Consider the following 72,089-nt stretch of genomic DNA (forward strand, 5'->3'; position numbering starts at 1 on the left):
CGGATCATTGATGCATGTGCGGCTATTACACCAGATGTCCTGTTACGTGTGCATACGGAGTGGCAGAAGAGAATGGAAATGACTGTCCCGCATGAAGGAGGCCACATCAAACACATCATGTAAAGTGTGCCACTTTTCAAAACTTGAAAAAAGAAACCGTTGTAACTCCTACACGAAAAAAGATATTACGTCAAAATGGACAACACCATTTAATTCCTGACAAAATTCTAGCCTAAAATTATGTGTCACACGACCCCTTTCCCATTTAAAAAAATGAAGTTGAATCCAAGATGGAGGACTTCAAGATGGCGGCCGTCAAGATCAACCTCATCATAAAGTTTTCCTCCACCCCCAACACGCATATCCAACACTCACTGACACCTATCCCCAAAGTGGCTTCTTTTATTTAGGTGTATTGCGACTTTTGACCTACCCTGTATTTAATTGTCTCCAATTATTTTTATCCCTTTTCTTTTTATATTTTGTGTTTATCTTTCTTATAAATAAATCAAACTGGAGAATCTGGGTTATGATAGAATTTGCGATTTAAATTTTAAATTTTCAAAATGGAATTTTTTTCCGCGGCAGCAAAACTTATTAATCCATAACATTGTATTTTATTTAAACTTTCTCCGTAAGCTTCAGATTGACTAGGGCATTCCCTTGTTTCCACCAGTCGTCTAACCTCTGTGGTATTTCACAGTTAAGCGTTAAGGAAAGTTCCTGATGTTTTGAGGTTAAAGGCGTTTGATCAGAAAAAAAGGAGTCAGCTGTTTGCAATAAACAGGTAGAAAACTCACGATTTGGCATGAAGTAATAGCTCCATGGACTGGGTTTTTAGAGGGTAGACAGGCTGGGAGAGGATTTGGATTTGAGAGAGAAAGGATGTCGAGAGAAAGGACTTGACTGAAGAGGTCAGAGTGTCGCTGGTCAACAAGCAACGAAGTCCAAAGAGTTTAGATAAATTTTATTCTACGTCATTATAAATTTATATTTATCATTCATCAGATAGACATTTATTTATCCAACCAACATGCATGATTCGTAGGTTCATAAAACCGAATGAGTGACCGTTCTTTTATAGTTGTTTAGAGTCTTTATTTCAGATTTGCCTTTCGCAGCCAAGCATTTAGACTTGTATCTTAATGACAAGTGCTCTCAACATTTACGAAGAACAATGATGAATAAGCTTCGTCAATCACCCATTGATTTATTCTTGGAGTGGTAGGTTTCGATCGCATCATTCAGTAGAATTATACGATATCAAGGTTTTCGACTTACCAAGGTTCGAGTTATGGAGAGACAAAATCACCGACTTCGAGTTATAGAGGTATAAAATTTTCTAGGCTTCGACTTATTGAGATCCGTCGGACTAAAACTTCGAGTTATAGAGATGATTATAAATTAATTACGACTCATAGAGGTTTTCCGTAGTCTACCTTCGAGTAATTGAGGTGCAACGGCATCCCATAAACAGTACAAAAATTCATCTTATCAAGGTTTAATTTGAGTTGAGTAGGTTCGACTGATAAAGGTTCCACTCTAGTACCGTTTTAAAGGTTTCTTCAGACTATATTATTAAATATTGAATATATATGCATATACATGCTGAAATATTATTAAACATGTTAAACATTTTATAAAATCAGACATGGAAACTACAAATATTTACATCTAACTTATTTTATAACAAGTTTATATGTTTCTCCTGATTTCAAAATATATTGTCATTTTCATTTTAATGGTCTTTTGGAAAATCTAATATGCTTCGTTTATTAGACAAGTTACGAAGAACAAAATGGACATTTCATGAAGAACACTACCCGTTACGATACAACACGAGTTAAATAATTTCTAGCACTAAACCCCGTACAAGCTAACTGTAGACCAGGCGAACGAGAACAAGTATCTGCTCAAGTAGTGAAGCAAGACGGCTCCACCAATGAACATTGAGAAAACGGTATTGAGCAATGTGCGACTGGAGTTACCCGATTTCCTGCTTCGCTCTGTAAGCGTTGAAAAACTTTTGAAAGTGACAATACCGTACGCACAAGGCAAACGGACCGTATTTTTGTTTCCAGGTCCGTACGCTTGGTTTAGGAATATCTTAGGGAAATATTAGGGATGAAACTGCAAGTGCAAATTTGACAAGCCTTGTATTTAGCGTACGGACTAAGGTCTGGACCGTACGTCCGTGCATGACATGAAATTTCCTTACATCTACGGTCTTGACCGTACGGCTGGCAACGCTTTCACCACACGATTTCCCTCCTCATCCTCTGCCGCTATGTGAAGCTTGGACAGGGAATACATGACGATATACATTCCTCCTGGCAACGCCCTTGGTGACCACACTGCGTTGGATATTGCAAACACATAACAAAGACATTGTCTCGAGTTCTTAGTCCTGCATGTAATTATTCGTCACACAGCAGCATCTAACTGCCTTCTAGCGAGCAAATTGATGTTAAATTATGTAAATTTAGACTCGAGTACCTTAAACGAAACACATGCATTTCCAGCACATTCCTTCACTTCACCATTTTCAACGTTATTTTATATCTAACGCCTCACTTTGTCCTGTGTATCTGCTTTTCAACCTGTAAGCCTTATTCTGTGTGTGTGTGTGTGTGTGATTTCTTATCTATACATTTACAAGACATACAAACACGTAAGTAGATAGTAAATGTGCCTTCTAGATCAACCCTGATTTTTTGACCTCTAAGAAAACCGCACCAAAACCTCAAAAACTCACTTTCTCTCTACGTTCCGCGCCTCATTTATTGCGCTGACGATGTTTCACAGTGCAGAAAAGCAGGTACGAGAAAATACACTTTCTCATCCTTGAAGTACGAATGCACCTTATCGTAATTTTCTAAGTCCGGCCAAATGTTTATATATCGTGACCTTTGTAAACCTCTCGGGAACGATGTGATATTTCTGACACACACACACGCGCGCGCGTGTCTCTCATTATTTCCGTATTGTGACGTGTTTTTTTTTCAAGCAAACAAACAAATAATAATTGTTTTTTAGGATTCCTGGCCCCTATAACCCCGCCAGGGTGCGTGGTGCCCAACCAAAAAGGTTCTAACGGCTGCGTTTAGATAACCACACCTCTGTAGAGTTTCACGTGTTTTTTTTCTCAAAGGTCTTATAGGACACCTCTGTTTGTCAAAAATTCGAGATATTTGCAATTTAACGCAGGACTTGAAAATTTTTCGGAAAATTTTTGGTTCCATGACAACCTATGTTTATTTTGGTATGGGTGGACAGAGGATACCGAGACTCGACCGACGCACTAAACCCGACCTTTCTACGACTATTCGTTTAAAAGTTACGAGTGATCAAAAGTTTTGGAGGGTGGGTTAACTTCTTACCCCTTGACCCCAGGACCACCAAAACTTGGTACACGTATTCTACACCTCTAAAATCGACAGGGGGGTATCTAACGATAACGCATGGGGGTGTTTTTCGATAAATTTTTTCGATAACTCTTACTATTTTCGAGATATTTGCAATTTAAGATTTTTTTAATGCTGTGGACTTGGAAAATTTTTTCGATTGATGAAAAAAATTGGTTCCATGACGACCTATGTTTATTTTGGTATGGGAGGACAGAGGACATCGAGACTCGACCAACACAGTAAAGCCGACCTCTCTACGCCTACATGTTCGGAAGTTACGAGTGATCATAGTTTTGGCCCACCACCACCTGTTGACAGAGAGGCAGGACTTGGAAAATTTTCGATTGATGAAAATTTGGTTCTATGATGACCTATCCTAATTTTTTGGTATGGGAGGACAGAGGACATCGAGACTCGACCAACACACTAAAACCGACCTCTCTACGACTACATGTTCGGAAGTTACGAGTGATCAAAGTTTTGGAGGGTGTTCTTGAACTCAGGACCTCCAAATTTCGTACCCGTCACCAAAATCGACAAGCGGGTCGACGGGGAAGATTTTTCGATTTATTTTTGCTCTATCTCTCATCGCTTTCGAGATATTCGCATTTGATGCGTTAGAACTGTTCCGTCACCCTTTCGTTCTTCACATCTTGGACGAAGGACTTCTCGGCGACCAGGATGACGCTGCACACGGTGTCGTCGGGCAGTGCATTGTGAAATTCGCACACGATCTTGATGTTGGTGCGATCGTTGACCACCACCTGCTTCCTGATTTGGTGTTTTAAGTTTATTTTATGCACAGTAAGGCTAATCGGGACTGGACCTACAGTTTAAAGTGAGATCCGAACCACTCTGTGCCTCCACCGGGTATCGAACCCAGGATCTCTTGACTACAAGGCGACGACGCTACCACTGTGCCATCGGGGAGGCCTAACCGCCTGCTTCCTCTTCGCTGGACGTGTATGGAAAAAAATAGAACCTATCGAAAAACAGCATATTCTTGGTTAATTGACATGGATGAATGGAATATGTGATAACTAAAGTTTTTTTCTCGTCTGATAGGAGGGAACAAAAAGTTGATTTCGGCATCTGAAAAAAGAAAAAGATCGCTCAACAACATTGGAATTGACCATCATTATTTATTCTTGTTGTTGCGATGTAAAGAGGAGAAGATTTTTTCCATGTGAGTTTTTGTTAGTTATATTATTTGTCTCGTCCTTTAGATCTGTTAGGAGACACAAACTTCCAACTTCTTAGGATTTTATGTATTTATAATATAAGAATTTTAGTTTCTGCGAGATATTATACATATATTCTCTTATTTATTCTTCCCTTTTACATTAACTATATCTCTCTCTCATCTAGTTTCATATTTTTATTAACAATTCTACAAGCAACAACGTTTTTTTTGTTCAATGCAACATGTTTTTATTTTTTAAACACACTTAATGTATGTACCTCTTTCAATGAAAGGAACGAATTCTTTTTTTTTTTGCATCCATGGACAAAATTATTACTCTGTATATATTTTAACTTTCAGAAGACAGAGAAAAGTATCACACACACATTTTCCGAATTAATATCATTTTTTCATTTGTTAGTACTTGAATTTTGGAAACTGACACACACACTAGCATTTTTTTTTTGCGATTGGTTTTTGTGAGTATGTGTTAAATCCCCACGCCCTTCCTTGATCAATATTATTCCCTTGCTGCGACGAACAACAGTCAACTGCCTTTGTTGTGCATTTAAAAAAGGTAGAGAACATGTTTCTAAGAGGTAGGGGGATAATTGATCAAGATAGATATATCGGAGAAAAGATAAAATTTGTAAGCGGAGGATAATGAAAATTTTACATGTTGAGTTCCCTATCGTGATAAACGGATCAACTTTTGCATCATTTTTTTATTCTTTGCTATCATGTCACCCATTTGCATTATCATCAGTTGGATTACAAATAATGTGGAGTTCAAAAATGAGAAAGGGCATCGAATAACACACTTATAACCCAAAACAAAAATACATTAGAATCTTCGATACCAGGTGCACGTCACTATAAAAAACTGCATGTTCCGAATAAATCTATCAATTAATCAAGTTCAAGGATGCACTCTCAGTCTTCGTTTTTCAGCCCTCCACGCTAACAATCTAACATCTAAAATCGATAAAAGATACGCTTTCTACTGAAAATTTAATTACTTATAAACATGGAATGAGTGATATTCTCGAAACAATTCAACCCCCCTTGCACCCCCTGAAGAATTCGAATCCTGTTCAAACAAAAAAAAACTTCAACACGGACAACAAACATGCTTCACAAGAAATATAAGCATATAAACCAACGATTATTTTTTTTAAGAAACCTCTTTCGTTTAATTAAAAAAAATCCTAATGAAAGTACATGCTACTATACAAACTATAAAAAAATACAATCCCTGGCATAAAATGAACTTTAAAGAAAATTAATGAAACTTATTTCCACATAATGAACCTCAACGTATACAATTGTACATTTTTTTTCATTCTGTGTACCTCCAAAAATATGAATTAAATAGATTCGATATTTTGCAGGATTTAAATGAAACTGACGTAAAGAAGAATTGGGAGCACGTACGTAATGCAATAGAATCAGAAGTTAAATAAAGTACAAATCAAGAAAAAGTAAGCCATGGTTCGCATAACCTAATAGAAATAGACTTAGGTGGTTAAAGAACAGCATGTTAAGAAGATTGCTTAAAAAGTAAAATTATAAAAGTATCAGAGGTGCAAATGAATTAAGAGAAGGGTAGCAACCTAAAGTAAACTTGATAAAAAATGGCTGACTATTTTCAATAGATGGAAGAACTACTTTAATAACGTTTTAAATGTTCATGTAGGAGATAAATCAGAAATAAACTAAGTACGCACAGCAGAACCTAATTTGAATGAAGTCAAAGATGCCAAAGAGATAAATTAGTCGAGAAGAAAGTTATTAATATGTCTGACAAATATACAATTCATGATGGATTAAAAAAAGAAGAAGATGCATTACCTCTATTGCTTTTTTTTAATTTTGCCTTACAATATGCTTTTAGGAAGCTAAAAGAAACTAACGAAGTAGTGTTACCATATGCAGATGATGTAGACTTACTGGGGAATGATGTAAATACAAATTAAGAATAATTCTAAAATATTTTTTCAAAGCAGCTAAAGAGATAGGTTTTAGAAGTTAGCAATGTGAAATCTAAAGATATGTGCTTACAGGCCGAAACCAAGTGAAAACAACTTGTTTGAACCAGTTTTCCAAATCCAAATACTTAGGTGTAATACCAACAAATGAAAATGATATTAAAGAGGAAATGAATTCATGTTACTTTTCTCTTCATAAAACTTTTGTCTCCTCGTCTCATATCTAAGGAACTAAAAAATTAAATATATATATAGATCTTGCTCAGGATAAGGACAAATCGAACTTTCGGGTTCAAGAAGGGTAGAGAATTAATTAATTAGTTAATATTCAATGTAATATGGTTTCACGTATTAAACAAAAACAAAGTTAGTAATAAGGTATTCATATTGACAAGGGAATTCTTACAAATTCATTCTCTTCGTAAGTTTGCCAATAGCATTTTCATCATCCTGTGTTATTTCAAATCTTCAATTATGCAATGCAAAAAGGAGAAGAATTTCCATTACATGATAACATGAATTTGTACGTTGAAAGAAAAATGAAAACGAAGAGCTGTGAAAAAAAAACACGCTTGACTCTGACGAGCGGGAAACATAATAGAAATCAAGGACGGAAAATATGAACAGTGGAAAGAGGATATTTAAAAGAAGGTGGCTCTTCCATGATAATTTTTTACTTTCTCAATCCGAACAAATTCATAAACATTATCATCATTGAATGTTGTTGTTGTTGAGTTGGTGTTTTAAGTCCACTTTATGCACAGTATGGCTAATCGAGACTGGACCTACAGTTTAAATTGGGATCCGAACCACTATGTGCCTCCACCAGGTATCAAGCCTGGGACCCTTTGATTACAAGGCGACAACGCTACCATTACGCCATGGGCAGGCCCCATCATTGAATGGTTGGTTATGTTGCCCCTCCGAACGAAAGATGGAATGTATACAAGCCTGTGCCTCCTAAGTTCATCGTGGCTTGCGAAATGAAACTTGCGATGATTTTTTATTTTTTAAGAACATGCTTCGCTAAGGAGGTCAAAATGACAAGTTCCGTAATTCGAATAACTTGTTGATTTCATTACGAACGAAGATTATCACTTTTTTCTCCCTGTAATTTTATAAATATATATTTCTTTTTTTTCATTATCATCTAGAGAACACCAGAAAAATTTCAGCAATATCGATCACTCAAATGGATATCATCATCTTCGCCCAATACAATTCTTGAAAATTTTATATAGCTCGTCCAGGAGTAGGTTGGTTAAAAAAAAAAGCGACCCCGAAGATTCCACTTTTATCTTGTTCTGTCTCGTTTAACCGATTTTGAATTTTTTAATTTTTTTAATTATTATTTTGCCTTTCGCGACACGTTCGACTATTTGTGACAATACGTTTCAACCTTTCTGTATAAACGTTTAAACGTTCCAGTCAATTCCCTTGTCAATATGAATACCTTATTACTAACTTTGTTTTTGTTTAATACGTGAAACCATATTACATTGAATATTAACTAATTAATTAATTCTCTACCCTTCTTGAACCTGAAAGTTCGATTTGTCCTTATCCTGAGCAAGATCTATATATATATTTAATTTTTTAGTTCCTTAGATATGAAACGAGGAGACAAAAGTTTTATAAAGAGAAAAGTAACAGGAATTAAGCCTTCTTTTCATTTCCTCTTTAATATCATTTTCATTTGTTGGTATTACTCGTAAGTATTTGGATTTGGAAAACTGGTTCAAACAAGTTGTTATCACTTGGTTTCGGCCTGTAAGCACATATCTTTAGATTTCACATTGCTAACTTCTAAAACCTATCTCTTTAGCTGCTTTGAAAAAATATTTTAGAATTATTCTTAATTTGTATTTACATCATTCCCCAGTAAGTCTACATCATCTGCATATGCTAACACTACTTCGTTAGTTTCTTTTAGCTTCCTAAAAGCATATTGTAAGGCAATATTAAAAAAAAAAGCAATAGAGATAATGCATCTTCTTCTTTTTTTTAATCCATCATGAATTGTATATTTGTCAGACATATTAACAACTTTCTTCTCGACTAATTTATCTCTTTGGCATCTTTGACTTCATTCAAGTTAGGTTCTGCTGTGCGTACTTAATTTATTTCTGATTTATCTCCTACATGAACATTTAAAACGTTATTAAAGTAGTTCTTCCATCTATTGAAAATAGTCAGCCATTTTTTATCAAGTTTACTTTAGGTTGCCACCCCTCTCTCAATTCATTTGCACCTCTGATACTTTTATAATTTTATTTTCAAGCAATCTTCTAAACATGCTGTTCTTTAACCACCTAAGTCTATTTCTATTAGGTTATACGAACCATGGCTTACTTTTTCTTGATTTGTACTTTATTTAACTGCTGATTCTATTGCATTACGTACGTGCTCCCAATTCTTATTTACGTCAGTTTCATTTAAATCCTGCAAAATATCGAATCTATTTAATTCATATTTTTGGAGGTACACAGAATGAAAAAAAATGTACAATTGTATACGTTGAGGTTCATTATGTGGAAATAAGTTTCATTAATTTTCTATAAAGTTCATTTTATGCCAGGGATTGTATTTTTTTATAGTTTGTATAGTAGCATGTACTTTCATTAGGATTTTTTTTTAATTAAACGAAAGAGGTTTCTTAAAACAAAAATCGTGGTTTATATGCTAATATTTCTTGTGAAGCATGTTTGTTGTCCGTGTTGAAGTTTTTTTGTTCTGTTTTAACAGGATTCGAATTCTTCAGGGGGGCAAGGGGGGTTGAAATTTTTTGAGAATATCACTCATTCCATGTTTATAAGTAATTAAATTTTCAGTAGAAAGAGCATCCTTTATCGATGTTTCATGAGATTTGGTTTCCAATTAATTTTGATGAGGGTGTCCATTTTCGTGATCCGCCATTCTTTGATGTCCACCGATTTGTAGAAAGCGTCCAATTCATACGAAGCAACAGAAAAAATATTGTGTGTGTGCAAATTTCGCCCATTGGTAAGGTGGAAGGGTGGTGAATAGTTTTTTTTCCATTGTTGGTGTAAAAAGCAGAAAAAAATATTCCATCAATTTTTTGTGTTCCGTGTTAGAAATGTCAATAAACGTTATTTTAAAAAAAAATACAGTTTCGTTCGTGAATATTTTTTGAATATAGATTTTTACAGTTTTCCATGTAGCAATTTCACAGATCATTTTTTTTAATGATGGTATGTTGTAGTTTTTATGGAAAAAATATATTTTCACACCCCAGTAATTTTTCTTAGAGTTAGCAAAAGTGTGTTCTATCGAATTATACTCTTGGCGTGATGTGGCACGGAAGTAGATTGTTAGCGTGGAGTGCTGAAAAAGCGGAGACTGAGAGTGCATCCTTGAAATTGATTAATTGATAGATTTATTCGGAACATGCAATTTTTTATAGTGACGTGCACCTGGTATCGAAGATTCTAATGTATTTTTGTTTTGGGCTATAAGTGTGTTATTCGATGCCCTTTCTCATTTTTGAACTCCACATTAAATTGTAATCCAACTGATGATAATGCAAATGGGTGACATGATAGCAAAGAATAAAAAAATGTTGCAAAAGTTGATCCGTTTTCACGATAGGGGACTCAACATGTAAAATTTTCATTATCCTCCGCTTACAAATTTTCTCTTTTCTCCGATATCTCAATCTTGATCAATTATCCCTCTACCTCTTAGAAACATGTTCTCTACCTTTTTTAAATGCACAACAAAGGCAGTTGACTGTTGTTCGTCGCATCAAGGGAATAATATTGATCAAGGAAGGGCGTGGTGATTTAACACATACAAAAACCAATCGTAAAAAAAATGCTAGTGTGTGTGTCAGTTTCCAAAATTCAAGTACTAACAAATGAAAAAATGATATTAATTCGGAAAATGTGTGTGTGTTACTTTTCTCTGTCTTCTGAAAGTTAAAATATATACAAAGTAATAATTTTGTCCATGGATGCAAAAAAAAAAAAGAATTCGTTCCTTTCATTGAAAGAGGTACATACATTAAGTGTGTTTAAAAAATAAAAACATGTTGCATTGAACAAAAAAAAACGTTGTTGCTTGTAGAATTGTTAATAAAAATATGAAACTAGATGAGAGAGAGAGATAGTTAATGTAAAAGGGAAGAATAAATAAGAGACTATATGTATAATATCTCGCAGAAACTAAAATTCTTATATTATAAATACATAAAATCCTAAGAAGTTGGAAGTTTGTGTCTCCTAACAGATCTAAAGGACGAGACAAATAATATAACTTACAAAAACTCACATGGAAAAAATCTTCTCCTATTTACATCGCAACAACAAGAATAAATAATGATGGTCAATTCTAATGTTGTTGAGCGATCTTCTTCTTTTTTCAGATGCCGAAATCAACATTTTGTTCCCTCCTATCAGACGAGAAAAAAACTTTAGTTATCACACATTCCATTCATCCATGTCAATTAACCAAGAATATGCTGTTTTTCGATAGGTTCTATTTTTTTCCATACACGTCCAGCGAAGAGGAAGCAAGCGGTTAGGCCTCCTCGATGGCACAGTGGTAGCGTCGCCGCCTTGTAGTCAAGAGATCCTGGGTTCGATACCCGGTGGAGGCACAGAGTGGTTCGGATCTCACTTTAAACTGTGTTTAGACTTTTAGGTGAAAGTAAAGTTGGAAAGTGAAAGTCATCTGCTAGAAAGTTCCTAACAACTTTCTAAATAGTCTGGAGGGAGTAATGTTTGTGTATATATATTACCCTTCTCGTTGTATCTGGTTACTTTTGTACTTGATACAGAGTCTGAAGAAGACCTTGCTAGAAGGTTGAAACGTTACGTTAGTTTATGTTTTATAATAAAATAAATTACTGCCTTGGTCAGCATATTTAGTTTTTCATAATCATGGAAACAAGGCTTAATGGAGTTATAAATGTAGGTCCAGTCCCGATTAGCCTTACTGTGCATAAAATAAACTAAAACACAAAATCAGGAAGCAGGTGGTTGTCAACGATCGCACCAACATCAAGATCGTGTGCGAATTTCACAATGCACTGCCCGACGACACCGTGTGCAGCGTCATCCTGGTCGCCGAGAAGTCCTTCGTCCAAGATGTGAAGAACGAAAGGGTGACGGAACAGTTCTAACGCATCAAATGCGAATATCTCGAAAGCGATGAGAGATAGAGCAAAAATAAATCGAAAAATCTTCCCCGTCGACCCGCTTGTCGATTTTGGTGACGGGAACGAGATTTGGAGGTCCTGAGTTCAAGAACACCCTCCAAAACTTTGATCACTCGTAACTTCCGAACATGTAGTCGTAGAGAGGTCGGTTTTAGTGTGTTGGTCGAGTTTCGATGTCCTCTGTCCTCCCATACCAAAAAATTAGGATAGGTCATCATAGAACCAAATTTTCATCAATCGAAAATTTTCCAAGTCCTGCCTCTCTGTCAACAGGTGGTGGTGGGCCAAAACTATGATCACTCGTAACTTCCGAACATGTAGTCGTAGAGAGGTCGGCTTTACTGTGTTGGTCGAGTCTCGATGTCCTCTGTCCTCCCATACCAAAATAAACATAGGTCGTCATGGAACCAATTTTTTTCATCAATCGAAAAAATTTTCCAAGTCCACAGCATTAAAAAAATCTTAAATTGCAAATATCTCGAAAATAGTAAGAGTTTTCGAAAAAAATTATCAAAAAACACCCCCATGCTTTATCGTTAGATACCCCCCTGTCGATTTTAGAGGTGTAGAATACGTGTACCAAGTTTTGGTGGTCCTGGGGTCAAGGGGTAAGAAGTTAACCCACCCTCCAAAACTTTTGATCACTCGTAACTTTTAAACGAATAGTCGTAGAAAGGTCGAGTTTAGTGCGTCGGTCGAGTCTCGGTGTCCTCTGTCCACCCATACCAAAATAAACATAGGTTGTCATGGAACCAAAAATTTTCCGAAAATTTTCCAAGTCCTGCGTTAAATTGCAAATATCTCGAATTTTTGACAGAGGTGTCCCATAGGACCTTTGAGAAAAAAAAAACACGTGAAACTCTACAGAGGTGTGGTTATCTAAACGCAGCCGTTAGAACCTTTTTGGTTGGGCACCACGCACCCTGGCGGGGTTATAGGGGCCAGGAATCCTAAAAAAAAACAATTATTATTTGTTTGTTTGCTTGAAAAAACACGTCACAATACGGAAATAATGAGAGACACGCGCGCGCGTGTGTGTGTGGCAGAAATATCACATCGTTCCCGAGAGGTTTACAAAGGTCACGATATATGAACATTTGGCCGGTCTTAGAAAATTACGATAAGGTGCATTCGTACTTCAAGGATGAGAAAGTGTATTTTCTCATACCTGCTTTTCTGCACTGTGAAACATCGTCAGCGCAATAAATGATGCGCGGAACGTAGAGAGAAAGTGAGTTTTTGAGGTTTTGGTGCGGTTTTCTTAGAGGTCAAAAAATCAGGGTTGATCTAGAAGGCACATTTACTATCTACTACTACAAAAGTTTGGAGCAACCAGCTGACGAAACTGTACGACGGGCTGGGCATTGCTACTTTTGCTTCTGAAGTTATATCGCTGGACCGCTGCCGCAATAACTCGGTGGTGGTCTTCGACGATGTAATCCTGGAAAACCAAAACGAGATTCTCAATTTTTTTACTCACGGCCCCACAGGGGCACGGACTGCTTCTACCTTGCACAGACTTTCTCCAAGATCCCCAAGCAGCTCCTTCGGGACAATGCTAATTTTATTTGTTTCTTTCGTCAGGATGCCACCAACCTCAAGCACGTTCACGATGAATATGTGGGTGGAGATTTGAGCTACAACGATTTTTCGAAATCTTGCTCTTCATGCTGGAATCAAGATGATTTTGGTTTCGTCACAATTGACATGACGAGGAAACCCAATAATGGAAAATACAGAAACAAAATTAATAATTTTCTAAAGGTTTCAACGTTGCAAGAAACGTCTTGACGTATTATAAATAACTACATACCAAAAAAATGAAACGCAAACTTGCAGACGACAACTTGAAGTTGCGCGACTTCCTGACGAAACGGTTTAAGGGTTGGAAATCCGAGAATCGTGGAATTTGCGAAGAGAAAAAGCAACAGGACCAACCTATCATCGATGCCATCAGCGGACTCGGTAAGGAAATCAAAAATGTCACCCAGCAAAACAAAGAGCTGATCAACAAGCTCGTGCCACTCACTGCTCGAAATTATACCATACCAACACCGATATCCAGAATTCACACTACCCCGTACGAACATGTGCCGCCACCGAAACGTCAGGCTCTAGGCAGCACCTCTTCGGACAAGCTAGTCGAGCTGGGACCGTTGGCGAGGTATTATCTAATCACCGGGAAATTCGAGAAAGAGGAGGTTTTCGGATTGTACCCAACCATGGAAATCAACGAGGGCGTGGTTTGGAAGATCGGAAAATCGAAAGTCACGTTCGAGGGTGACGACGTGAAAGTCAATTTGGGCGAGAAAAACAGCTGGAACAGGTATCCCTGCACGGTTGGACTGTGGGAACTCATCACCAAAAAGCAGCCAAGAGATTACACAGACGAGGATTACCAAAGTTACAAGGAAATTTTGATCACGACGGATGCCTTGTACCAAAACAACGACACTACGCAGAATCGCGTCAAATCCAGTAGCGGTGAAAAATACAAGAATCTCATCAAGTCGATATGGAACCAGGTCAAAACAGGCAGCGGCGTCAAACTCTACAACACCCTGCCGAAGGAGTTTGTGTGGGTGGACGACGTGAGAAAGCTCGTGAACCGTTTGCTGGTTATTGCAGGCGAAGAGAATGCCGGCAACCGTCATTTCCACAACGAGAAGGTGGGCATCGTGGACATGATTAGCTCCAAGCTTGCCACCTTCATCGTGAACGACAACAAAGGCATAGGGTACCTCATCAAGATCATCAACACCTTACCTCCGAAATTTTGGAACGTGGCCGAGGGTCGAGGTCTCGTGAACGACATCATCAACAAGCTACCCTTCGAGATGCACCTGCCAGGTTACCAGTACTGCGGTCCGGGTACCAAACTCGAACCAAACTTAATCAGCGACTGGAGAGAGGCGACAAGGGTGTGAATCCCCTGGATGCTGCATGCAAGGATCACGATATTGCCTACAATACTAATACCGATCTCGATGTACGTCTAGATGCTGACAGAAAGTTAGAGCACGCAGCTTTCGGGAGACTCGTCAGCAGAGACGCCTCGCTGGGTGAACGGGTGGCTGCATTAGGTACGACCATCGCCACGAACACAAAACAAAAATTGGGGTGCGGTCTATAAATAACAACCTACCCAAACTGCTCTGTAAAAATATTCAAGCTTACACAATATATAAATAACATATCGTCAAAATGAAGCCGAAGGGTGTCGTGTACCAGATACCATATTCGAATCTGAAAACGCTGGGTGCCCTCGATGGGTTACTCACCAAGAAACATCGCGAGAAGAAACGTTCTTGCTTGACGAAAGGACATGGAATGAAATTGCTGCTCAGCACTCCACAATTGAGACGGTTGCAGCGTTCGCGGAAACAGCAAAAGACCATATTTAGCATCCCGGCCATCCTGGCAGCACTGGGGGCCGTTGGAAGTTTGGCTGGGGGTAGCGCCGCCATCGCGAAAACCGTCATCGACTCGAAGAAGAACAAGGCGGAATTCGAAGAACAGAAACGTCACAATCTGGCCATGGAGAAGAAAGGGAAGGGCGTCGCGAGGAAGTTTAAAAAAGAAACAGCACTCACCAACCGAGACATTGAATCTCTGATCAAACCATTACAAATCAAACACTTCAGAGGAGTTTTCATGTCCGACTCGTTACCTTCAACCGTTAAAAGAAGAGAATGTGGAGTAGTCAACTTGGACAGTAAAGAAAATCCAGGCACGCATTGGATATGTTACCACAAAAATGCAAATAACAACAAAGCATTCGTTTTCGATTCTTTCGGAGGTGTTCCACCTGCAAATTTAGTCCATTATCTGAAAACGAACAACATATACTACAACGACGAACGCATTCAAAATTTCGGAGACGTGAACTGCGGTCATCTCTGTCTCTCCATGCTCGCGTTTCTCTCTAAAATAAATAAGCCGCAGGTGGAAGATTTCCAGAAAGCATTGTGGAACCTAAAGCATCACGATGGGCGTGTTCCATCTCACGAATCTTCGATCTTGAAACTCACGCTGCACGACGACATCATCTATCCTAAATCCATAGCTCTGCGGGCATTCTACAGCATGTACCTCATACCTAACGTCACGCAGCACAACAACAAAATTAGCGCCGGAAGTGAACATATCGTCGTCACGCCAGGTCAATACAATCTTTCTACTTTGCAAGCTCAATTACCCAAAGGCACGTACCTTTCTCAAAATTCGGTCACGCACAGAGTGGAAATCGTGTCCGCAACGGAGACCGTGGACCTGGGCACCATAGGAAAACTTTTAGGTTTCGAAAACAACACCAAACTCGAAGCTGGCATCAAGCACGTAGCAGTCAATATTCCTAAATTCTTAGCCATCGAAACTTTGAACGTTCACTGCAACGTAGCGGAACGAATGATCACGAAATCCGACGGATTAGGAAGTCACAAGCAGACGGGAATCATAGCCACGTTCAAACCCAGTTCCGAATTCATGGAACCGATCATATACACACCCTCTTCGCCGATTTATTTTCCAGTATGTCGCAACCGCATAGACAACATAGAGTTGGTGGTCACGAACGAGAAAGGAGACATTGTGGATTTTGCAGGTGCAACGACGACGGCCGTCCTGGAGATCAACGTATAATAAATAACACATAGTGAAAAAAAATGGAGCAAATCGAAAGTTACGAATTGCAATCTTTTCCTCCGAACCGTCGCACGTTCGCAAATTTGAACGGAGCGAACCGGGAGATCGAATATGACGTGGATGTAGGCGATGGGTTCGTTCATCCTCACAGAGCAGACCTTTACCTTCAATTCGACGTGGTGAAGAAAGAAAGCGGAGACGCGTTCCCCGCAGCAGCAAATTTGATACTCGTGGACAACTTCGTGCCTCAGCTGTTCTCGCAGGTGGAGGTGAGGAAACACAACACCGTCATCGACAGAATCGATTATCCAGGCATCACGTCGATGGCAGTGGGAACATTGAAATTATCCAAAACGGACGCAGCATACTATCAAGCGGGAGGATTCGAAGCGGGAACCAAAATATCGACGAGAAGTCACACGGTGCTCTTTCCCATGCGTCTGCTTCCGGGATCTCGGACTACATGGAGATCATGTGGAAGGGAGGACTTAGAATCACATTTCGAAGAGCGGCCAACGATAACGACGCACTGATGCGATACAGTAACTTGAACGCCGACGGCACGCCACTGCCCAACACTTTACTCGAAGCAGCGAAATGCGTCATCCGGAGCATGGAGTTGAGAATGTCGATCGTGGAATACGAAACGAACTATGCCCTCAAGTACAAAGCGGAGATCTTGAAAAGTCCACAGGTGCCGATTCACTTTCACGGTTACCAGTGCGTGCAGAAGATAGCGTCAGGAAGTCACATGGAATTCGACGTGACGACGCAGTTCAACAACATACAGTTCGACATGACAGATTTCGTCATTGTACTCTTTCAGACCGGGAGGGACAAGAATCAGGAAAAAGATTCCAGCAAATTCGACGACTGCAAGATCAAAAACGTTTATCTCAAGAATGGCAGGAACGAAGTGTTCCCGCGCGAAAATTACAACCTCGACATGAACAAAGATGATTATCTAAAACTTTACGAAGCGTACTCTGGTTACAAGCGCGTGACCGAGGGAAACGTCGACATGTACTACACGCCCAGCGAATTCATAACCCACAGGCCGATGTTCGTCATCAATACGACGAAGCGGAAGCAGGTCGTGGTCAACGATCGAACCAACATCAAGGTCGTCTGCGAGTTCCACGACGCGCTGCCCGAGGACACCGTGTGCAGCGTCATCCTGGTCGCAGAGAAGTCCTTCATCCACGACGTGAAGAACGAGAGGGTCACAGAGCAGTTTTAAATATCGCGTTCAGAACAGTCGCTCTAGATGATATGGAAGTTTCCACGTCAGAGAGCTTCGGATTATAAGGGATGCGATGTGGCGTAATCCGCATCCGAAAATTAGTCCCCCAATTCCATTGTCTGAACTGAATATCATCGCGCCCCGTTTTCGATGAAAAGCCAGGAAGTACTCTTCCAGCTCTCCTATATTTGTTCAGAGAACACGAAGAGATTTTTTTTCCCCTTCACGCAGCACACTCGATTTCAAATACCGCTACAATACCATTTTTTTTGCATCATGAGGAGAAAAACATCGTAGCAGGGGGGCCCAAAAACATCGTAGGGGAGAGGTCCTCCCGTTAGGTCGTAGCAGCAGGGGGCCACACATTGTAGAAGATCAGACATGAGTTTTTTAAAAAAAACATCGTAGCAGATTACGCTGAGAGCAGGTCGTAGTAGATTACACTGAGGGACCTTACAGTAAGAGGAGACAGCAGACTTATAGGTAAATGTCGTAAGTCATTTCAAAAGTAGGTCAAAGGACGAGGTTAGCATAAGAGCAAAATTGCAGGAGGTAAAAATAGCTAAAAAAGTTATGCCAGAGCTTCTTCTGTCCATTTTTCTCTCATTGTAAGTTAGTTTAGTCCGTAAAACGGATTACACTGAGAGCAGAAGTCTATTAGCAGGTCGTAGTAGATTACACTGAGGGACCTTGCAGTAAGAGGAGACAGCAGACTTATAGGAAAATGTCGTAAGTCATTTCAAAAGTAGGTCAAAGGACGAGTTAGCATAAGAGCAAAATTTGCAGGAGGTAAAAAATAGCTTAAAAAGTGATGCCAGAGCTTTTTCTGTCCACTTTTCTCTCATTGTAGGTTAATTTAGTCCGTAAAACGTCGTAAAATAAAAAGTAGGTCAAAGGGCGTTCCCAGAACGAAGCATTCCACCTACTCTCTAAGTAGGTCAAAGCACGTAGAGGCTCTCGTGTAGTTTAGCACAAAAAAATAAATAGGTTAAGTTATATCGCGTAAGATCGTGGCATTCGTACCAAGTATGAGTGGGAAAAAAATAAGATGCAATGAAAATTGCACTGAAAAGTCGTCAAACGCTATAAAATCAACAAAAAAATCGTCAAAATATGCTACCACTGAGGTTAAATCCATAAAAAAAAGGGCTTGTACCAAGTATTACTTAAAAACAACTAATTTACACTACTCACGTAGGTTCAAATTAACAACATAACTTTAATGCCTGGAAGCCATTCACGTATACCTTACACACGGTTAATATAACAACCAATCAATAACATGCTATAGAATACAAATTCTTCTTCTTCCTCTTATCATGCGTCTATCATCTCCTCCTGGAGTCTCTTTTTTTGTTTTAAGTGCTGGTCTCACCGTATCTATCGGGAGGTCTCCTAAGTCTATTCGATCTTCTGATTGGTGTGTGCCCAACTTCTGTATATGGTTGGTTTTGGTTATCTCTTCCCTCTACATCCTCCGGTTGTCCTTCTGGTATCGATTCAAGGTTTGGATCAGGTAGATCTGTTGATGAGGGGTTTGGTTCACACTCACGTTTTCGTAATCACCTGACGTGTACCGTTCGTGTCGATCCGTCGAACAACTGCACTTTATATATCAGGCTGTTGCCAACTCTAGACAATACCATTCCTGGTACATGCTTCGGAGAATTTACCTTCGGGGTCTGCACCCAGACTGTATCATTCGGGAGATATGTAAGATAAGTTTTGTCGAGTCTCTTCCTCTCGAAACCTTCAAAGGAAGACGTCCCAACGAGATACGTAAATTTGCACTGTATAAAATGAACATATTTAAGGATAAGAGCAAGAATCTGAATAAAAGTTAAAGTTTAAGTTACATAGAAATGAAATGTAGATTGAGAGATGAAATCGTACATCACATATATTAAAAACACTACGTTGCTGACCAAGGCAGTTTATTAAGATAAAAACACTGTATCAGGGTTGAAACGTTACGTGTTAAGTGTTTTTATCTTAAAACTGCCTTGGTCAGCAACTTAGTGTTTTTAATATGGAAACAAGGCTTAATTATATTACAATTGCACATATATTAATTCATCATTAAACTACGATAAACAAATTAAAGAAGAAAATTTTGATTCCCGCAGTTTGTTGGTCGTCCTCCTTCACCCTATTTGAGTTTCCGCACTGGAAAGTTCTTCAGCCAAGAATTCGGTTGCTTCTCTTCTGCCTCAGTTTGCACTATTGAGTGCAATTTACACACTTATTTTTCTCAACATTTAAAATTTTAGAAAATTGTCTCTGAACGGCTCCAAAAAGCTGGTTTGCAGGAAACAAGGAATATCAGGAAAAAATCAAACCTTCATTCACTGTAAGTATAAGGCATTTGAGAGCCTTCAAAGTTGAAAACATTATGTTGAAATAAGCAAATCAAAAAACGTTACTCATCTACATTTATTCAATATTTTAATGTACAAATGTTCTACTTTCTGGAAAGAAGTTAACATTAACAAATATTTCTCTTCAGTGTAATATCCTTACAATGAACATTCCTAAAGGGCTCGGTTTATCTTCACGTGGTACTTGGACAATTCAGCATTCCATTAATCAGCCTGTGAATAAATAAAATAATCTAATGTTTGACAAATGTAGATTGAAAAAGATTGTTTGTTAAATTTTGCACTTAAAGTGAAACAAATAAGGATATGTGATTGTTACAAGAATAAGGCTAAATTACGGTTAATAGGTGAAAGCTGTTTAATGATTTTCACAATTTGGTATATATCTATCTAACATAGGAATAATTTTGGGTGTGCATAAGAGAAGATTCTATTGTCCTGAATAATGTTAGTAAGTAATCCTATAGCGCTACAGCCCAATATTGGGCCCTGGCTTACGTACCGACTGCTGGCCTCCCTCCCACGTGGAACACCAGGGGGGCGTGGAGATCTGAAGCCAGACTAGGTGGACTGGTGGTCGGTAGGTCGTTGTTGGACTCTAATTATAAAAGCTTCCTGTTTAGTTTTCTCAGAAACTATTAGGTATATATGAAGATGAAATTTTAACACAAGGTCTCTAGTTTTTCGTTAGCACCTATTTCTATCATTTAGGTCATATTTATGTTATTTAAATAATGAAAGTAAACAATCAAAATAAATATTCGTGCAGAATGTCTAACTCTGACAAATATAATACATGAAAGATAATATAGACTTTCAAAGTTTCATTGCCTGTGAAAGCTGGAGCTCGACCGTCTAAATTATATAAAACAAGGTATTAACAATCAAGTGACCAGGTACATATTATAAAATGACACGAAATAGAAAGTGTGGGAAAACTGAACCTACAGATTTATTTAATAAGGTGAATTTTGTCATAATGATAGGAACACCTGTGCTAAAGTGATAACGGAATATCAGAATCTACTAATGTTAAAATATTTTCATAAAACGGTGAAGAAGGAACATGAGGTTATTATGACAATTAACTATAGTATTGTCCAGATAGGCAATTCAAACTCACCTTAATTCACGTAAAGATACATTAGCGTGCGCACGCCTATGGGTTTATTTTTTTATATTTTGAACTAAGTTATTATAATATAAATACTTTAGGTATAAAATGATACCAAAATTGTACACATCCTTTGTGATTCTTATTAAAAGCATACGAAAGGATCTTACTTTCTTTGAACTCAAATTTCGGCCAAATTTCACAATTTCAGCTTCACAGGAGAGATCCTTAACTCAAAAATATAAAAATAATTTTACTAGCATTTCCATTCATAAATTCAAATGAAATTCAAAGACACAAATAATATGAAATTTCAACATGGCCGCTTGATAGCTACTTTCAGATATACTGTAACAGAATAACAACATTACAACCCTAATACATAAAACTTGAAACTAGAAATATGTCACACTAAAAATGCAAAATCTGTTGAAATATATGTTGGAATTGGCGGCACATTGTATTTCTACATTTTCTCGCCTAATGAAGAACATAGTCTGGCATAAGATCACAAGCAGCTTACTCCAAAATAATTTGTGTAATTTGAAATAAATTGTACGTTAGTGATTAATAAACATAAATAAAACTATTATTCATGATAATCTAGTATTTTATGGGTGAATATGAGGTTGACTTTCCTGAACGGTAACCACTACCCTTAAAGCTTTCAATTCTATCAGTAATTCTTACAAGAGATAGAAGGAGATGACCAGTGTGAAGTACAAATGCCGCTGACATCCTATCTGTATTGTGTAAAGAACACACACATGTAACAAGGAAGAGGAAGGTAGTATGAATCGACTTAAACATTTACGTATGTTACAAATTATCCATTCTCTATTTGTGCAGGTAGATTTAAGTGAAGTTAATCCAGTATGAGAGAAACACTCCATGGAAACAATACTTTGCCAGCAGAGGTGCTGCCAGGGTAAAGTCAGTTATCGTAACCGTTTCCTTTAGATAATTCATTACCTGGGATCTCAATGGCCTGAAAATCCTGGGGTACCTGGAAATGTCAGGGAAATCAGGATAGGAGAGAGAAGGTAATTAAAAACACTGGCAATGTATAAGTAAACCGTTAAAATTATGTATGTGAGTAGAATCTAATGCTTGTCTTGCTTTCCATGATTGGTAACCGAAAACACATTTGGTTGGTAAAAAGTTCAAGTGTAACTAATTTATTAGCAAGCTTAATCATTAAACAGTTATCTGTAAAGTCATTTAAAAATACTTGCAAAGGTAAGTAATTTTGGATTTGCAAAATATAGCATTCAGCAGCGCACACAAATAACGTTGTTTATTGCAGGCTATTTGATTTGTTTGTTGTAAATTTTGTGAGAGTATATTCAATCCATAGAATTCCTGTAGTCTGTGTGGGTCATGCTACAAAATTTTTCGTTCTCACAGAGATAAATGCTGAGTAGAAGGGAAAATACTTTAGACCTAACAATAGACCCGTTAATTGACATTAATGGTTTTTTAATTCATTTTCGAGGGGTGACGCTATTGTTATTTAATCAAGCGCCACGTGGCGACACGTGTCGGGGGTGGAGGAGGAGATGAGTCATCGATGACTCATGCACACGTGTGAGTTTGAAATTAATGGTTTTCCATTAGTGCACAAAAGATACTATTATGTATTCCGTTTTTGACCTAAGCTAACACTATTGTTGTATTTTGTATATGCGTTTCTGCCGGATATGAGTCACAGATGATTTATACTGACGTTGGAGTTTGGAATTAATGGTTTCTCCATTAAGGTACAAAAGACACTATTGTGGAGTTCGTTTTCGGACTATTCTAACACTATTGTTGTATATTATATATGCGTTTCTGCCGGATATAATAGATTCAGTAAACAAATAAAAACAAATAAGGAAATAAACAAAACAGCAATCAACAATAAAGTTAAAAAAGGATAGTCCTGAAGTCAAACAACCTAACTCAGATAACAAGCAGCAACAAGGATAAACAGAAACCAACATGGAATTCAGAAAGGGACATCAATAGCCACAGCCATAGCAAAAATAATAGATAGTCAAACAAGCTACCTCAGATATGAACCAGCAACATACCTCAGATATCTAGCAGCAACAAGGCATGGAATAGAGTAAAACAGGACATGCTTATGGAGAAACTCAACAACATAGGAATAAAAGGGACAGCCAACACAAATACGCTACATCATACATAGCCCCTGCGAATAGAAAATTAACAACATCAGCAGTAACTACTTATACCTGCTAGAACAACTAAGCGACTATAGTTAATCAGAAAAATACATATTTTCACGAACTAATTTACCTCTACGATAATAATACTGTACTAGCAGAATGCCAAGGCTTCAAAAGATAGCTCCCAGAACAAAGTACAACGTGGAGTATAGGGTCACATGCAAATGATTATTCAAAGGAGCTTCGTAGATCAATAAGGCAGTAGCGATTATTCTAAGTACTGCAACTTGACAGAAAATAGGAAACCTACACAAGAACATCAACACAAAAAGGAAAGATACTTACTACCATTACAGCACCCACTCAATATCACAAAAGACCATGCAAAATATTCTACAACAATCTGCTTCATAACATAAAAACTGCTAAGTTCCCTACTGCAACTTGACCGAAAATAGGAAACCTACACGAGAACATCAACACAAGAAGGAAAGATACTTACTTCCGTTACAGCAGGCACTCAATATCCCAAAAGACCATGCAAAATATTCTACAACAATCTGCTTCATAACATAAAAAACTGCTAAGTTCCCAAAAAGTATCCAATCAATGAAAGAAAACTGGTTGAAAAGGGAGAACTCTCTACAGTCTCACAGAATTATAGGAAAATAACAGCAAAACTTGGAAGCCTACACATTCAATAATGCTCAATATGCATACACTTCACATGCAATCCCCTGCAAAAGGCACATAGCAGCCTCTCATCTGAACTTGGACACCAAAAACACCACTTTGGGATTAATAATACTCATAAATACTACATTGCCTGCCCTTGTTTGAATAGCGTGGATGCAAACTTCATAGCAAAATATTGAAAAACGTCAGATGTATGTTCGTATAAGTGTGTAAATGTGTGTGTGTGTGTGTGTGTGTGTGACGTGCGTGTGTATAAAAGAGAATATATGTGCATTTACCAGAGTGTGGTCTTACATAATTGATAAAAACAGCAATATAGAACCTGATAGAATAGGAAATAGTAAAAAATAAGGTTTTTAACATGCCAAAGTAATTAGTTTAGTTTGTTAATTATAAGAAACATAAGTTAATTACAAGAAATATAAATGAAATGCGCTAAATAAGTACAATTGTTTGGTTTGAAGGTAGTGAATATATCGAATTTGTGCAAAAGTTTGCATTATAACCAGTGAATTAAACAACGTTTGCGTTAGAATAGCACAAAATAGGATACTTATTAGATTAATAACAAACTTTCTGATGCAGTAAAATATTGACTAGGGCTGAATGATTCAATTACTGTAAAATATTAGTCTCAGATTGAAGTAAATAAAGTGTAAACAATACCCTTTGTTTGTAAAATAGGATTGTTAATTCCTTTGATAGCAGAAATATAAAGTTGTACACATTAATTTGAGAGTTTTAGCAATATTTGTCCTGAAATGGATATAAATGTAACTTGTTAAGCGTGCCAAATACGAAATATTTAAAAAAACAGTACAGTATAACCTCAATTTTGAAAGCTAACAGTACTCTAGTGTTTCTACATAGGCGTCTGTAATGGTAAAATACATCCAGTCCTTAAGATTTTTGGCCATCCATTCATCCTCAGCGTCACGATTAGTCCCAAAAGCAAAAAAAGCGAAATCTTGTGGTTGTTATAATTTCTACTTTTCATGCAATCACATACACTATAGTACTAAGTTTAGTGAATTTTGGCGTCTTCCTGATTGGTCTGTTAAAGTTAGTAATCAATAAAAATATGCGTACATAGAAAAAATCCTGAAATAGTTGGATTCTCAAAAGTATGTACAATCAGTGTTCTTGCTACATTTAGCACCTAATAAAATATAAATTGAAGTCTAGTTAGTGTTGGGCTGTAAAATGTTTTGGTACATGTAGTTACTTGAAATAGCAAATATTGGCTGTGTAACTGGTAAAGCCCTCAAAAAAATCAACTTCGTTTCCTCGTAGTACTCCCTGAAAATGCTTCTTGCACGCTAATAAGGCTCTGGCGTGTGTTCCTATGCCTCCTACTAGCCTCTGTAAAATTCATATTGACCAGTGCTTAACCATTCAACATGCTGTAGAGCCTAAGCTTTAAGCTTCAGTCAGTGGAAATTTAGTTCTCAGGGACATATAGTGATTGTAGAATAAAAAAGAAGCCTCAAATAATACAGCATAACAGATACAAATAACCCCTGGTGTTAATCAAACACTCAAAAAGTCAAGTAGTACTTGACACGTACCCCGAATAAAAGACTATAAGGGTAAATAGCATGGTAAGAAAAGTTTGGCAGGTGGACTTAAGAGCCACGTAGTCATCTGCTAACATCGTCTTGTCCTGTGATTTGTCATTATATTGTTAAGTAGTTATATTTAAGGGATGAAAGAAACAATATTAATAAACATTCAGTTATAGTACTCTTGGTAAAGGGGTTTCAGTGCTTAGAGAGATAATAATTTTAGTTACAGTAAAAGTTTGGCCTCTTATAAGTGCAAAAAAAGTACAAATATTAAACATTTCATACAGTTTATCTAGAAAGCAAAAGCAAAAATACAATAACTGCGCAACATACTTAAAAAATAAGCAAGCCGTGATATTCTACTGCCCCATAATAAGTCTAAAATATACTCGAAAATACTCTGACATAAGGTTGACGGCTATCTGAGATCGAAATTTTCAAGCTTTCTCTCATGCATAAAGTGGCTCTAGGAATCACTAAGCCTCAATAAAAATGGAAACATGCAGTAAAAGCACTTGGAGAGTTGTTGTGATCACATCATATGAAAAACATGCAAGAACAAGAATATATGGAACCCTACTCATATATTTAGGAAACTTTACCTACCCTAACAGTAAGAAAATACCGAGGAAACTCTAAAATAAACAAACTTTCCTACGAAGCAAACCAAAAATAGCGTAGTGGAAGTCAATAAACCCTAACAACAACAACAAGATTCAACAACTACATCAAAACAAAAACAACAACAATAATAATAATAATACTAATAATAATAGTAATAATAAACTTTGTGGGTACAGTTTTACTTAAAAGTACTTCTTCCTTAGTGATTAGAGAATTTTTTTAAATAAAGAACAAAACTCAAAGTTAAGAATTAAAAATATAAGATACAAAAGGCAATAAATAGAAAAAATAATAAAAGAAGTTGAAAAAATTATCTTTGCAAGTCAAAATTGCAATAAACACTTCTGCAAGAATAGATCAAATTGTGATATTAGAGTAAAAAATGGAAATAAACTTTTAAAATAGCAAGTTAAAAGTTGAAAAATGTCTTTGTGAGTCCAAAATTTAATAAAAAATGTTGCCTGAATAGAAGAAATTGTGATATTAGAGTAAAAAATGGAAATAAACTTTTAAAATAACAAATTAAAAGTTGAAAAATGTCTTTGTGAGTCCAAAATTTAATAAAAAATGTTGCCTGAATAGAAGAAATTGTGATATTAGAGTAAAAAATAAACCTAAATTTCAGCTAAAGTTGAAGAAACACAGTTTGTGTGTCTAAATTCCCATGCGAACTCTTGCTTGAATCGTTCAAATAGCGTTTTCTGAGTAAAAATACACAAAAAATGCGAAATATTGTCTCTTAACAGTAAAAACATCTGGTCAATTTTACATGAATCCTGATGTTTATAACCCAATAATCAAATGGGCCGTGGTTCGCAACCCAGAAATAAGAGCAAATAGTGGATCGCATCCACTTTAACCTGTAGATACTGGAACAGAATGTTCCTAGTTCAGCCAAATTAGTTACGCCTTAGGTTAAATAGTCTTTGCAATGTTACAAAAGGCGGCAGAAATACCGCGTAGATTACTTCCACCAAATAAAATTGGAACCTCAAAGAAAATCAATACTCGTGTGTAAAAATTTGGCGACACTTGACTTCCATTCAACTTCGGAAGAAGACCAAGCGATGGGGGCCGTAACAATAGAGAACCTTTTTTCTCCTCACGTGTCCATGAACGCGCGCGGTTTGGGGGTGCCGATGAATGCAACCACATAACAGGTTCTTCCGTAACAGGTTAATATTAATAACATGGATTCTGCTCGCATACTTCGTTTTCATATAGGATACATCGTTCAATTTCTTCGCCTTTAAAGCGAACATGTGTTATAATATCTTCTACCTCCGATCGAACGCGTCGGCACCAGATGAATACGGGTAAATCCGGATCCTTAATTATACCAAATATAACTCACCACCGACGCCAAAATGGCCGGACGTGACGCCTTACAATAGCCCGAAAATGTCTTTTGTACCTTAATGGAAAAACCATTAATTCCAAGTTCCCACGTGTGCATAAAGCACCCCTGACTCATATCCGGCAGAAACGCATATATAATATACAACAATAGTGTTAGAATAGTCCGAAAACGAACTCCATAATAGTGTCTTTTGTACCTTAATGGAGAAACCATTAATTCCAAACTCCAACGTCAGTATAAATCATCTGTGACTCATATCCGGCAGAAACGCATATACAAAATACAACAATAGTGTTAGCTTAGGTCAAAAACGGAATACATAATAGTATCTTTTGTGCACTAATGGAAAACCATTAATTTCAAACTCACACGTGTGCATGAGTCATCGATGACTCATCTCCTCCTCCACCCCCGACACGTGTCGCCACGTGGCGCTTGATTAAATAACAATAGCGTCACCCCTCGAAAATGAATTAAAAAACCATTAATGTCAATTAACGGGTCTATTGTTAGGTCTAAAGTATTTTCCCTTCTACTATGCTGGACTCCACTGCGAATATTTGTGACTTGGTCGCATAGATCTAGATTAGAAAATATCGTTCTTTAGGAATTCGTAGCATCAAAGAAGTAAACCATTACAGAGTACATTGATGTTGTCTATAGAGATGTAGGCCTCCCCGATGGTGCAGTGGTTACGCTGTCACCTTGTAATCATGGGATCCCGGGTTCGATACCCGGTGGAGGCACATAGTTGTTTGGATCCCACATTAACCTGTAGGTTCAGTCCCGATTAGCCTTACTGTGCATATAGTGTACTTAAAACTCCAACTCAATCAATCAATCAATCTATAGAGATGTAGAATTCAAAAAAATATTATGAAGCAACAATATGTCTTACAGAAATATGTATCCAATAATTTCTCTATACCTCTACTAACCCTTGCTTAATACTATCTGGAACCTAAGCATGTTGGTTGAAAATAGAATTATTCATTATTCTTATTAGAACGTAAATTATTAGTGCTTTCCATAATTGAATAGGATGATTTAATTAAGTGGCTGTCATACGTCGTGTATTTCAATCAACAATGTATATGTTTACAACATTACAGAACATGTTGTGCACTCCACAGAACATTTCTAGATCTGGCTACTTATCTGCCTCCTCAAATCTCTGAAGAACTCCTACGTACCAGCCTGCCTCTGGAAGTTTATTAATTGCTTGTATATAATTTGAGGAAATTCCAAATATAGAAGAATGTGCTCATTTTCATTCCTATTATATAGGGTTTTCCAATAAGAACGATATAAGTTTACAATGAAATAAAATAAAAACTATTTCAGATGCGACCAAACAATTTATATATTATATTGAAGCATAGTATATTACATTATGTTTTCAATAACTAATCACTTAAGTGTCCACCTCGACTTCGTGCACGCGAGTGTATTCGATTAACCCAATTTCCGATGACTTTGTGCAATACCTCGCACTTAATGTCACGAATGCAGCGTTCGATGTTCAATCTTAATGCATCAAGGGTTCGTGGTCTGTTTGCATAGACTATATATATAAAAAAACACAAAAAACAATTTAAAGGAGTCAAATCACAACTTCTTGGAGGCCAACTAACAGTTGCAGTTCCTGAAATTATTCTTTCACCAAACTGTTCTTGCAATACGTCGATAGTGGCATTAGCAGTGTGACATGTGGCACCGACTTGTTGGAACCATACGTCCTCCAAATCAATTTCATCTAAATTTGGCCACACAAAATCTGTTAACATCAATCGATACCGCTCACAAGTCACTGTAACTGCATCTCCTACCTCGTTTTGGAAAACTAATGGTCCGATGATGCTACCACGCCATAAACCACACCATACAGTGTGACCTTTTACGTGTCCAAGGGCTTCTCTTGAATCTCTTAAGGATTGTTTTCACACAAAATCGAAAATTTTGTTTCTTAACATATCCACTTAAGCAGAAATGAGCTTCATCTGAGAACATAATTTTTTACCTAAAATTATGATCCGTTTCAAGTTGCTCTAAAGCCCAAGCAGCAAAGTCACGGTGTTTACAATGGTTCAGTGGCTTCAGTTCTTGGATCAAAACAATCATATATGGGTGTAAACCCAAGTCTTTTCGCAAAAACACGCCAAGTTGTTGTTCTTCTAATCCCTAATTCTTGAACACGACGAGGAATCGATAAATTTGGAACCTCTGGAATGCTACGTCTTACAGCAGCAATGTTCTCTACACTTCTTGCATTTCGACCTATTGTTGGTATTTTTGCATCGTGAAGAGTAAAATCCCCTTTATATTTGTCAACGATTCGACGAATAGCAAGCACAGAAGGGTGATTATGTGGACCATAGTTTTCGCGAAGTGCACGTTGAGTATTCACAAAAGATCGCCTATTTTCATAACGTTTTTGGATAATAACGAAACGTTTCTGAAGCGTGTATTAGACATGATGAATTGTCAGAGTATACTAAACACAAATGACAACTAGTGACAGTTATAACATTTGAAGCATAGTAGCCAGTTAATTTCAGTATCATATCATTCTTATTGGAAAACTCTTTATATACGTATAATGTTAAAATGCTCTTGTTGTAATCAAACGGGAAAGAAATAAAATGTCATGAAAATGAGGATCTAACCGGGAATGCATTCTACTCAATCACTCTAATCTATTATCAATCTGATTTCACTGTAATTTTGCATTGATATCCTCTGGAATTTATTTCAGTCTATTCACGTCACCAGCTCAGTATCAACGTATCTTCTTGAACGCACTTCCTTAACGTGTAGCTTAAATAAAGTATCGATGCTGTAGATTAATGTGAATAAATCGCCGGCCCCCATGGCGGAGTGGTTAGCTAATCTTGCTATGACGCCTGGGGTCTCGGGTTCGAATCCCGACATGGATGTTTGTGAGTTTCCATTCATATATTGAAACATGTAAGAACTCATCCCCGGCTTCGCAAATTAGCAAAAAGTGGCACAAAAAGCGAAGTAAAATAAAGCAAATAAAAAAATCAATCATAACTTGTGAATAAATCAGAGCTTCTTTTTAACAGTGAGAATTAGGTACCCGAGTGAAAACCCTGGGCCGCCTAAATTACTGAACACGCTGGTAATGACCAAACGAAAGGTCCTTGTTGGGTTTCGGTAAAAACCTCTCCTCTTTCAACTTTCCGCAAAAATCCTGAATTAGCGATGCCTTCAACCAACGGGTAAAAACCCTGTCGGCCGGACAAATGGCTGGGGAACTAACGAGTAAAAACCGTGCATGTTTCGTCTATTGTTCGATATCCGTCTCTTATACAGGGTGATTTGTAATTCTACCAATTCCTGGAATGGGCTAGTACTAGAGCACATTTACAACAAATTTGACCTTATGGGGTCAGAAATCAATAGGTTTCGAGTTATTTGCAGTTTGTAGATTTTTGTGACATATTCCGACTTGTGACCAAAAACCACTAATTGTGAAAAAAGTACTCCACACTGATGAGCCGTTTCTTTCGATTTTCAAAATGCTCATTATGAAAATTCGTAATACCATCTATGAATTCGTCCGTCCACAGAATTCTTGTCAGATGATGGGAGTCTTCAGTGTCGGTATTTAGTAAAAATCGATAAAAAAAACATTCTTCTGACAGGATCTCCCTCCTTAAAGCATGCACTGGCGTGTAATGGTATGGATATAGTCATGCTGTATGCACATTGAACCAGACTTTCCACTGAGTCAAGCCAAGTCGCCTCGCCACAGCTCTTGTAGTGCCGTCTGCTCGAAAACACTGCACGATTTCGTTGAACCGATCCCGTTTCTCGAATGCGCCGATGTGTCGTACCAAACACGCTTACGTCAGGGAAATGGTGGTTAGGGAAACGCCTTTGGTATTCTCTTCGTGCTGCAGCGGCGTCACCATCACAAAACCTTGTAACAATATACTACAGAGTGATCAAAAAGTCCCATTACCCACTATGTATTACATAGATGTTAATGAATTGTTGTTTTGTATTGTTGCAGGATCTACATCTAAATCATGGCTGATGAGGAACGGATCGTCATGAGCACGTGGTCTCACGAACGACCCCATACCGGAAAATCAATGAGAGATATTCAGCATGATTTCACTGTAAGGTTTCAGATACCTTCCACACCAAAACCAACATTTTACAGTGGGAGAAAAAGCTCTTTGCAACTAGTTGCATAAAAAATAAGCCCCGCCCAGGACGGCCATCAACACGACTGGAAACGTGTGTGGAGGCTGCAGCGTCTGTCGAACGTTCGCCAAAAAAGTCCATTCGTAAGCTGTCACAGAAATTGGGAGTTTCATACTCGACATAACAAAACATATGATGAAGGATTTGAAGTTAAAGGCATTTGAACCTTAGTATGTAAACGAATTGAGTGATAATGACATGCAAAATCGTCATCAGGCTTGTGGGCGAATGTTCGATGTCTTTACAACTCTTCCTTCAAGGGGTAAAGTGTTTTTCTTGGACGAGTGTGCAATATATCGCAGTGCAAAAGCGAGAAACATTTATTTCTGGAGTAAAGAAAACCTACATTGTTATGAAGAACTTGAACACAACCCGCCACATGTCATGATCTGGGCTGCAATGTCTGCAACCCACTTGGTGGGTCCATATTTCTTTGACGGTGCTGTGAATCAAATGTCGTATCTCACCATGTTACGAACTTAAGGATGCTGTTCGACGTGCATTTACTGCCAACACGCCAGCAATGTTGAGGAGAATTTCCCATCGTAGATGGCGGAGAATCGTACTCTGTTATGAAAACGATGGTGTACACATCAAACACTCTGGACTTAATCATAACGAATAGTCACACTACCTCCGAGTTGTCAACTGCCAGGATCTCACATTAATACAATTCGACCATCTATGACGATGTGGACACGGGATAGGGGTTAATGGGAATTTGTGATTACTCTGTATATCCGCGTATTCTCCATTTTCGAAAGCAGCCATTTGACACGGAAGCTCTTGTGAGCGTTTAGTTAATAACGTGACGTCCAAACTCCCAATCGTTGAAGGTAACTGATTACGGAACTGAGCGAGAGAGTGAGCCTGGGGTTTGTCCGCGAATATTCCCTCAGATCACCGAACACTAACGTAAATGAAAAGAAACGAAAATCCGCTACTTGCTCTGTGCTTATTATTCAGATTTTTTTTCCCAAACCCGTGTGACAGTTGACAACGTTTGTTCTTTTTGGAGAGCTTATGAAACGAGGAAGTTTTACTATAATTTTTAAGCTACGTGTGTTACCATTTTTTTAGTCATACTCTTCGATTTAAATGATAGTTCTCAATTTTTATCATAACGTGTGGTATAATGACTGTTTCTTTCTGTGGGTATTGGAATTTTGGGCAAGATTTATTTTCCCAGTAGTCACTCATTTGTCAGCTGTTGCCAACGTGTCAATTAAGTACACAGTGTGGAGTAGTTTCTTCACAATTAGTAATTTTTGGTCGCAAGTCATAATATGTCACGAAAATCTACAAACTGCAATAACTCGAAACCTATTGATTTCCGACCCCCGGTGCGTAGGGTCAAATCTGTTGCATTTGTACTTTAGTATTACCCCTTTCCATGAATACGTCGAATTACAAATCACCCTTTATAGCCCAAATTTTTTTTGATTCGTTGCTATACAACATTCTTCAGTCTGATTGTTTCTAAGGTAGTAATTGGGATATTTTCTCTTCCAGCTTCCATATTTTATAAGTAATTATCCAAATTATTTTTCTATTTTTTAGAAATCTTCTGCGATTATTATCTTTCTTAATTTCAACAACTTTAATTACAAGTATAATATATATAATATTCGTTATTTCTTTTTCGAGAATGTCATGATAGGAAAATGACTGTCGCTTCTTCTTCTTCTTCTTCTTCATGACCCTTACCGCAATATAACTGTCGCGTAGGTGAATCTTGAATATTGAAGATAGAAAAGTGACGTAATCATTCTCCCTATAAGAGCTATTGGAATTTTCACTATGAGATAGCTTTCTTCAATCGATACATGTATACAAATTTGTCCATTGGTTTCGTCTACTTATACCTGTCATTAATTTAATTTTTCCTTCTCACCTCGAACAAAATTTATGTTTTTAATTTGAATTTCACATATATTTTAAAAATGTTTTGATGTTGGTTAGTACTTTACTATACACATGCATAATTTTCGCCATTGCTTTCGCATATTCAACACATTTCTATTTTTCATGTGCAACACACCAACGCCTTCTGTAAGTAATGTTGCTTAGTAAAAATACAAGGGTTGGATAAAAAGTAATGGCAACATTGGTATAATTGGTACTTGACGGTATTGGCAGAGGAGCACGTGTTACATTTCTTCAAAGTAATCGCCCCTCATCTCTACGACCTTCTGTCACACGTATGGAAGGCGTCGTACACCGTCAGCGCGTCCATCTCTGTCGATGTCCATCAGTGACCGCCCTATAGCACGTATGATGGCTTCGCGCGTGTCGTAGTGCTTCCCGCCCAGTGGTTCGTTCATTTTGACAAAACGGTCGTACTCACACGGTCTCATACCGGTGAATACGGCGGATGTTCCAGTACCTCCCACTACCAGTTATGCAGGAGCGCCGTCACATTGTTCGCAGTGTGACACTTTGCATTGTCAAGCAGGATAATGGGACACCGTGCCGTCGCTTCCTTCTTAATGCGAGACGAAGGTGGTGTTTCAAGAAGGTGCAGAAGTAGACTGCGTTGACCGTCTGCTTGAGAGACGTTGTTCTTCTTGCCTAAACATATTGTTAGGGCGCTTGCACGCTCGTCCTCTGCTTCAGAGCACTGCTGTTTTTGACTGAAAAACATACAATCGCTCCCACTCACTATACTTCCTCGTCTGACATTCCTTTACCAGCCACGAAAAGCTTGTGGCCCTGTGACTCACCCCTTTCACGGGACAGCAATGTTGCCATTACTTTTTATCCAACCCTTGTATATTTATTCTGAAACATTTGATGAACACCGTACAAACATATCAAGCAAAAATTATTGAAATTACATTAAGACTTTATATTGATCTCTTATTTTGTGAGAAATATTGGTCTGCGTGGAATCTTACAGAAATGATCTGACGGAACAAACTTCCGCAATACAAATTTACACCAAAGTTCGTCCACTTTATGCACAGTAAGGCTAATCGAGACTGGACCTATAGTTTAAAGTGGGATCCGAACCACTTGTGCCTCAACCGGGCATCAAACTAGGGACCCCTTTATTATATAAACAGAATATAAATTCATGTCTATGTATTAATGAGTTTATAACATTTGAAAAATGAGTGAAATACCAAAACTATTAAGGTACACGGGAATTTTGACTAATAGTATACTCACGTACATTCACGTTACCTTATTTTACGATTCAGGGAAGCAGGTTCCGGAATCAGCACCTAATTTAGCATACTCGCAATAACCAGAACAGCAATCTTCTGGTGTCTTGCACTGAAATATTAAGAAATATGTGTTACTAACAGTCTCTTGGTCTTTAATAATCTCTAAAAAAGTGTGATCTAGGGTAGCACTAAATATTAAGTTTCATATATTGGAACGTAGTGCAGCTGAACACCCGTTTTGATGTTAAGGTCATTTTGAGAGTTCTCCACTAAAGGCGTTAGTTTCTTTTCGATTGGCGTGAATGAACTCTACACATTTTTCAGGTACACAGACTTCTGCATTCAGCGTTCTAGTATACCGTTTGTGGTGTGCGTGTTTCTTATATTTGGCGTTTAGGACGAGGACGAGCATTCGAGCCTATGTGTAAAGTTGCTGTATGCCAATATACAAATATTGTACATTTTAAGGTTCGTCCTGTCATTAACTAATAATTATATGTTTAAGCATTTATTTTAGTAATGTTTGCTGTTTTGATGCATTGTACAAATCATTTCCAGCTGGCCTGTTTATTGAATTATTTCACTCGCTTTATATGTACATAACTTGTAGGAATGCTTAATTTTGAATAAAATTTATTCAGTTCTTTATTTGAGATATTGCCACTGTTGTGTAAGTTAAATCATTTTGACATCACATATCATAGGAAATAGACAATAAAGAATGATAAATAGCATTATTGATTTTAAAGATATACATTTGAAACTTAACAGCCTAATACAACAATCAGAGCAAGATGAATTAAAAGTATTGCAAACCCACAGCAAGCACACACACGCACATACTGTAATTGCTCTGCTGCTTCAATGACTACTTTGACATGGCCGTAGGCAGGGAAAAAAATCGGATGGTTCACTCATAATTGATCCCATGGGGGTGGCAAGAAATTTGAATAATATAAATAATAACAATACAGATTATTAATGAATAAAAATAATTAAAATTTCATAATAAATAAATAATTGATTTCAGATGTATTATTATTATTATTATTAGTATTATTATTATTGCTCTCCTTTTATCCTTGAGGAGACTTTCAACTCTATCCATCAGAACTGTGAATATGCAGCACAACTGTTTTTATTTGTTTTCTTACGTTTCATGCAGTGTGTACTGAAATGCACAGCTATTATATTTTGTTATTAAGTTTGACGAATTCCGTAAGAAAAAGCTTTAAGAATGAGAGAGAGAAATGTTAAGTCATAAGGATTATGTTGTTTGACCATTCACATAAAACTTAATTTTTGGAATTTTGAGAACTGTGAAACGAGTAATTCTTTGGATTAAATTGTAAAACATAACAGCTGACTGTAATTTAACCTCAATTTTTCGATCTAAAGAGGTTTTCCTTTGGTTATTCTGTTCGAATACTAACTAACTGGACTTTATTTCCATTATTAACAATAAAGCTAACAAACTGTCTTCTTTTTTGTAACTTGCAATAAACGATGTCATTTGGGGGGGGGGGGGTTATAGACCAGTTCGATCCTACTTTGCGACGCTCATATTGTCCTACTTACCAAACAGCACGATATATAAACACTATGCACTACACAAGTATGTGCATTTAAGGTTAAATGTGTGTACTATATCGACCGCTGGGTGAAGGGTCGTGGGTTTGGACTCTTATAAAGGGGAATTTAAACCCTAATCAAACAGGAAATTCAAAAGTTAGAATGGGAATTTTCAGTACTGGAAAGAGGAGAGCAGAAGTGAAATGAAGGGGTCGGGGGTGAGCTGCGATTGTGAGAATTAAACCCGTTTCGCTCAAACTTCAGAATTGAAAATGTTTGAAAATTCTATTCGATCATTTCACAATTGTCCCTCTGTTGTATTTTTGTGAAACTGCGAAATATATCTTTTTTAGAATGTGTTACAAATTTTAGTTTCTGAACTCCCATTAATCCAACATGCCAGAATTTTCTGGGGGGGGGGGGGTTGAAAACTAAACCCCTCCTCTAAATACGGCCATGCGTGTGGTATGTGTGTGTGTCTGGATTTGTATGAACTTATTCTATGCATTAACATAATGAGTTTCATATTTCTATGTACTTCTGAAATGATAAAAAAGAACAGATGGTTGCTATTGCTTTCTTTTCTAAATAAATACACACCTATCCTCAGATGAGTTGCACCCTAAAATAATTTCATAGGTCAGAAAGCTATGAAAAAATGCATTGTGTGATTGTAACTGCAGATGTTTACTGATACATGTTCTAAGCCAATTAAGAAAGATAATTGCTCTGAATAGTTTACTTGTTTGGCAGACCAGGTTAACCCAAGAAAAGTTAGTCATATGCATGTGTCATTGTTTACTGTAAAGAATATTCCCTCCTTTATTTTCATTTATTTTGAGGTGATTTATATGCATTAATGAACATGCAGCTTTTATACTATTTCTTTGCTAAGTGTGTCAAGTGTGAATTTATTGTTATTGAAGGTAAGGAATGTGGTGTCATCACAATGTTAAACTGTATAATAGCTGAAATGAATGACAAAAAAATGCTTGAGACAAATATATATTTATTAATACCCTGAGGGAGAGAGGACAATCTGTTTCCCTTTTTTCTTTTATTTTATTATTTTGTTATTGCACGTCACTTGGTTGCCAAATAGATATTACAAAATGTTAATCAGGAAGATATAATGTACAGCTACAATACATGTAGAGTAATCTACAAGTGAAAGTATTATTTTCAGTATGCAACGTATGTAGTGGGTCTAGCTTACCATGGTTACTGGAAAATAAAACTTTTCATTGTCCCTGATTGACAATATTTTTTTATATCTATTTGAAAACCTTACACAGCACATGTTTTAAAATGTCTATTGATCTACTGAAAACAGTAGACAGAATTCTCAACAGTATCTTAACACCCAAGGTTCATGTTTCATGTATGACGTCATCTTACTTGTCTCACTTTTTCCAAGTGAGAACATATTTAGAAACTGATCCTAATTCAACTCTCGAGTTAAAACTATCAGAATAAAATATTGCTTTGGTAGATAGCAGTGCATTACACACGTTTACTTTTAATATGCATATTTTGCACTATATTAGCCTGTGTGTTACACTGACTACATGGATGCCACATGAGGTTATAGTACTTATATGAACAATCAATTGATGTAGCATCAATTTAACGTTATGTTTATACTTTTATTCTTTGTCAAAATATGCAATAAAATTATTTGGACGTTAATTATTTTCTTTTTACAAAACGTCAAAGTGTGACAGCATTTTGTATCATGAAAGGGATGCACTCACCTGTTGCCATGCACTGGCTCACTTGCCCTGCAGGAACTACAAAATATAACTTATAATTACATACATTTAAAATTATTATATTTTGATGCCTAATTTTATGTGGTGGATTTAAGATATGATAGTGTTAAAATAGCATATTATGCACCAGGTTCGAAGTTTCCTTAAGGCGTGTATACGCTGATCAGTGTTGTTTAATTTATATTTACACTCCATTACAAGGATGTGTAGCACAATATGTCACTAACAGTATGGGTCTTAATGGAAAAAAAAATACACTGTATCTCACTTGCTCTTAAATTCAATGATTGAAATGTTTAGTTCATTTTATGAACAGAAAGACTAATCGGGACTCGACCTACTATTAAAGTGGTATGTGCTCAAATTCATTGCCTGGATTGTTTCTTGTTAGATCCTTGTTTGAATAGAAGCTTGTATTTTTCCTTCTAGAATAAAATTGAATTTAATTGACAAGAATAATTTATCTTTCCTCCTAGATTTTAAAATGACGAAACATATATTTGTAGGTGAAAGTATTGTGACAAATTAACAGTTATGGCCTAAAATTGTCTAACCCTTAATGGACGGGACATGGAACATTGCTACAGCAGTTATTGTCACAAGGAATATTTTCTCAAAGAATGTTTTTTTTTTAACATACTGTAAGTTGAATAATGATCGGAGATACATGTTTTGAGCTCTACATGAGTCTAGAGGTATATAATTGACAATTAGTAAATATAAAATAAAATGTAACATATAAAAATTCATTTAGAAGCATGCAGAATTTCAAATTTCCCGCTGAAAACACGACCGGCGTTAGTGCATTGAATTTTATTCTCTCCAAAAGTATTAGCAAAAGGTGCGTATTTTTTTCTACATTAATGGCAGACATACCAGGCATTTTGCGGGTACTTTGATGATTCACGTCCTGACGTAGCCTGCATGGGGGTCTGATGATTTTCAAATTGCATGTTAACAAATAGCTACTTTCCCTTTTCTTCTTTTTTTAACTGATTACGGGAAAAAATAATTTTGACATCAGGTTATAGGCCAAAGTATATTGAACAGTATACTGTACCTCTAACATTCTTAGTCCGCCGGAAATACATTTCATTTAGATGCATGCAGAATAGAGAAATTTGTTGACAAATATAGCTATGTTTCAGCAATGTGTATAAGCAGTGCACGTCTCATGACATTTTTACAGGCCCTGTTAGTTTACATTGATTTGTTGTTTCAAGTATACTTTGTGCACAGATTGGTACCAAACCTACAGTTTATAATGGTATCCGAAACACTGTGTGCCTCCACAGGGCACCGAATCCGCTCCCACAGACCCTCTTATACATAAAATTCATTTAAAATTAAAAACTCCTTAATCTCACATTTTTGTTATAAAATGAAATGGAAAGCTATTTCGATTAAGCATAACTTGTGTAACACGTCAACATTTTACAACAACAATATTCATTTGTGGTGTGTACTTTATTTTTGGCTTCTACTTTTCACTGTATTGTGTGTTTTTTCAGTAGGATGGACAAGATTTATAAATTAAAGATGTTAAAACATAAAGGTTAAAATCAGTAAAATACGGACAAATTAAAACCAGTAAAGCAGCTGCCCTTCCACGATATTTCACTCCTTCAAGTAATGGTCGAAATTGGTCTCGAAACCTAACACCTGTAGACCTGAACATTTCGTTAGGAGTAGTAAAATAAATAGTAAAATGTGGCATGACTGATCTTAAATCACAGTTTCATGAAATATATATACTTCCCATATATATATATATATATAGCCTATGATTCTGACACGATAGTGTCTGCCACATTGCCAGACACCCTACTCACAACAGTTAGTGTACAGGTAAACAGGTTTTAATTTCTGTGGCTCAGTCCAGTGGGAGCGAGGAAGGCAGTTATCCCCCCACCACTTTTGCCACAGCACTATGCTAAATCTCATCAACAAAGTGGTATAAAAAAAAGGTAAAGTGTTCCCCTGTGCATAGCACCACGCCATGAAGGCGTATAGGGGGTGTGGGGGTAACGCAGTGGTATAAACTGTCCTTTAGCACCTAGTCGCCCGGTTTGGAACACAATCGCCGTCAGTGGCAAACTCTATACATTTTTTCAACATTCCCTACATTTTGTTTTGTCATTTGCACTCCACCTCCATCAAGCGACAATCATTTCGGACTATGCAATTGTTTCAACATTAGTAAATGAAATTATTGTACATATTCCATTAAACTACTTGGTTTCTAAATTACTTAATGATGATTTATCTTAAATATGGTTATACGAAGTTCTTATAAATGTTTAGCAAATTAAGCATGAAAGATGAATTCTCACTAATGTAACGGATGTCTGACTTCTATTAATTGTTTAATTATGTTATTTATACCTTGCTCATGTAATTCTTAAAACCAAAGTTAATAGAAATTTTATTCTAATTGAAGCCCATGGCAGCCAGCGTCCCAGATTATATGGTCTACCAAAAATACACAAAGCAAGGATACTCTTGAGACCCATTGTCATTGCTATAGCCAGTCCTACGTACCGTCTTGCCAAATACCTCAATCCCTGCTAAACATCTAGTTCAACAATGTTGACATCATGTCAAGAACTCAACTAAATTCATCCAGGAACTGAAGAAATTCAAGGTTTCCAAAAACGACATCCTCGTCAGCTTCGACGTTGTTTCCTTGTTCACAACAGTTCCAGTGAAAGACACACTGGGACTTCCGGCGGTCAAGGTAGACTTCTTTGCCACACGCTCTCTTCGACATATTTCCCTTACAATGGGAAATATTATGAATAAACCGACGGAATGGCCATAATGAATTTCTACACGCAGCATTTTGAACACGAAGCCCAGAAGAAGACACCGCATTCACCATCCTGTTTCTACAAATATGTGGATGACCCATTCCTCGATTGGCCACATGGACGACCGACTGTACATAGTATTCTTGAATTCATTTACACCCGTCATTTAAACATCAAGTTTACTATGGAGATAAATGAAGATGGCTGCCTCCCTTTACTGGAGATCCTAATCCTCCGCATACTAGATGGAGCACTCAGACATAGTGTATATACATTCAGAAATCAACCATCTTAGATCTACGCTACAACAGAATGGCTATATCATCAGTGACTCAACAAGACAATCAACGAGCCAGTGACATCTCAGCAGAGACCAAGCCTGGACAGCACTATGAACATTACAAGGGCCAATTCGTCACCACCAGGACCATCCGAACATGAAGATGTGACCCCCTCACCGCTTAGAGCCTTGCTTACAGCAAAACAGGAGAACGTCCAACTAAAATAGCTTTACCTTTTATTGGCCACATCTCTTGGTAATTTAGTAGGATTCTCGCAAGGTACAGAGTAAAGACCATACTCAGACCACCACTCAAGACCAAAACTCTTCTCCGCTCAATTAATGATAACCTGGAGCTTCGGATTCCAGGAGTATACCCTATACCATGCGAATGAATATGGGACACCACATACAAGCCAAACAGGACCTACCATTCAACAGGGATGAAATGAACATCAGCTCAACATAAGAGTTCCAGTTCCAACTAGAAGAGTCAGTACTTACAGAACACAGCATTACAGAGGTACACAGGGTATTATTTCTTACATACAAAGCTCCAGTCAATAATAAAACCAGGATCCAGAGCGAGCCAATAAGACGACGGAGTCCAAACTCCGCCCCTACACTGTCGATAATGACTTCCTCAGTCCCCAGGCAGTCCCCTCAGAACCGACTCCTACATTTCAAATTACCTACGGTGAACGACAGAAAGGACATACGAGCAATTTCGCACTTCGCTTAAAGCCTCCCCGAACTGACATGCATAAGCACCATACTCAAAATAAGCTGAAGAATCTGCCTCACACCCCCACGAGCTTCTGAAATTTACCAATCGAGATCAGCCGAAGTCGATCACGAAGGCTTCCAGATGGAAGAACCATGCCAGGCCGGGAAAGCTGCTGCCAGCTGCCTCGACTCCGGCCACCAACTTCGAGAGTGCGAATCCCTACCAAGGACTCAATCTCTCAACAACTGATGATAGGAGAGTAACCGAGACGAAACAAACATGCAGGTCGATGCATCTGCTTCGGCCACCCTCTCACCCTCCCGCGACTCCAGTGTTCCGGGCACCTCCTACCTTCGTCTATAAACAAGTCATAGCACACAGATTCGTGTCATCTTCAGTCGCTTGCGCCCGCCTACAGGAACCTCCTCTAAATCACTACATTACGAAAAACATCCGCATTCAATGCCGCGGAGAAACATACCACGAGAATCTCATTGCTTATTTGCAAGAAAAGCAAGTAGAATTTGCACATGTCTACGCAGGGGAAAAATCATCGACAGTGTAAAACGTTGAATACCTCCAGTATTACCGTGTTCAAATAGTGTCGTACCGACCACCGGCTGCCAGCGGATTGGACACAATCCACCACCTGTCATGCAGCCCCACGTTGTGTGAAGTGTGCTCAAAATCATCTGACTGCAGAGTGCCCTAAAATAGACCACCGCTGTCCCGCCAAGTGCGTAAGCTGTGGTGAAGATCACCTCGCCAACTTCCGTGGATGCAGACTGTCTAAATCTATGGAACAGTTACAACAGAGAAATCGACAAACGTCTTCCTAACAGCCCACACCGAGCACTTCGACCACCTCAACTACAGCTAGATCAGCTTCGACTTCTGTTGCACCCACCTCAAGTACGCAGCAGCAGTATTTTGCAGGGAGGGCCCACGCTGCTCTCCAATATCACCCTGACGACAACAGGAAGAAGCCGCCTCCAGCCAAGTCTTCCGTTCTTTCCTCGACCAGATGGCCTCATGAAATTTTACGAAAATATTTACCCACGCCAAGAGGGGAGTAAAAAAATTTAAGCAATAATCAGAAATCCACAGAAAAAGGGAATAACTAGAATCACTGGGCTAGACACCAAGTTCGACCCAGTGGACATCGAAAGTTACCTATCCTACTAGCTAAACTTCCAACAACCACAACAATTCTGGTACGTACAACAGAACACCAGCTACCTACGACGACGCCATCAGCTCCAATCTTGGCGAAACGTGTGAACCCGACACGCAAGCCACCATGCATCACTGCATTCCATCATACAGGTTTCTCCCTAGCGGATTAAATACAGGCCCTCCTTCCAGAGAAGATCACTTTTACGTACAGCAAAGGATGCTGTAGGATCCATACACACGACTGTAGAGGATTCACAAAAATCAGGAAAAACCTGGCACATTAGCGAATTGATCACGCCTGTGGTTCCTCAGCTACCAAGAAACTTAAGGCTATGATCCACCAGTTGCCCAAGGATTTGGCAACCGACACAATCCACGACCTCCTGACTGTCCAGTATAGCCTACAGGTTTACTCCGTCCGTCTACTCCGTCGGAACACCGTTTTGACGATTGGCCTAACAAGGATCAATCTATACCACCGACGTGTGCAAACTACCGCAAAAGTCATTTCGCCAGCTACAGGGGTTATCCCCTGTTTCTGGCGGTGATGAAGGACAGAGGTGCCATATCGGACCAACATAGACGAGCCACACCCAGTACAATTCGACGCTCCATGCAGCCTACGTCATCCTACCTAGAGACAACTCTAGCGCTCCGCCGACCTGAACCCATAGCACGGACCAATAGGAAGCCAGCCTCACAAGACTCCTACCGTCACCATGACGCCGTCCCCACCCAATCTACCCGACGTGCTTCACCAGTTATCCTAGCCCGATGACCTCCCAGCGCCCGTCACGATGCTTCAGGCACTGCACAACATAAGGCAGAGGTCTTGCTCCGACGAACGGAAATGGGCATTGCCGAGCTTGTCGATAAATTTTGATTGTGATTTATGTTTGTTTTGTTTTTGGTTTTGTACTGTCTGGGAACAACCATACTCTCTTCCTGGCTTGTAACAGTTGCTGCGGTTCCCACATATATTCCCGGGTACATTACCTTGTAATGGTATGCCTTTTTCTCGTATTTGATATTGTAATGTAAATGACATGTTGATTTCACATGCAAGCTAAAAATTGTATTAACACTTGAAAAAGTATCACCCATGAGTTCCAATATATGAATATTTATATGAAAGTAAATATAAGATCAAATTGCAGCTGGCAACATCGAAGACTTTCTTAGAAATATGACAACCATTTCAATGAGGATAGATTGTTTTTAGGGTCCTCGACTCGGCGTCTTTAATTCATTTGATATATGTTGTTCGTTAACATCAATAGAGATACAAAGAAACATACTTGCTCACAGTTTTTGTGTTGTAATTTGGTTTTAAATGACACTTTGCAGCTCATTCAAGGAGCTTGCTATATTGGGCTCCTGTTTTTCGAGTTGTTCCTTCAAGTTCCTCCACGTTCTTAGTTTGGATGTAATTCCTGCAATTTTGAGTAAGTAAGCGGGTTGGTTCGAGGGAAGTGGGAGAAAGAAAAGTTCTGTCATCAGGGAGGAAAATTTGCTTAATGGAAAGAATCGATAAAACTGTATTTTAAGAAAATACGATTTATTTAGGGTATTTAAATAAGTGAACACGGAAAATTTTACAAAGTCTACAAATTATATGTCGGCGCTTAAACGTTAAGACTTCTTTTGAAAGAAATAAAATAATAATATTATTAACGCGTAACATCACGGTCATAAAAAGGGTTTTCCAGTATTCACAATTATCGCACGAAATTTGGTGTTGCACAATATGCATTCCACAGTTTAGTTAGCGGAGGATATATAAAAAATATAGACGACTAATAGTCGAATAAGGAGTAAGGATATATTGAAGAGAAGATTAATAAGATAAGAATACTGGATTACAAGAGCCATAGATGTGCTAGTGGTCGCCGCCAGTGCAGTAATACCCGAAAATTTTAAAGTGTCAGTGTGAATGATTATTAAAGAGTAAATTGATGAAATATATCAAGTATATTGAGTTCACCTGATACTAAAGACTAAAGCTAAATCGAGTATGATTTTAATATTTTTATCCTGGGTAACATAAATAACCAAATGGTCAACTTCGTTGTCTTCAGGAAGCATGTAATTGTCATTTTTAATTTCCGGCAAGAAAGGTGAGGGTGTTTTATGTAGAAGTTACTACTTTCAAATAACGGAATATGTGAGAAATTGGAATTTTTTGGTATTCTGTGGTAACAGTGTTGAAATAATTCGCAGTATTTAAAAAGAAACGATACATTTATATCGTGTGCAGAAAATGTATTACGTTCTTTCTCCACCACGTCCGGAATGGATTTTGGAGATGATGTTTTAATTGCATTTATTTTGTTTCTAGAATCTTTCTAGTAATTTAAGACCCTCTCAATCTGCATAATTTTACTTAAATTAGAAAGAATTGCGCATAATGCACGTATCTGAAAATATGGTAAATTGAGCTTGGAAAACATTTAAAATGTTTGTATTGCCAGCCTCCGTTGCGGAGTGGTTAGCTCATCGCACTACTGCGCAAGGTGTTCCAGTTTCGAATCCTGGCCTAGGCATGGATGTTTGTGAATGTCCATTCATCAATTTCATCACATCACCTCTCATCCCCATCTTCGCAAATTAGCCAAAAGTAATACAAAAAGCAAAATAAAATAATTCAATCAAAGAAGCAAATCAATCAAAACTTTCATATACAAAAATAACTTAGTCATCTCATGTCATATGTAATGCTAAGTTATTAAAATACATAAAATATAAGAACGTTATTGCAAAAATAGGGCTTTTAAGGAAACCTAAGCTATCCCTCCTTTGAATGTCGTACATTTTGATGTTCCCCATTAGTGTTACTTAGACGTTTGAGTTTCATTATATTCTGTTCAATTGTGTTCGAATATCATGTTCACATTATCAATTAAATTTGAATTCAAAATTTAACAACATCATGCCAATATCATCCTCTGAAATTGAATTTTCAAAATATTGTGAAATCACCCAACACACTCTGTTTCTATTCAATTCGAAAAGGAAAGATTGAATACAATCATAGAAGATCCTCCTGTGTGTTACCGGAATGGTAGTCTTTACACTGATTTAGTATTCTGCCAAACCTGAGCGCTTACCTTATCCATAATATCCCCACATCCCGCACACACGGTGACCAAGAAAAGAAATGCGACGAAGGCTAGAATCAATGGTGCTGCAGTCATTGTGTTCTTTTCCTGCTCAATTCAAAGGCAAGTGGATCCTTTTGAAGTGCAGCAGCTTTATAAGGCATTGCATGTCCCATGGAGAGCAATCGAGATAAGGTCCTTAGGTAATAGTCAATAACTTAGATCTTTGGTATTTATTGAGTAGTAAATTTTACAGGCCAGACTTATCAGAAACGCATACGTTTCAGAATTTTTAAAAGGTGGTAAGAAAGGTTTCCTAACCATCTTGATAACAATCTGTATATTGGATCCTAGGGACATATAATGAGCCTCCCAGATGTTGTATTGGTAACCTCGTCGTCATGTTACCGGTTCGATACCCGGTTTTCTCATAAAGTGGTTAGGATCTCATTTTACACTTTATGTCCATAATTAGAATTCCCTTGCATCAAGTGCGCTTATGAAAATTTGCAATAAACGATCCTTGACACTTTCATCTTAAAATTATCCGACTTTGGGTAATATTAATTGCAAATTCATGTCTGCGCATTTGAGTTGACCTTCAGACATCTAAATGGTCAACATTCTTACAGTTGGGTTGCCGTCTGTTGCTCTACTGAATAGTACCAGATTTGGCGAGCATGCGCAATCACATTCACTATTGATGTATAAACTCGGAGAGTTTCTGTATCTTGGAATATAAATATCATAATATCTTCCTCCGTTCTTAAAGGCTGATCATTGTATTTCTCGATTCCTGCTCGGGGAACAGGTTGAATTATTTATTCTGAAATACCCTTTAATAAAAGAAAAATAGTTCTATTGATTTTTAGTTTATCTTATCCCTAGCAATGACAAGGTATTTTTTGTTGAACGGATTACCAAGGTTGGGGGGCCCCAGAGGCCCATGAATAAAAGTTCAAATGAACTGGATTGATGTGTGTTTTCTGTCATTTGTACACATAAGTTAAATAATTAGACACTACTTTCATGTTTTGTTATGGATTATACATGAAATATAAATTACATAATGATTTTTAAGTAATTATAGTAAATCAATGTAACATTTATTACTTTTCTTAAATTAAAATGTTTATACTTAGAACAATGCTTATACTGTGCAAAGATTCTAGCAAAGTTATCTTTGTTTTTCTTTTTCTACTACCCATACGTTCATTGTTTCAAATTGTTACTATAGTTTTGGAATTGAATATATCCTCTCATATATTGAAATACCTTTAAAACATGATTTCGAAATCTTTGCGAGATATTCCTTCATATTCGTCATAAGTTGATTCATCGAGTACTGACACTCGTCGTTATCATTATCAAGGTAGCAGCATAACTGCAGAAATGCTATAGAAATACACTCATCTTCAGGCCTACCACGTTTTTCCGATGTAGGTGGGGATGAGTAAAATTTTGTGAAACAAGGATGGTGATACCTAGCCTCAACTGCAACTAGATCAATAACGGTACGAAGCACTGTCCTTCCCGAATCATCATTCCTCTTGATGGCAGCTTCAATGATTTGACCCTTGAATGTTAAGGATTGAACTTCAAATATTTTAACTCGTCTGTTCACATTATTTTTCGTTTCTGCTTGAAAATCACAAACTTCACTGCAAAACAAGCAATCACGTTTGAAGTCAAATATGTGTACTGCTGATCGAAGGAGTATTGAATTTTGTGGCAAACGATTACTTGCAGCAGTAATACTACTCTCACGAGTATAGTCTTTACTGCACTTAATATGTAACCTCACATTCGTCTCATTTTCCAATTTCTCAAATATTCCATCTTTTCGACGTAAACTGCTGCTCTTTATAGCATTTAAGCCACGTATCACAACCCCAGTGTCAAATTCACTCAACGTTTGTTCACAAATAATACAATATTGGGGTTTATCCATTGTTGCCCTGCCAAAAAGGTTATTCAGTTTGTTTTCCGATTATCACATACATTACATCCAAGTTCCACAACGGGCAGCACCTGTAAAGAAATTACATATATTATTAACAGTGAAATGGTTGGTTAAATCACAAATATTTATTTCATTACAGTTATTGGAAATTTTTTCTTTAATTTATGTCTGAACACATTTTCGGCTCAGCCTTCGCCATTTTTAGTTAATAAAGCAATTATGATCAAATGTCACCGTTCATACGCCAATTTCCAATATGGCGTCCAGAGCACAACTCGGATTGTCGGGGACTTTTTGTATGTTGTTTCAAATACCATACTGGTGATATCTACCAATTTTTATCTCTGTTGGAATTTTGTCCATTTTTTTAGCTGAGTTATTAATTAGAAAGACATTTGTTAGCGGCTGGAAGTTGTGTCAAAATAAACTCTCATTTATTGCAAGATTGGAAGGTAAAGGTAAATCCATAACCAATTGGAGCAGTTTACGTCATTATTACAACCCATCCTGGAAGTACAGCGCCACATTTCTACCTGGTGGGGGAAAATTGAAATATTTTTTATCGCCATCCTCTTCCCCATGGTCTGCATAGCGAATTCACTAAATTTCAGAGATCTACGATGCCTCAAACAGGTTACGAAGGGATCTCAGTTGGGTAACATTAATTCTGGCCACTCGGTAGTTAGTTTTCTTAAACGATGTGTTTTGGACATTATCTGTCTGCAACATATCTGCAATTGCTTTGCGATTCTAGTTTTCAGCATTAACTGACACTTATTATGCTCAGCAGAATCTGAATATTAGTTCAGTGATAATGTTGTATACAAGAAGACAGCGAATCCTTCTTTATTGAATACGATTTATTCATTGGTAAAAAGTAACAGTGGCTAACAGAACTATTTCTGCCATATTTAAAATTCACATTGTAGCATTTACCACATTTCTTAACTTCTTTACTAGCACTGATTGAGTAGGCACCTACAATGCAAAACAGCATTACTATTTTAGTTCTTTCCAACGATTAAATGGGACTTGTATGAAAACACATAATATACTATTGACTATATATTTATCTCAGAACTGCCTGAATGAAAACGTCCAGGGGAAAAAAGCAATCAGTTCGTCTTCTCGGAAGCAAGTAAATTGGGTTGCTTTTTGTGCCCGTAGCTCTGAAGTAGCACAACGCAAAACTCGTAACCCAAGCAGTGATATCTCGGTTGTCATGGCAACCATGGTAACACAGCCACTACCTTTGTTTGCATGAATATCGCATTCCCATATACAGCTTTTTACTTCCGAATGATTCTGTGGAGCAGAGTTGTTGTTGAAGTCGTGCGGCGCTTAATCTTCCACAATGTACAAATACGTTTATTTGATACTAATATATGTGATGAGGATAATTTCATATTAACAAACAAACATTTTCAACATTAATAGTGATAAACTGCCGCTGCTCCTACTTAACCTGAATAGCTGCTATTGCGAAAAGTATAAAAATATTGAGATCGAAATCTATGTTTTTGATATGTAAAACAATACAGAATGGAACAGAACTCTACCAACAAACTTTCACGGGTTGTTCAGGTATGTTGGCTGAGTGTTTCTACGTAAGGAAATAACCCTTGGTCCCGGGTACCTTATTACAGAGTATTTGCACTTCATTTGTTTGTTCAAACTACTACCTTTGTGTATATTAACAAGGATTATCTTTCGTTTCTCGAGCCATACTACCTTTGTGAATCTTTACTCGGCGCAGTAAAATTTGACTGATTGCCACGGTATACGCTTTGTGATCGAGACTGCAGTCGACACTCCCATGGACCTGGTTGCTAGGATTCTTGCTGCCGCTGAAGATGAGGATCAACCTGTTCGCATGCTAGGCCCATGCTGCGTTTGTCGTGATCATGGCGGTTGACATTTTTAACAGCTGCTTTAAAGAAAGAGTACGTATTGGAAATTACACAGTGTACTGTACTGCACGTACAGTTTAATAATTTAACAAAAAAGACGAGTTTTGTCCTAAGTTTGGTACCTTACTTATGAAATGTATTTGCGTTGTTTGCATTGCTATTCATATTACAGATGATGACGAGTAGTTGATTATTTTTTCTTTTTAATTTATCAGAACCCATTTATCAAGGTGCAAAGGACAAAATACAACTTTCAAACAGCAACATCACATTGTACTTTAATAAGTTACCGGGAACCATGGGTTCTTTGTATCTAAACACACAGCCAACATCCCTTAAAAACCTGCAAAAGTTTGTTGGTAGAGAGCGGTGCCACTATGTATAACGAACTCTATGCGCGAAATATATCAAAATATTTTGTATCTATTTGTTCGTAGTATTTACTTTCATTGAACCTAAAGGTAATTTGACACTCCATAAACTAATTAAAATCCGTTGATGATTGAAAATTTATTCCCATCGCATGACTTAATAATTTTGGTTTACCAAACAACCAGGCTGGAGGAGAGAGCTGGTCATGTCTGCCAGTCCGTGTCAACTGCCTCAAAGGTTATCAGAGCATAAACACTCTATTTTGTGAATCCATTGTATGGGTTCTACGTTTTAAGCTTGTTTTAAATGTTTTAACAGTTGCGGAAAATAACTAAATGTCATAGATACAGATCTCAAAATTTCAGTTTTGGTTTGGTAATTTATGCACGAAATATTTTGACGACAAGATGAAGAGAATTATGGACTTTTTAACTGCATATTGGAACAATTTAGGTGGTTTTCAACCCCTCTTGGAATTAAATTGAATAGTGATTTCGAGTCGAATGTGTATAATTTTCAAAGAAATTATATTGTTTTCTAGCTAAAATGAGTAAAGTGAGTATTTTTTTCAATTTCCTGTTGTAAAAATTTAAGGATATAGTAGTTTTGTATGTACACATGACGCTACTTTACTATTTTCAACTTTCATCATGTGAATAACAACTCAAATTCAATCATTTTATGTTTTTATATAATATATATAATCTCTTATCAGAAATACTGAAACAGAAATATCTCTGTTCTCCAATTCAGATTTGTGTCCAAATTTTGAAAATACTGGCAAACTGTACATTGTTTTCACAAACACGAAATATTATCTATGCGCGAGTCTAATCATAAAATATCTTTGGAAACGAAGAAAACACGCCACCAGCAAATGAATAGAGTATAAAGATAAATTGCTGCAGTGCACTCTTCAGGGAGGTTGTTAACGATTGGATGATGATAAACCACTGATTGTGGTATTTTATGAGTGTGCGTGTGCATACGGTCTGCTCGAATGCGCTGCCACAATTGTTTACGATAGAGTAAAATAGCCCTTAAGAATAGCAATCTAAATTGAACCCTCTGCATCCAAAGATTAACCCAAAAACACTAACCGTATATATTACCAATGGTGGTTACTAACCATGAGTAAAACTGATTTATTTTCTAACATTAATATTTTATGCAAGAAATTTACTAAAATTTTATATTTTGGTACACAGGGAAAAGTGTTTTTTTTTTCGGAATAACAAATAATATATATTTCTGACAACCAAATGTATGTTTAAAAAGGCAAAAAGAAATATTTGTTCACCACAATCAAATTCCTTGAGTAATTATGTATGTTTGTTTGAGGTTACCAAGAGTTACCAAATTTTTTGTTTGTAGTTACCAAAAAGCTTAACCAAACGTGTTTCCTTATGCAAACAAATCAGTCGTCACATACATCCGCTTATTTCATGGATAGACGATAGGAGTAATGCATGATTATCCTGAATGAGAAAAAAATCTCCTTTTACTCATTGATACATACTGGCCGTGAGTCAATTTTACTCCAATAATGCTTGCTGTGTGGTTTTTACGCACAAAGCTCTAAAATTGTAAATGTATGTGGAAAAGTTTATATGTTTGTAAATGCTCTTCCAGAGGTTACCTCTTGCTTGGTAGCACGCTTTTCTTCAGTCTCAGCAGTGTGTGAACATTTCAAGTAAACAACACTACACATTACACATACACAAAACTGAAACACTACATGCTTTAATGCTAAACGTGAGTACATTTCACTCAACAGATTTTCTACACATACTATGAGTAAAAATTACCCCCTAGCTTCTATTAAGATAGCAGTGGTGCACAGACAGTATATCAGGCAAACCACTCCCTTTGCCGTCTTGTTGCTTACTAATGTGTGCGAGGTACATCTGGGAGCGGGCACCACTCCGACACCACCGAAGGAAGGAGCATCCACAAAATTTGTAAGTGAGTAAATATTACTCATGGTTCGTGCTCTGGGGTTAAATTGTTTACCTAACACTATAACAAACAAAAATAATTTTGCTTATGATATTTCCTACACAAAATATATTCTTGAATGAAGATAGAAAGTTCTGAACTAATTTAATACGTAATTGAAATGTAACTGTCTGGAAGTGATGTCCGTATTTATCTGAAATCATAGTCTGTATGGGAGAGGTTGGTGTGGCATTTATTTTAAGTTTTAAACTTATATATAACTTGTTTATATATATATATATATATATATATATATATATATATATATATATGTTTTCGAAAAATATAAGGCAAAAATGTATAATATACCAAAAAAGTCACCCTTTTAAATATATATATTTAACTTTTTTGGTATATTATACATTTTTGCCTTATAGTTTTCGAATAAATGAAGCAACAGAAAATTGTTTGGAATAAATGTTGTAGATTCATTTATAAGCTTATAATCAATATAAATTTTAACGTGTTTTATTCAGAGATACGCCATAAAATATGTCTTCAAATACATGATAGTACGAAAACGTGTGCGTCGTGCCTCTATCATTACGATTAGCCAATTTGGGAGAAACGAGAAGCTAAATGGTAAAAATCAAATAAATGAATGAATCAATTCCTAACGATGATCTTTACGCCAATATAAAAATAATAGAAATTAGAGGTTCAGTTCGTCAGAAATTTTACTTTAGACTTCCAAGAAACGTTACTTAATCCTGCAATACATTTGTTTGATTCGATAATTATTAAGATTTCAACTTTTTCACAGAATATTATGTATAGATTTTTGTGCGACACTTTTTTTATTTTTCAAGAAAGTGTTTTATTTATCTGTAATGGAACTTTACACTATCTGGAGCATTTTTGACAAAATTGGAAGTTGATAGTTGCCACCGTGCTTAATAGAGTGTGAAAGGTATTTGAGGACACATTTGAGGTAGTACGAAACACACGAATATCTGACGAACAACCAAATATATTCATGCAGAACTTAGTACACAGATGCAATATTTGTTGAAGTATATGAATATTCGATGTAATCACCTTCAGCTGCAAATATTGCTTCATTGCGGTACCGGATGCGTTAGCATGTGCGAATCAAATGATTCTTATTAATGTTTACATTACTCTGATGATGGCAGCGTTTAGGGAATCAGTCGTATTGTGGGAATGTCATTATTCTCCCGTTCAATAACGGTACACATGTAATAGTCCAGGGGAATAAGATATTGCTAGTTAGATGCCAACGTTTTTGGTATGATGTGGTCGTGCAGAGTGGACACCACCCAATATTAGTTCGTCACAACTTTGGGCGCAGGTACAGAGTCCTCCTGAAACACAGCCGACCTTGAATTCGTGTGCGGTCTACTCAGGACCTCACAAGAGTTTCCAGAGCCTCAATATAGCCAGAAGCATTCAGCGGAAACCCTAAGGAAAGGTGAAGATGTAGAATAATATTCCTTACTCACTGCCCCGAAAATAATCACAGTTGTGGGGCCGGGGACTTGGTGTGCAGAACACAAAGACATCAGAAGGATATCTGTCATTTCTCCTGTTCACCTTTTCATCCTTGTAGAATTCTTTTCATAATAATAATAATAATAATAATAAACAGGCCAGGTCAGCTTCTTCAGGATGTTTTATGTTTTTTGATTGGCTCTGAGCAGCCGATGTTCATATGTGGGTGCCGATATGAACTGCCCTTTTCGGATCACATACGACATACATCAAATGTCCTCATGCACTACAGTGCGAACTGTGCCATCAGATACCTCTAGATTTCTGGCAATAGCCCTCTTGGGAGTTCTGGATTTCGCATCGACGAGGTCCTGTATCTGCTGTTGATACTGTGGTGTTCGCATAAGGTACGGACGCTGTGAATACTTTTTGCGCTTGGCTACAGGTGACACATTTCCGCAGTAGGCTTAAAGCTCCTACCGAAATATGTACACAAATTACTTGATGAAATTCAAATAGTGTGCTATCGCTATGCTTTCGTATATCGCCACAATTACAGTGTAACATTTCAGGTCTTACGTTAACTAGTTAACTTTGATACTACTCATACTACTATTTTGTTGCTCAGAAGATATAAAAGTCCTACAATTAATTCGCCCAAAAATTCAGGCGCACAAACACATGTTCTATGATATATAACGGAACCTGTACGAAATGAAATAATATCCAATGCCATCTTGAACTCTTTTAGAAGATGGCGGCAGGTAACACGCAAATAGGGATTGGTTGTTGTGTATAACTTCGCACCTGCTTCTTCTTACATGTTTCATATTAGAATTACTATTTTACTAAACATACATGTTTCGCAAATAATTTTTCACATTTCTTTCATGTTTACTGAGCTAAAAGCTTCTCGTGGTCGATGAAATCTGTATGTAATATTCTTATTCATTCTTCTGACAGTTCTAGTATTATTCGAGGAGTATGTACATGATCCATACAGAAACTATTGGAACGAAATGCTAGCCGTTCCTTCCATAGAGCCTCTTCTATAGACTTTAATGTATTTACTAATATTCTTCGAACTTATTGTTAGGTATTGGTTACAAAGTCATTCCTCTCCAGTTAGAATTCTTTTACGATCTCCATTCTTTGGCAATTTAATAATAAAAAATCCTTATTTCCAATCTTCTGGTTTGCTTATTCTCTCCGTTGTCCAAATTTGGGATATTAAGGGATATGAAAATGCTGCTGAAGATTGTATATGTGGTAGCAAAATATCCGGTGGTATTCTATCTTCACCTGCAGTTTACCATACATTAATTCATTAATTTGCTAGTTAATCTCAGCTATTGTAGGAATATTTCTGTTTACCTTCTTCGAGACTTCATTCTCGTACATCTTTACCAGGTTTTTGATATATCTAAAATTTTGAGTTAGTAGTGATTTTCTTATATTCTTTGTTTAAGAATTCTTGGTTTGATTTTTTTTTTTTGATTTAGTTTATTTTACTTCGCGTTTTGTGCCTCTTGGCTATTTTGCGAAGATGGGGATGAGTGATGAAATGATGAAATTGATGAATGGACATTCACAAACAACCAAGCCCGACCGGGATTCGAACCCGGACCCTTGGCGTCGCAGTGCGATGTGCTAACCGCTCGGCCACAAGGTCGGGCTTTAATAATTCTTCGAAATAACGTTTCGGTTTTTTCATTTTTCCCTTCATCTTCGTCTTATGTAAACAAGTTCCAATTAAGATATTTAGTTGAATTGTTCTGTATAATTTTCTTCCTTGCTAATTGTTTTATATCGTATAGTTCCTTTAGGTCATTTCTATTTGTCCCTTGATCCGCTTGATTTGCTAATTCTTCTACGAATTTATTTTAATAGTGTCAAACACTTCTTTTAATAATTTGATCTTTTTGTTTACATAAGTTTGCTGCTTCTTGCATCTTTTGTATTTTCCTGACGTTATTAAGTTATTTATTTCAATCTTGTTCTTCTATTTTCTTCCATGTGTCAGCTGAAATCCAATTCTTCCATTGAGAATTTTTGTAACACATTAGTTCCTCAGTTGTTGTTTAGGTTTAGGTTCCTCAGTTGTTGTTATGGTTTATTTGTTCTATCTTAACTGTTTTTACTTGTGATATTTTAAGTTTATTTGTCATATTTTGGTGATTTTTGATTAATTACATTACACGCTACTCTTATTTTAAGATTTACTATGGATTTTATTATATGGTAGTCACAGTAATATTAAAGGGTAGTCACAGTAAATACCAGCAGTGCGTTTATATATTATAGCTTGAAGATTTCCGAATTATCTTCTACTTATTATCGTACGATTCATTTTCTGTTTTTTTTAATCTGATCCATGTAAACAGAGGGTCATTCCACGCCATTTCAACGAGGTCATCACACCCACCAACTCCGATTTCAATTAAATTTGTTATACACCCTTCCTTTAAGGTTGAAAGAAACTCCCTAAATTTGTTTCACTCTATCTCAAACGATTTTCATTTTACAGCACTTTGAAATGTCATGAAATCAGTGTTCTCTGTCACTCTTGAGACCCTCTACACAAGATACCCTTGCTTACATTTTATTTCTTTTCTCCTTAACCAGTCATCAAATCTCTTTGGAAATTTACACATAGTTCAATGAAATAATAAGGATTTCAGAAACAAATACCTCAGCACTCAAGAAATTTTGCAAATGCCTATAAAAATACTAATAATGGATTTGTAGCCTAATTTTTGTGGTGGGAAAACAGATAACACGGATTTGATGACATTTCAAAGTGCTGTGAAATGAAAACCGTTTGAGATAGAGTGAATCAAATTTAGGGGGTTTCTTTCAAACATGAAGGAATGGTGTATACAAAATTTAATCGAAATCAGAGTTGGTGGGTGTCAAAATATTAGTTTTTTTGCGTTGATTTGATATGGAATAAACCCCTAATGTGTGGGAAGAATGTTTCGAAAATTTTTAACTCGCGGCCTTCACATACTCTGTTGGTAATTGCCCATTTTCGATAATTTCCTCAACTACAAGACTTTCCATTACATTTTCTACACGGTCGCTTACCTTCAAAATGTGTGATCCCCAATTATTTTTTGTAGACTAAGTCTTATTTTTTATTTTGAATTGTGTCCTTCGATGCCTTATGCAAGTCTTCTTTATCTCATTTATTTGCCTTCTATGGGAGCATAACATTGACTAACAGATATGGGTCTAATTTTAGGTGCCCAACTCAGTAATGATTTCATAGCTAAAAGCGACAATAAAAATCTAACTACATGTCTGTGTTCTTCCTCAACTTCTTTACCTGAGTAGAGAAATGGCAATTCATCACTGGTTAGCTCCCCATTTTTTTCATATGCTTCTACTTATTCCCATGACTTATATTTCTTGTTGTTCAGCTTCTTTTATCAGCTGCGCCAGTTTACCTGCATCTCTCAGTGTACGAACATTAGGTGTAGATATTCTTCCTCCACGGGCCAAAATTTGTCTGATTTGGCTCCACTTTGCTTTTTAATATGAATGATCTACAATGATATGCATAATTTGCGTTGAATAACAATTAATCATAAGCAATATGGACATTATTTGATAAACAAATTAAGAGCGCCCGTAAGAGGAGGCTAGGGGAAACTTACCCCCCTCCCCTTGCCGTCAATATCTGGTAATAATAAATATAATTCAAATTTTGAAATTCAGCGTGAAAACAAAGATGAAAGATACCGTGAAAAACAAATTATAGCTTCTATGCAAATTCACTTTGTGCTGGTGATGATTTATGATAAACCTCTTAACTGGGGGAAAACATAACTCTATGATTCCTCCACTTTAAACACTGCTGCTTCCCCCAAGACAAATAAACACACAAAATCCTGCAAGGTTATTGAAATAAATGGTTACTGCATGCTCGTCAAGTATGTTTTTTGTTATGTTCTAGAAATCACCATTTCTTCACTGAAATACATTCCTTGAAGAGTAAAGAACACTAACAGCAAAGCACAAAAAAGGGAATTAAGTAATACTATTAATACTATGCGTGTTGAATTCCCAGCCAGTCTTTTGGTAAGACGTCGAAAGATCTCAACGAGTTGTTCATAGTTTCGTGCTCACGTATTCTCCAGAAAATTATGACACACTTGTCGAAATGCATTCCATGCAGTTCACCTACTATCATCAAATAATTTATATTATGTTTTCATAAGTTACCTTAATGTCAACTACATGTACAACATTAATTGCTGTTAGAACAGCAAAACTGCTTTAAGATAGAACTTGGAGGAATCAATAAAAAGTCTTCAGTCCTAGGTCATACATTCATCGATGCAAATAAGCCATTATCATAGCACACAGTCAGGTCCCTTTTTGTTTCAAAAATGGAAGATATTCTTTGTCTGTAGGACTAGTACCTTCACATCATCTGTGAAGTGATTCCATTGTTGCAACCGTAAGGCCAACAATTGGGCTTTCTTTTTGGGAAGTTATAAGCCCCTGATTATCTAATTTAGTTTACCTTGTGTTATGGTGTGGTTCACATTATTCTTGTTGGTAATTTCGGATGATAAGAGACCTGTAGGAAGGCCAAGACGAAGATGGAGAGATAACGTTGAGATGAACGTAAAGAAAATCGGCAAATATGGAAAAGACTGGATTGATCTGCCCCAGGATAGTGACAGATTTAAGGCTTTGTTGCTGCAACCATAAATCTTCGGATTTAAGAAGGCTAGATAGTTTGTTAGTTAGGTATCTTATGAGGTTTACTAGCAGCCAAAGTTTGCGAAATATTAACCCAGAATACATACCATGTCGGAATGAAGTGCTGTTATTGGGATGCCCCATTGACAAACAGCCACCAGAATTGCCACGTCATAAATATACTGTATATAAGAAATCTAACAATACTCTCGAAACACTGTACAACTGATTATAAACTGGCCAATGTTGAGGGGGATCTTGAACAGCATAGGATGGTGTGAAATTTTGGAATGCGACGTGTCAAACCGTCAGCAGTGTTGCCATATATTTATTCGTGTTGAGCTAGGTAACTTGAATATGTTAGCATTGGATTGTAAAAGACCATCGAATAGCACCACTGCGACACTTAGGGGCCTGTCACAGTACTTGATAAAAAGCAACTAGACTATGTCGCTGGTTGTAATCCCCAGACATAAAAAAATTGGGAAACTGAAGCCACCTTTTAAAGACAAATGTAGATCGCCACACACACAACCTTTTGAGGCTAAAATCCTAGGGCGACCTTCCTGCCCAAGTTTAACCGTATGGTCAACTAAACAGTTGTAAAGGTGTAGTAAGCAACTGGGATCTGAAGAACGCTGGAGAGGAAGATATTCTTCACGAGCTTTCCGACCAAAGTGTTATTGCCGTGCAGCGATTTAAGAGCAAAACGTTCTGCGAACTTGTGCCCGAAGCTTCCCCCATTCTCAGATTCATTTTGACCTCTCTCCCGAGTAAAGAACTTGCTCGATATTATAGCCATAAGATCCAGTCGTACATAAAAACCGCATGAGGTTCTTTAAGTGTCAGCTCTATGAACACAATCAGACGTCCTGCAAGGCCAATACTGCAATTTGTGGCAGGTATAGTAAACCCGATCATGGAACGAACCCATGTCCATCTGATCCAACGGCGAGCATACAGTGTGGCAACGCGAATGTCCAACTTTTCAATGGAAGAGAAAATTCGAGAGTTGGTTGTAAACACGGAAAATCTCTGCCGGTGAAGCAAAACTCGTCTCCGTGCCAGTGTACGCACACCAAGAGGCGTGGCTTTCGCTACCGCTGTTGCTGCTGCCCTCACACGTAGCAGTATATGCATCCAAACCTAAGACTTTTTAATTATACAACACCGCCTTTTGAAGTTTCTGGTGCTAATTTGAGCAAACTAGTGACCACTAGTCTCTCAAATTCAAAGAAACAATCATGTTTCAATGTTATTTGCACTATAGAATACATTTTTAACCCTTAACGAATCAAAGTGTTATTTTGTGCGTAATCCGAAACACCCGCACAGCGCAACTGTTTATATAAACCATGCGTAACGTTCCCTTAAGAAAACTATTTGTTTCACCTTATTTTGTTTCACCGAAAGGTGCATTGTACCCAGTGACACTCTCTTGTTACACTGAAACATATTTGTTGCTTATCGGAAACAAACCTGATGTTTGTACTGGCAGGTGTGACAACAGGAAACAATGCGGATCCCGAAAGAAATTGTTCAAAGATCTTCGGTTTTATTTTAAAGTCGTGGGTATTTGAAACCGTGATTCCTACATTGGTGGTAAGTGCAACAGTATAGATGTTAAAAGTTGTTTGATATGTTAAGTAGGAATTGTAAAAAATAGAAATATATAAATTCAGACGTATGCAAATTTTAAGGTGGTTTTTTTCATGCATATATGTAATATCTGATCGTGCTGAATGTAAAATACATCACAAGTGGTGCAAGCGGGTTTTACGTCAACATAGCCACGATAGCTCAGTTGATATAGGCTATCATCTTGACTACCATACGGACAACCTGGGTTTGATCCGCGGGTTAGGTCATCTAAGTCAAGCAGGCATTTCCCCAACAGCTAGGATATTTTTTATAACAATTTATCTTTTGATTGTAAGATAATGATTGAGTGTATCGTGTTGGCTTCTATCACATACTGCATCTTGTTACATTATGATGTCCGTTGTTCCACTATACTCCCTCGAGAATTGCTTTGTGTTTTTTTAAAAGACAGAGTTAGATGTTTTACGTAATATAAAATTATTTCCAGCATGTGGAAAACACAAATAACGGATATATCTAATCCCAAAATATTGTCAGCATATGTAAGAACTTTCCACGACGAAGTAGTTTTGCCACTTGTTATTAGTAAAAACCGGTTGCATGCACACTCAAATAGCTAAAGAACACATCGAAAATTTCTGTCAGCCCCAAACCTAAACCTCCGAATCTAACAATGTATAACTGCTGTTGTGATATGTCATATTAGGTGCTACATTCTCTTGGCACGAACCTTTCAGGCTGTTCTGCTTCATGTTAAAGTAACAGGTGTACTCTTTACTTCACAATAACACATTTCTGCAGGCTATAAGCTTGGGAACAACACAATCCTCGTAAAGCATGCAGAATATTTAATTTCTTGAGAGGATTAAATACATTATTATGTTGAAAACGTCAAACAGCGTGAAATGAAATTTTTGAAATCTTTATTGCATTTTTATTATTTCACTCAGCAACATTCCACAAAATAAGTATTTTATATTTGTGCGCATAAAAATGGTGCATCATGGGTAGTATGTCAAAATGTTCCCTGTGCCTACTCGGATATTTCCAAGTTTTTACAACAAAAATGTTTACCAGGTGCAAAGTAAATAGTAAGCTGATTAGAAATGTTCTCCCACATCAGTATTTCCTTTGGTTTTCCTCAAAAAAAATATTTATTCTTCAGGTTCAGTTTTGGTTCATATGTAATAGTTACTTGTTTTGCATGATCATTCAATTTAGTGCTTGTTTCCTTTGGTTGTTAGGTTCATTGTCTCTCTTTAAATATATATATATATATATATATATATATATATATATATATATATATATATATAATCTGTGCAAAATCTCTATGCTTAGTATTTTAAGCAGTTAGATCGAATTCCTCCTCAATTGTAACATTCAAAAGACAATTAAAATTATACATGCTAAACAATTGGACCTAGATTAAATTCCCAGAAAGAAATACGTTATACATTTAGCCCACGAAATATGCTTTCCATGTAGGTACTTGTGTGTGAATGTGTGTTTGTGTGTGTGTGTGTGTGCATGTAGAAACTGTATTGCTTTTATTTTTAATTTCTTCTAAGCTACTTTTTTTCATTGTGTTAGTAAAAATAATGAGCAATGTACGTAATTAATGGTTAATCCAGGGCTTGACTGCTCGTATTCAAACTGTATTGCTTTCATTTTTAGTTTCATTTTACTTTCACTACTTTACTTTTCTTTTATTATTTTATTTTTCATTTATCTTTTTTAATTTTTTATTTGTATACAATTTACTGCAAAGAAAAAATGATCCCTGTAATTAATGGTTAAGTGGAAGAGAAGGCATTAATTCCTTAACCTCGCCATGTAAACAAAGTCGTAAATAAATAAATAAATAAATAAATAAATAAAATCTATTACGGTAATTTTATTGATCCTTAGTGCCATTGATTTTATCTACAAAACATTGGCAATGTGTGAAGTATAGAAAGTACTTGATGAAATAAAATACTGGTGAAAGTAGTTAGTCTGACAATTGGTTGTGCCCCTTTATTTTGTTGGCCCCCACTCCACCAACATACCACACAAAGGTAATGTGTTTTAATGGTGGTAACAGAAGTTTTTAGAGTACAGAATCATGAAACATATGTTTACGAAGTTATGGTAGTTAGAATGTATTCGGAAATGGTATGTTTGAAGCACAACGGAAATGCAAATTCACAATTGTGCTTGAAATGTGTAAACATATATATCAAATGATAATAAAACCATACAGATATATGTGAACTAAATGTAATTGAAAGAAGGAAGACTAAAACTAACTGCTTAACCTACTCATGTGTGAATTTCACTCCTATAAGTTTTAGCGAGACATTGGTAGGCCTAGTCTTGAATAGCCTACCTACAAATTTTCATTCAGAGAAAAAATGAAGAATGAATATTGGCAGGAATCAATAGAATTTTGAGCATAGCCTTTTTTTCTTAATTTCATTTTCATTCAATTTAGATTTTGTTTATAGATTCTCAAATTAGAACATTGTGTTCTTACATTTTCATGTATTTTTTCACTCGTAATGTTGTTCCCGTACCTGTGGTCGATATTATACATATTTCACTTTTATTTATATTGATATTAAAGTTTAGAAATGTAACTGACTGGAACGTATAGTTTAATATTTCCTTGTTTTATGTTTATCTTAAAGATGACTAGTGGCAAAGGGCAGTGAACCATGAATATTATAGCATTTTCACAATATATGCTAGAGCATAAAGCAAGAAGTAAATATCAAAAGTGCCAGAAGTACACACGAACTGAGATATACGTTGGTAAGCAATTGTCTAATTTCTTTATGAATAAATAATTATAAAATTTCTAAACAATTTAAAGTGCTCAATACTTTGTACAAATTAAACATTTTTTGACAATAAAGTTTAACAGTAGGAATTGATAACTCACCATGTAATATCATCTCTGGATGTGAGTAGGTTAACTGTGCATGTGTGGGTTTGTTAAGATTTATGTAGAATTAAATAGAATATTTTCCTCTTTCAAATGCACGGCGAATATTTCCAATCGTTACAAGGCACTTTATATTTTTCATTGTTGGTTATTTGAAGAGTCTCCTGTGATCAACAAACCCCGTATGAAGTGGTACATCACAGATCATTGTTAAGGTCTTTTTGTAGTTTTACTTTACGCACAAATAGGATAATTGTAACTGGATCTGCGGTTTAAAGAGGAAGTCAAACTATTATCATGTGCCTGAATGTGAAAGCAACATGATAGGCTCACACATGAGTGATGCACATATATCTTTCCCAAGAGCTTCATTTGCATATTTGGTACTGGTGTATGCAGTATTTTCAATGCTATTTATACCTATTAACAGTATTGGCCAAATGATATACCGTATTGCGACTGTACTTTTATGATATATTAGTTTCGTAATGTTGTCATATTGTGGAGGCACATAGTGGTTCAGATCCCACTCTAATCTGTAGGACCAGTCCCGATTAGCCTCACTCTGCATAAAGTGGATTAAAAACACCAAATCAATCGATTGTCATATTGGCGAAATATATTATGTCTACAGAACACATTTATTCACTGATACCTCACAAATTGCATGTATCTCTGGTAATTGTTTAAATTTGCCGTGAGTTTATGAAGACAAGGAAGGAATTATGTAGCCCCAAATAGTAAAAGTGTCTCTTTCTACCACCTCACCACCCTTTTCTGTGTTGCAAGATGAAGATAAACAACCATATGTTCAGGTTGCTTGGTACATGAGGTCAGTTTTCGTGGTGCCCTTAATAGAGCATTTCATAAGATGTACAGGCAATATTATAAATATCCTAATCATTCATCTTTCAGAACTTCAGATGCGATAAGATATTTACATGTACCTGGCCTCCCCGATGGTGCAGTGGTAGCATCGTCGCCTTGTAACCAAGGGATCCCGGGTTCGATACCCGGTGGAGGCACAAGTGGTTCGGATCCAACATTAAACTGTAGGTCCAGTCCCGATTAGCCTTACTTTGCATAAAGTGGACTAAAAACACCAAATTAATCAATCAATCAATGATTTATCACAACATGTAATGAAAGCACAGATATGGCTATAGTTATGTTTATTACTTCTGCTTTAATTTTTATCTTTTATAAATATTCAAGTCTCAAGAAAGCTGGAAAGTTAGAAAGTTTAAAAAGAAATGAAAATTTTAAATTATTGGCAGTTGAGGTTAACCTATTTTACTTGCAGTATCAGTTGTGAGTTTAGAGGTTCATAATCTCTTAATTTGGAACATGCTAAGTTATTCTTCATTGTGTAGCAGTCAGGAAACAACAGAGTTTGGCCATTGCTTCCTTTACAAATTTGTTTTTGCCATACATTCATATGTGTGTGTGCATACCAGGTGACATAATGGTAACACTTCTCTTGTAATTAAGGTGTAAGAGGTTTGATTCTCAATGGAGACATATTGCACAATGGTTGACGTTCCATTTTAAAACTTGAGTCCTTCTCAACATAAAATAAACCTGAAACAAACTTTCACATGTTTGTGTTTCTTATGAATGTACAATATAATTTGATTACAAACATCACCCATGCTAGGCCAGGATGTAGACCTGGGGTTGTAGCGCACCGTGCCAACCACTCCGTGACAGAGTTCAGAGTGCCAAATTTGTTACGTTGATATAATCTTACATTTTTAAAATATACAAATTTAAGTGTTCCGCCATTATTTAATTACAATTAGGTTAGGTCATTAAACATTGATAATCTTTGATTGGCAAATCTATATTTACATCATAATAAATGCCCGTTGTCTTAAGCAAGCTGACTTCGTTAGATTGTTACAGACAATTGAATACATTAGGTCTAAAACGCCCTGATTGGCCGGTTCATATTTGAGTCACAACCCGAGCCATACAACATGAGTATCATATACGTTAACAAGGACTCGAGGTAACACTATATAGATTTTTCTGTTAACATGGAATTTCAAAGTTACCAAATAAATAAGGTCGTAACAAATTTATAGTTTCACGTGATAATATTGGAAATAAATGTTAATATCAACTGGTTAGAGGTTTTTGGAAATTAAAAACTGTACTACTCCTACTTGTAGACCTTTTACATTTAAATGCATATACACTCCATTTAATAATGAAGGAAGATTTAAGATTTAATTCATCACATGATGTTGAACATTTTAACTGGCAGGGAGGAGGGGGTGTTTTGTTGGGCCTGGGAGTAAGCTGGGGAATGCTTTGCAAGAATTTCTGATAGCTCTCACTTCATGATTGTTTTAATGCGACCTGTTGAGACCAGAATTACTTGCAGTTGCGAGCAATGGTTTTGGAAAAAGACCAGAATATTGATGAGAGCTATGTGAAGGAATGGTCCTCCCTGATGACAAAGTAATGCCTTTTGAATCCTTGTAATCAAGGAGTTCTAGATTCGATCCCCAATGAAGGCACAGTGTGGGTTCAGTTCCAATCTTCATGTCTGGACATAAAGTGTACTTACACATTTTTTCTGAGAGAAGGCCAATTATGGACACGTTTCGAAAGTTACACAAGCTTAACGCGTTAAACGAATTACAGTAATTGGCTGACCCATAAGTTTCATTATGCTGTTACAAAAGTCGCATTTCGTGCAAGAACGAGATTCACAAACGCACGGGCCAGGAGCTAGTTTGTTTGGTGAAAATCGTCTGCTGCTTGCGGACAACGTGCATGCTGATGCATTCAAACTGTACTATTTCGGTAAATGTATTATAATTTTAACAGATAGCGATATGAAGCCACATGCACAAGATGAGTATGCCTTAACTGTTCTTGGAATGCGATTAAAATTAGTAACAGTGTCCAAATTAGAGTTTATTTTTCACATAGGGACATTCCTTCTGCTGGACGCCATGTGGAAACTTTCTCTAAATAACCGCTGAACCTGCGCTTTCGCCTACAGTGTCCCATAAGTCTGTAAAATAACTGGTTTCGCCAGATTCACGAGCCCAGTTACATTCGTTGAATGCGTTCGTTTCGTTAAGATTTTAGGAGCACACCTTATGTTTTATAGACCACTAGGCCAGTACTCTTAATTCCCAGGCTGCGGCTGGGTACTAGGCGGGCTTAATGGTACCTCGAGCCATTGTAAATCCTGAATAATTTTTAATTTTGAATTACCAACCCAAATTCTTACAAAATTAAAATTAGGAAAGGGGCACGTTTAGGTACTGCAGATGCATGGCAAAGTCCAGTATCAGCCTCGCGTCATACTGCAGACCTAACTTTATGGTGACCAAGGAAACTGTCACCATGACAAAAACAGTGCACGATATTACAAAATTTGATATTAACCCAGCACTAGAACCCGATCGGAAGTTACAACTTACACAATTATTAGAGAGGTACGTAGATGTGTTTTCATGGTCTGAGCAGGACCAGTCTTAGCAGAAGAATCAAAAATACACTGCCTTCAACATACCAGCTAAGGGACAATTTGCTATGAATTTTACACCCATGGGACATGTGATATCTCCTGCGGCCATGACCCGGTTTGTCCAGCTCGCTACAACAGTATGAATTCTAATAATTTTGCCTTCTATATTGACGACATGTTTGTATTTGCTAATACATTTAAGGATATATTAGTGAATTTAGAAAAAATGTTCCAATGTCTACGGTCTGCAGGCTTACATTGTGCTTAAATATTCGTTTGGATGTTATAAGACAATTGCTTTAGGACACAATGTGGGCAGATATGGTTATCATATCAGCGACAGAATATTATCATCAATTAAAAACTATAAAATTCCTACCACCACAAAGAATGTTAAAATGTTTTTAGGTCTATGCAGTTACGTGAGGAAGTATGTCAAAAATTTTCTGACATTGCATCGCCATTACAAAGTTAATCCGTAAACGTAAGAAATATATATGGGGTCCTGAATAACAGTCAGAATTTGAGAAATTAAAAGAAGCTTTAATTACTGAACCTGTTTTGTTACGCTTACGATCCAGCGAAGAACACCAAGGTGTTTGCCGATGCTTCATCTCACGCTGTCAGTGGCGTGTTGAGCACCTCAATGCAGAAGGAGAGTACTTGCCGTGTGGATATTGTAGTAGAACATTGACGGACACGGAAAGAGATTGAGTGTAGTTCAACAAAAATTAACAACAATTTTATATGCTTTAACAAGCATTAGGTTCTTTCTTGTGGGACGCCATTTCGATTTGCACACGGACAACAAAGCAATTACGTACATCAGGACATCCCGTAATTTAAGCTCAAAGTTTCTTCAATGGAGTAACCTTTTGGAGGATTTTTCATTCACTCCTATACATGTCAAAAGAACGGAGAACATCGCCGATCCCCTCAGCAGAGAATGTGGAGAAACTATAGAAGATGGCTAGAGGACATTCTCGAACCCAGGACACTTAAACTATTTGATGCAACCAGTGATCTCCCGGAACATGAGAGACAAGATTCCTTTGTTGGTCCAATTATTAAAATTTTGGACGACCCAGACAAGGACGATGGAACGTAACATTTATCCATCCAGAGGAAGGTTTATCATCATGTATTGGAGGATGGTTTATTATATAGGCAGAAGAAATTAGGAGCCACTACCAGGAAATTGTTATGCACAACAATGACTTCACGTGATTCTGTGATTGAGACACTCCACACATCACCCATGAGAGGCTCTCATCTTGGATTTACCAAATGTTACAACGTCGCATTACCAAGATTTTTTTTCCAAATATGAAATTATTTATACAAAGGAAAATTAGGGAATGCATTACGTGTCAGCAGAATAAACGCCCTCCAGTTCCACCAGTAAGAGAACTTTGTACTTCTCCCGCATAGAAGCCATTCCAGCGGATTTTCCTAGACTTTTCAGGTCCATATCCTCCTTCGTCAAACCTTCGCCAACGATATATAATTGCCTCAACAAATTTTAGGACGCGGTATTCAATAGTCAAACTAGTTCGGATTGTACGGCAAGTACAGCATCTCAGTTTTTGTACGAAGAGATAGTGTTACGCAATGGAACGCCACAAGACATTTGTACCGATCGGGGTTCAGCGTTCAAATCTAAGCTTTTTTCAGGACCTTGGCAACAAATTGGGAATAACCATCAAGTTTTCGCCAGTAGGTGTACATAATTCCATAGGCCTCCAGGAGAGGAATCACGGCAAACTACAGAGCATAATGAAATGCTATGTTAATTCTAAACACGCTGATGGGTGCAGTATTTACAACCAAGTGAATTCAGCAGTAATACTACAAAGAATCAAAATTTGCGGTATAGCCCATTCTATTTGGTACATGGATTTCAACCTACTTCGAGCTGGGAGCTCGCATTACACACACCAAGCTGTGAAAATGTGGAGAATGATGTACGGTTTCGAGTACTGGAAAAAGCAAGAGCCAATGCAACGGATAATTTGGCAAAGAGACATGTTGAGTTGAAGAAATATTATGATCGGAAGAGGAAACAGATCAAATTTCAACCAGGTGTTCAAGTATTATATTTCAACAGTACCCAGAAAATTGGTACCGCGCGGTACTTTTCGGGTATTTATAAGGGTCCGGCTACCTTCATTCGAGAAGAGAATCCTAACACATACCTAGTGGAATTCCAAAACAAGAGAGGCAAGACAATAGTAGACTCTATTGCCGTTAAGAGACTCAAAAAATATAATGCTCCAGGTGACGGTGAAAGCGAGGAGAACTTGACAGGTCAAGATGAAGATGAAGAGTATCAGGAGGACAACGCGGACTCACGGAAGGATAATGGTAACTAAAAATGAAAATTGATATAAGTAATAGCTTCAAAATTTTAAATTTCACTTGCGTAACATAATAATCATTTATAATAATTACTTATAATAAAGGTTAAGAGTAGACTTATTATTTAGTAAGGTGCCCTAGGCACAAAAAAGGTTTTTGCAGGATTAAAAAATACAAGCTCAGGACGTACATCAATAAAAATGTATAGTTACACTTCAGAAGAAGGTATACACTTATATTAGCAAAGTTTTGTTTGCAGCACCAGATATTCATAATATTTACTTAATATGAATATGTAGACGTCGACGTCAAGATTTTATTGCGTTCCATGAACAAGTATTTTCCTTCGGATATTGGATAGCTTCCAAAATCCTGGAAATCCAGTCTGCCATCGCAGAATGATTATGGTTCAACCACAACGGTTTTAGTTTCAAACTTTGCCACAATAATATACACGTTTTAGAATGAGTTGAGAGAATAATAGAATCTTCAAGTTTTAGTGATGTTAGCATTTTGATGCATTTAAATATTGCATAAATATTAATTATTATTTTATTTCAGGTAATCAGGTGTAAATCAGTTTTAATTTTCCTATTCCTTGTACCTCAGTAAGGTTTAATTGAATTTTAAGTATTTAAAAATAAAGACAACACCTGAGATTAAATTAGATAAATTTGCCGTAATTTTAAAATAAAGTAAGTCAATCAGCAGTACCTAAAATTTAGAAAATAAATAAATTAAGCAGATAAATTGAGCCTACATTCAGAAATAAATAAGTTGAGTTAAAATACTTACTAATTTAAACTAGGAAGGCTTAAAATACGTTTTAGTTTTGACGAACTTTTTTTTTTTGCTTAACCAACATGAAATTCATTCCAATTTTATATATCTTAAACGGACTTCTTCCATACGTAAAAGCTTCAAATTTTATCCATCTGCTGCATAAATCTTTGAATATACTCATATTATTATTATTACGAGTTTATTATTAGCAACGTTTATTATTAGTATTTTTAGTATTGTTACTTATGACCATGAGAGTACCAACGAATTAGCCTCAAGTGAGCTTAAAAATGATCCACCTCCTGTGGAACAGCTTTATGATGATGTTGTATCATTTGTCAAACTGGTACCGTTAAATGTAATTCATCCGCCAATACCTCCACCCCTTCCTCAGTCTCGTATTATTCAGCAAAATATAAAAGAAGAAGTTCAAGATCCGTTCCGAAATATTCTAGTTATAAAAGACGTCGTTTTAGATTTGCCTAAAAATATTGTATCTGTCAAGGATAAAGTTCAGAAGTTTGCCGTAAGCAATGGTCCAAGTTTTGATCAAAACAGCTCAAAAGTTAGAGAGAATTTATTAGCTTGACCTGTGTATAGTCACTTGCAAAAGTTAAAGATTGATTTGAAAGTCAGCCAACTGTAAAAGTCGAAAATGCTCCAAGTTTTACTCAAACTGCCGAAAGTAAGCCAAATTCTCAGGTTCCCGAACATTTTGTATATTTTACTGATCATATTTTATATGACTACACGTTTGTCTAAAAATTTTATTATATACATTACGTATTATTTTTTTAAAAGTTAGAATCCATTATTGAAGTCTGATTGTATTTTATGTAAGGTTTATTATTATTAGTCCTTTAATTTTCCTTGGACCTTATTATCGTCGTTATTATGCGATCACGAAAGTGTTCGTTTTTTGCAGCCGTGTGCTGACAGTTCTAAAATTTTCCTTTTCCCCGCCTCCTTATGACCTCATTTCAAAGTTCTTGACATTCTTTTGACTCTCGCAGTTCTTACTAAACGTTGTTTTTAGTAAACTAAAGTTTCATCAACATTAACGCGTCACGCAGCGCCTTAGCCAATCCTAGTGCTCTATTTCCTTCTTACGTCCCTCCTCCAGTCATATTTGTCGCGTCGAAGCGGGATAATTTTTTTTGCCCGTTGCTCGATGCGACGATTCCTCATTCCCGCTATTCCGACGGAACCCGAACTCGCCCGAACACTGCAACGAGCCAGCCAGGCTTCCTTCTTGCATTGAAACCCTCCAAGCAACGTCGGAATGCAACGCTAAGCGGAAATACATCGCCGGCCGAGTTTACAAATTCCTTTATCGCCTCGGAGTTTCTCCAGAGCACGCTAAAAACACAGCAAAGAATTAACATGGAGAAGACAATGAAAACTTTAGACAATGCATATTGTTTCTATCCAGTGGCGTTCCCTCATTAAATTTTCAAATGGCCAGTTTAGTTAAGGAAATAGCCATCAGAATGTGTTTTTTTTCACGATAGATTTTCATATCAACAATGTTAGGGATATTTCAGCTTTACATAGATCAAATTTTGCCATAACTGTGGCATTTATGCACTTAGGATTAATTACGACCAATAATTTTAACAAAGGAACAACAAGACAAGAGTTTTTCTTTGAGTTGTTCTCGCAAATTTTCCCGTTTAAAATAAATATATTTATTTTAAGTTATTTTCTTGGGAAACCGACTTGCATTTGATTAGAATCAGAATAAAGCCAAACGAAATTTAAATAGAAATCAGGAAAATTTTTATAAATGGGCAATTTTAGCATTTTGTGCACATAGATTAATTAGAATTTCCAGCAACATGCCCCAGGCTAGCCTCGGCGATTAGCGCAAGCATGTGCGGCAGAAATCTCCACGACACCCTAGTCTTTCCAAATTTTAACAGTATGGTTTATCACAAAGGTAACTTATTATTTATAGTTGTTATTAGGAAATATTGTTCACTTATCTTACTGGTACTCTTCATAAAAAAAAACAATTCTTGCAGCTGAGGAGGAATAACTCTCCCAGCCACACGAAATCGTCCCTCACTGTTTCTAGCTCCTGGTGTAATTGGGCGTATCTCATACGGTTGGGAGAGCAGGAT

The 72,089-nt window shown here is 36.9% G+C and overlaps 1 long non-coding RNA gene across 2 annotated transcripts; it reads right to left on the bottom strand.

The window, feature by feature from the left end:
• Positions 1-20,083: 20,083 nt before the first annotated feature.
• LOC145994353 (uncharacterized) lies at positions 20,084-46,505 on the bottom strand. 2 transcript variants are annotated; one of them, XR_014442341.1, is made up of 3 exons: positions 46,406-46,505; positions 34,978-35,070; positions 20,084-20,235 (listed from the first exon to the last, which is right to left on the bottom strand). It is a non-coding gene; the product is annotated as an uncharacterized LOC145994353 (long non-coding RNA). The 2 variants fall into 2 exon arrangements; XR_014442342.1 differs by having other exon boundaries at positions 34,967-35,070.
• Between the last annotated feature and the right edge of the window lie 25,584 nt (positions 46,506-72,089).

Source organism: Lepisma saccharinum, chromosome 10 (genome assembly GCF_977018435.1).
Source record: "Lepisma saccharinum chromosome 10, izLepSacc3.1, whole genome shotgun sequence".
In the NCBI taxonomy this organism is placed as follows: Eukaryota; Metazoa; Arthropoda; class Insecta; order Zygentoma; family Lepismatidae; genus Lepisma; species Lepisma saccharinum.